This window comes from Oncorhynchus keta, chromosome 32, assembly GCF_023373465.1.
Source record: "Oncorhynchus keta strain PuntledgeMale-10-30-2019 chromosome 32, Oket_V2, whole genome shotgun sequence".
NCBI classification, from domain to species: domain Eukaryota; kingdom Metazoa; phylum Chordata; class Actinopteri; order Salmoniformes; family Salmonidae; genus Oncorhynchus; species Oncorhynchus keta.
Window position 1 is genome coordinate 28,247,713 of NC_068452.1, and position 71,052 is coordinate 28,318,764.

General features: G+C 43.2%; 5 protein-coding genes and 1 long non-coding RNA gene across 10 annotated transcripts in view; 1 reads left to right on the forward strand and 5 right to left on the reverse strand.

Moving 5' to 3' along the window:
- LOC118365538 (ral guanine nucleotide dissociation stimulator-like 1) overlaps nt 1-8,214 on the reverse strand; it is a 20,001-nt gene extending 11,787 nt beyond the window's left edge. The window contains exons 1-7 of the mRNA XM_052491242.1: nt 7,708-8,214; nt 1,786-2,075; nt 1,108-1,152; nt 852-1,021; nt 594-751; nt 230-466; nt 1-73 (exon numbers count right to left, since the gene is read on the reverse strand). The exon at nt 1-73 is cut by the window's left edge and continues 31 nt beyond it. Of these exons, the coding sequence (XP_052347202.1) occupies nt 1-73; nt 230-466; nt 594-751; nt 852-1,021; nt 1,108-1,152; nt 1,786-2,075; nt 7,708-7,731 (997 nt within the window). The 5' untranslated portion in view covers nt 7,732-8,214. The remainder of the gene's footprint in view (nt 74-229; nt 467-593; nt 752-851; nt 1,022-1,107; nt 1,153-1,785; nt 2,076-7,707) is intronic.
- On the reverse strand, nt 2,844-4,159 carry LOC127914508 (uncharacterized). 2 transcript variants are annotated; one of them, XR_008088677.1, is made up of 3 exons: nt 3,868-4,159; nt 3,204-3,350; nt 2,844-3,056 (listed from the first exon to the last, which is right to left on the reverse strand). It is a non-coding gene; the product is annotated as an uncharacterized LOC127914508 (long non-coding RNA). The 2 variants fall into 2 exon arrangements; XR_008088676.1 differs by lacking the exon at nt 3,868-4,159 and adding an exon at nt 3,440-3,569.
- A 20,582-nt stretch (nt 8,215-28,796) lies between the features above and the next one.
- On the reverse strand, nt 28,797-53,772 carry LOC118365539 (choline transporter-like protein 2). Of its 3 annotated transcripts, none has more exons than XM_052491245.1 (22): nt 38,391-38,808; nt 36,339-36,387; nt 36,156-36,229; nt 35,890-35,974; nt 35,648-35,732; nt 35,427-35,537; nt 35,134-35,194; nt 34,805-34,931; nt 34,630-34,713; nt 34,393-34,505; nt 34,098-34,229; nt 33,734-33,833; nt 33,483-33,575; nt 33,264-33,348; nt 32,843-33,105; nt 32,612-32,706; nt 32,331-32,434; nt 32,079-32,152; nt 31,910-31,980; nt 31,670-31,758; nt 31,461-31,545; nt 28,797-29,658 (listed from the first exon to the last, which is right to left on the reverse strand). In XM_052491245.1, exons 1-22 carry the CDS (start codon nt 38,422-38,424, stop codon nt 29,552-29,554), a joined length of 2,121 nt encoding a protein of 706 aa, XP_052347205.1. In that variant the 5' UTR covers nt 38,425-38,808; the 3' UTR covers nt 28,797-29,551. The 3 variants fall into 3 exon arrangements, with proteins under 3 accessions (XP_052347205.1, XP_035603722.2, XP_052347203.1); XM_035747829.2 differs by lacking the exons at nt 28,797-29,658; nt 38,391-38,808 and adding exons at nt 29,963-30,857; nt 53,606-53,772; XM_052491243.1 differs by lacking the exon at nt 28,797-29,658 and adding an exon at nt 29,963-30,857 and having other exon boundaries at nt 38,391-38,812.
- Nucleotides 53,773-54,189: 417 nt separating this feature from the next.
- On the forward strand, nt 54,190-58,314 carry LOC118365540 (glutaryl-CoA dehydrogenase, mitochondrial-like). Its single transcript, XM_052490270.1, has 7 exons — nt 54,190-54,206; nt 54,296-54,442; nt 56,252-56,468; nt 56,589-56,692; nt 56,845-56,970; nt 57,155-57,315; nt 57,572-58,314. Exons 1-7 carry the CDS (start codon nt 54,190-54,192, stop codon nt 57,643-57,645), a joined length of 846 nt encoding a protein of 281 aa, XP_052346230.1. The 3' UTR covers nt 57,646-58,314.
- A 2,155-nt stretch (nt 58,315-60,469) lies between these two features.
- LOC118364758 (synaptonemal complex central element protein 2-like) lies at nt 60,470-62,225 on the reverse strand. 2 transcript variants are annotated; one of them, XM_035746462.2, is made up of 5 exons: nt 62,004-62,225; nt 61,594-61,677; nt 61,337-61,425; nt 61,038-61,254; nt 60,470-60,885 (listed from the first exon to the last, which is right to left on the reverse strand). In XM_035746462.2, the coding sequence occupies exons 2-5, from the start codon at nt 61,672-61,674 to the stop codon at nt 60,691-60,693; spliced, it is 582 nt and encodes a 193-aa protein (XP_035602355.1). In that variant the 5' UTR covers nt 61,675-61,677; nt 62,004-62,225; the 3' UTR covers nt 60,470-60,690. The 2 variants fall into 2 exon arrangements, with proteins under 2 accessions (XP_035602355.1, XP_035602354.1); XM_035746461.2 differs by lacking the exon at nt 62,004-62,225 and having other exon boundaries at nt 60,472-60,885; nt 61,594-61,990.
- A 6,477-nt stretch (nt 62,226-68,702) lies between these two features.
- The window catches only part of LOC118365541 (phenylalanine--tRNA ligase alpha subunit), a 9,521-nt gene continuing 7,171 nt past the window's right edge, over nt 68,703-71,052 (reverse strand). The window contains exons 13-14 of the mRNA XM_052491246.1: nt 69,410-69,562; nt 68,703-69,241 (exon numbers count right to left, since the gene is read on the reverse strand). Of these exons, the coding sequence (XP_052347206.1) occupies nt 69,457-69,562 (106 nt within the window). The 3' untranslated portion in view covers nt 68,703-69,241; nt 69,410-69,456. The remainder of the gene's footprint in view (nt 69,242-69,409; nt 69,563-71,052) is intronic.

A 71,052-nucleotide genomic window follows, 5' to 3' on the forward strand; every position in this document is an offset into this window, starting at 1 on the left:
TGTAGACAGCATTGGACTGTAGGGCAGACAGGATGGCCCTCAAAGAGGAGAAATTCTTCAGCTGCCGACACTCCTGTTTCAGAAAACAGTCACAAGTTAGAGACTGACTAGGGACTTACAACTGAATGCACTGAGAACCAGGATACAGGTTAAAGTTTAGATGTGTAAGGCTGCACTTGGATTTGAAAATGTATCCCTCAAATGGTCCAAGTTACTAGACGTGTCCGACCTGTCCTACTCTGATCCACTTCTCAATGACGCAGGCCCTCTGAGCTGGGCTGGAGGCCCTGTGGACAGAAGTGGGGCTGGAGGTGGGCCAGCAGAGCAGGGAGGTGATAACTCGGTTGGTGACTTCATTAAACTGGGCAATGGTGGCGCTGACGGTAGCAGACAGGTTCTCCTTCTTGTCTCTCTGGGACCACACACAGCCCAGACACTGGTAGGGAACCACCTTCCCAAACAGCCCCTGAGAGATGCACAGATAAGGAAGGTAAAAATGGAAAAAAGAGTGTTAGCGATCCAATATATGCCATTTAGCACTCCTGAGGACGCATATTAAGAGCCAGAAATGATCTGCCATGATTGACACTTACAGCATCCAGTCGGGTGAGCTGTTCTGCGATGCCTGTGACTGAGAAGTCCATGATTTCACCCTGATCCAGCGGGCTGTCCCATTCTAGGACTTCTTCCCCTGAGCGCTCATCTTCCTGATTAACCTCAGCCTGGGAAGAATGGCCACCAGTATCCATTTCTATTAAAGGGAGAGAGGAATGACGGAAGGGGATCAACAATGGTGTCATAATCAAAGGCAAGTCAAAGAAAAGGTTAGGAAAAACAAGTGGATCCTGTACCTTCTCTATGGAACTTCTGAAGCAGAGTTTCAGAGCGCTGGGCCAGTGAACAGAAGGAGGACAGGCTGTGCAGGTGGTCGATCAGCAGCCTTAGGGAGGGGTGCTGAGGAGGATCCCGGAAGTCCTCACTGTTCTCCTCCAACCAAATCTGGATCAGGGGCAACAGACGCCTGAGGAGACAACGTGATGAAACAATGTCTTCCCTGTTTCAGAGTCAAGGAAATAAATGTGATCAAGGGAAAAGAAGCCAGCTCACCTCCTGTGACATTCACTGTTGTACACGTCTGAAGCCCCATTGTCCCTGTGAGAACAATTAGGAAGAGTGTCAGACTCATCTAAACTGTGGACAGTGGTCCATTATTCTTCAGACTGTTTTTCTTTGGTCTGTCTCTATGCTCCGTTGTTATCCTGACCTCACTCCAAACTCAGCAAATAATTGTTGTTGTTGTAAAACCTGTAATGGCTAACTACCTGCTGGGTGCTTATTATCATGACATCAAAGATGCTGAGATAGTAATTTTGTGAGGGAGGCAAGAAAGAAAAAAATGTGACAACTAAGTGACTTTGCATTCACAGCGAGAGGTGTTGTTCAAAAAAGGCCACTCTCGACATACCCTCTCATCTGTATCCAACATAACATTCAATTTAGCTAATCTTATTTGTTGCTGTGATAACTCGGAATGTGTCAAAAGAGTTGTGTTTGCAGAAAGGTGGGTGAAGACAGACATTTTTGGGCCATTTCACCCAAAATGTATTGTATAGAAGGTGGGTTTTAATAAGCAGTAAAACTAGAACGTCAAGGTGTTTTCAAACTATAGAGGTCAAACAACCTGCTCACCTAATTTCATACTGTATCATTTTAACAGTGAAATAGCTTCTGCATTATGGTCATAACAGCAGTTATGAGTACTGTAAACTTAATGACATGGCCCACCTCTGGAAGAGCAGCTCAATGAGTGCACTGGTAGTGGTGAAGGTCTGGTAGGTGGACAGAAAGATCCGTCTGTAGTCGGGCTCCTGGCAACAGGGGTCCAGGAGGTGGCTCACCAGCCGGTTCAGGGTGGCTGCCTTCAGCCTGCGCACCTTGCAGGTTCGGTACTGGACGAAGGCAACGCATGGCCGGGCCTCGGTGGGGCTGGCTGGTATCTGGACGGGCTCCCGACGCAGGGTGATCCCATACAACGCCCCCTCCTCAAACTCCTCCCCCCACTCCTGCACTGGGTTCTGGGTGGGAAGGAGGAACTCACACGGTGAGACGGGGAGACTGGCGCTCCTTTCAATTCCTTAAATTACTCTTGTATTGGCTATGAGGCTCACACAACAACAAACTGGACCTCACATGCAACACAGACATTTCAGCTCATGTGTATAATAGCTGTCTATGGGCAGTAGACCACTGACAGGACAGAGTCTACAGACCATAATGACCAGCTTTAAGACCAGATTGATGTTTATGGTCCATCACAGTAAGCCTATTCAGAGGCATGCCCTCCGTGTGAGCAAAATGTAGACACTTCACCTGGGAGGTCTGTGATACAGGGAGCGCTTTGGGTTTATCAGTTATTCACCTGGGAGGTCTATGATACAGGGAGCGCTTTGGGTTTATCAGTTATTCACCTGGGAGGTCTATGATACAGGGAGCGCTTTGGGTTTATCAGTTATTCACCTGGGAGGTCTATGATACAGGGAGCGCTTTGGGTTTATCAGTTATTCAGCTGGGAGGTCTATGATACAGGGAGCGCTTTGGGTTTATCAGTTATTCACCTGGGAGGTCTGTGATACAGGGAGCGCTTTGGGTTTATCAGTTATTCAGCTGGGAGGTCTGTGATACAGGGAGCGCTTTGGGTTTATCAGTTATTCACCTGGGAGGTCTGTGATACAGGGAGCGCTTTGGGTTTATCAGTTATTCACCTGGGAGGTCTATGATACAGGGAGCGCTTTGGGTTTATCAGTTATTCAGCTGGGAGGTCTATGATACAGGGAGCGCTTTGGGTTTATCAGTTATTCACCTGGGAGGTCTATGATACAGGGAGCGCTTTGGGTTTATCAGTTATTCACCTGGGAGGTCTATGATACAGGGAGCGCTTTGGGTTTATCAGTTATTCAGCTGGGAGGTCTGTGATACAGGGAGCGCTTTGGGTTTATCAGTTATTCAGCTGGGAGGTCTGTGATACAGGGAGCGCTTTGGGTTTATCAGTTATTCACCTGGGAGGTCTATGATACAGGGAGCGCTTTGGGTTTATCAGTTATTCAGCTGGGAGGTCTATGATACAGGGAGCGCTTTGGGTTTATCAGTTATTCACCTGGGAGGTCTGTGATACAGGGAGCACTTTGGGTTTATCAGTTATTCACCTGGGAGGTCTGTGATACAGGGAGCGCTTTGGGTTTATCAGTTATTCACCTGGGAGGTCTGTGATACAGGGAGCGCTTTGGGTTTATCAGTTATTCACCTGGGAGGTCTGTGATACAGGGAGCGCTTTGGGTTTATCAGTTATTCACCTGGGAGGTCTATGATACAGGGAGCGCTTTGGGTTTATCAGTTATTCAGCTGGGAGGTTTGTTAGCGCTTTGGGTTTTCAGTTATTCACCTGGGAGGTCTGTGATACAGGGAGCGCTTTGGGTTTATCAGTTATTCACCTGGGAGGTCTGTGATACAGGGAGCGCTTTGGGTTTATCAGTTATTCACCTGGGAGGTCTATGATACAGGGAGCGCTTTGGGTTTATCAGTTATTCAGCTGGGAGGTTTGTGATACAGGGAGCGCTTTGGGTTTATCAGTTATTCACCTGGGAGGTCTATGATACAGGGAGCGCTTTGGGTTTATCAGTTATTCACCTGGGAGGTCTGTGATACAGGGAGCACTTTGGGTTTATCAGTTATTCACCTGGGAGGTCTGTGATACAGGGAGCGTTTATCAGTTATTCACCTGGGAGGTCTGTGATACAGGGAGCGCTTTGGGTTTATCAGTTATTCACCTGGGATGATACAGGGAGCGCTTTGGGTTTATCAGTTATTCACCTGGGAGGTCTGTGATACAGGGAGCGCTTTGGGTTTATCAGTTATTCACCTGGGAGGTCTGTGATACAGGGAGCGCTTTGGGTTTATCAGTTATTCACCTGGGAGGTCTATGATACAGGGAGCGCTTTGGGTTTATCAGTTATTCAGCTGGGAGGTCTATGATACAGGGAGCGCTTTGGGTTTATCAGTTATTCAGCAGACAGGTGAAAAGACAAACTCATGTTGACATCTGTACACACACACACCATCACAGATTTGTCTCAGGGTATTCACACGTTGGTTTAGCAAAGATAGAAATCTCATCCAAATCGTCGCTTTAAAGGTTTAAATCTCTTAAAAAATCTCTTTAAATGTTTAAATCTCTTAGAAACACTGTACTGTTTACGTTAGAGAAAACACTGAGCAGAAATTGAGATGTTCAATCACTTTGACAGCATCCCTTTTCCCCCCATACATGTTTGCTGATGGAAGAAGTGCTCAGCAAATTACTTTTTGGACATGAATGGCAAAACATTCAGGAGATAGAGGTGCTCAAAGTTTCCCCATTTTGCATACCCCACCATACCATCAGACATCCATTTCTTAATCATTGGAAAAGATATATGGCTAAACAGGGTTTGTCAAACTAATTTATTTAATACAAATTATGTTTATTTATTTTTATTTTTTACCTTTAACGTAAATGACTACCCAGCCTGTATTCAAGAGCATGTTGTGTCTCAACTGATGGCAGGCCTCAGATTATGTCAAATAGGGTCTAAACTACAACATGTGCCAATTTGAACAAATATATAATTTATGTTTAAGGTTAAACATATACATATATTATATATATAATATACACATATATATATATATTTTCCAGTGATGAAGACATGAACGGTATGTAAAATAGGTCAACTTTAAGCACCTTTCTCTGTTTTGGCATTCAGATCCAAAAAAATCACTTTCTGAGCACTTCTACAATGGGCAAATATGTATGGAAGGTTTTCTTCAAATCAAAAGGGGTGCTGTCAAAAAGTGACTGAATTCAAATGGATTTACCCAATTACAACATTTCATACAATAGTCTACATATTTAGCAGGACAAGGAACTTGACTCTAATGTTTTCCAAAGAACATTGGTACAGAACTACATGAAAGGGTACACGGCTTTCCTATTGAGGACAAGAGCAATGTGGTACAAAGAGACGGCACCTGGGTCAAATAATTCAAACAACATGATCAAAGAAATCTTAAATAAATCAGCATAATCCCCTTCAAAATCTGTAACCTATTAAATTGACAGTGGCAATAAAAAGTATGTGAACACTTTGGAATTACCTGGATTACCTAAATTGGTTAACCAGACTGTTTGTCTATTGTTGTGACATAGATGAAGATCAGATCAAATTGTATGACCAATTTATGCAGAAATCCAGGTATTTCCAAATAGTTCACATACTTTGTCTTGCCCCTGTATCCCTCCACCCACTCAGTCCTACATACAAGTCTGTCACTAGCCCCCAATCAATCTCTCTTTTCTAATACACACCCCTCATATCTGTCCACCGCTTTCTGATATAATTTAGGCTTTCCTCCCTATGTCCCTGTCAGAACTAAAACAGTCTGGTTTTAACGTTGGCACTGATATTATCCATGTATGCTCAAAGAAAATCAGAACATTTTAAGTCATATGCCATCTGACAGACGTGCCGATGCGTATGGTGGGCAGAGCACTCAAGGCACATTATAATCATTAACCAGCTCCTAAATTACAGAGGGTTACTGAGGTACAAGGCAGGCAGACGTGCGTCACAACCTAATTATACACACCTGACAAAAGACCAGGCCAAGAAAAAGAGACACTATTATCGGTGTCGCGAGGGGACCAATATCACACCATTGCACAGAGATCCTAATTCTATGGGCAAGGATACAATGCAGTAACATCTTTATCTTAGGTGCACCAAACTAAATTCAAAACAGACAAGAATTGTCCAATATTGAGACTAAACATAATGTTACAAATTATATCATGATAGCTCTCAAGAACCCTTCTTCCCCGAACTACAATTTCGATGCTTTATTTTAATGTTTAGAAACATAAATCATAGCTTTCAAACCGGTTTTCGAAACACATTCCGATATGCACCTTATCTTTCATATCAACGAAAACAATGTTCAAGTAAGATAACTTACTGTTGTAGCTTTGCACAGATCCACAAACTATGTGTGCCTCCAGTGACGAACTACACTTCCTCCCAGGTATGCTTAGACACAGGTTAACGGAGAACGCTAGACAGCAATTTAGCACAGGTGGCAGCCTATGTCTTCCGTAAACAAACGATGTAACATGGAGATGTGGCGGTGTAGGAACACTAACCCTAAAAGGTCGGTAGTAAAATGTAATTGTCGCCGATATGAAACACGATCCTTGTTTGCAATACCATGCCGCAAGTGATGCGTTGTAACGTGTAGAACGAGTGTCTGGGGTCCTAACAAAACTGCCCCGATCAGAAAATACTATTGTCAATAGTTGCTAAAGCGTTTAGCGTCTATTTATCTGTTAGCATTATGATATCACCATGTATTGTTGAAAACCAGCTATAGGTCTAATACTCGTTTTTCCATTAAGGCAGTTTTATCTAATAAATAGACCATGAGACTAAAAGAGGCACCATCGGTCGTCACAGGACAATGATGCAAATAATAGTCTCACTGATTTATATGCATACACTACATGCAAGGATATACATTTACATTTAAGTCATTTCGCAGACGCTCTTATCCTGTACATCCATGCAAGATGCATGCATTGGCAATATGTTGCAGTGTTGCTGCCTTATTCATTAGCTGCACATTAGCCCATTCATAGACGCCTTCTGGCCAGGGAAGTTTTGTTAAGAAATTAGAGGTTTGCTCTAAGTGTTAACACGAAGGAAACATAAGGACAGGTGGAGGCTAATAAGAAGAGCTATACGAGGACAGGCTCATTGTAATGGATGGAATGGAGTAGTGTAACGGATTCAATCGTATGGTTTCCATATGTTTGATACAATTCAATGAACTCCATTCCAGCCTTTACAATGAGCCAGTCCTCTTAATTGCTCCAGCCTCCTGACGAGGACCGTTGTCTTCTCAGGTATCTGTTTCATATCAGCAAGAAATAATAATATTTATTTTATTTTAAATATTACACTACTACCCACCTTTATAGAGTTAGGGTTCACACACAGCCATATTTCCATGTTACAGCGCTTGTTTACAGAAAACAGACAGAAGACAGAGTCCACTGCCTATGCTAATTAACTGCTTCTCCAAAAACCTGTGTGTAAACAGAAGACGCCACAAAGTGTTGTCACTGAAAAATACTGTCTGCTGCAACTGTGTTAAATCGTGTACAGTAAGTGTATATTAAGCCTATATTTTGATGTGACATGAAAGTAGAGGGCTTTATGTTCCTAAAACTCATACCGCAATTGTGAATCGATTCACGTTTAGATGGTGTATTTGGCTGCCATAACCAATTCACCTCGAACAGAACATCCACCAAGGTCCTTAGAAAATACGGAGTAACGTTAGGCTCATTTAGTCCATTATTGGGCTATAGCTACACATGTCTATAACGCTCTGACAAGACAGCACTGTCTGATTTATGCCCAACAGGTGTAAGAAGAGAAATTAGGCTATTAACCGCATATGACTCTGTTCAAACAGTGCATAACCTATGATTCAAATAGCCTACATTACATTATAGTTCTTAAAATACAGTAAAACTAATAAGATAATAACTTGATAATTTCTAAATGAAACGCATGTCGTACAACCACAATTATTATGCACATCATTGGAAATTACCATTGATATCTCCCATTTTCCCATCTCGTCAGTCACCGCAGAACGTTTATGGTGTGATAACTTCCATCTTGTTCAAACTAAGTGTTGAAGCTGAAAATACACATCCACTTCGAAGGAGTTGAAGTTTACGGCTGCATGGTGATATGAATAAATATTTTACAGAAACGTCTCTTTAAACTACATATTTAAAAATATATATATATAATGTATTGTTTTTATCTGCGTACTATTCGTCACATTTTGCGGCCGCATACAAGTTACACGCTATCAGTTGTCAAGAGCTTCCCATAACTAATCAATAAGCTACACTAGCTCCGCACCTAATGCCAGTATCGGGAAATTCTTCAAGGCGAAGCTTTGCGTTCTTGCCTGTAACTTCCAGCTTTTATGCAGTGGGTGGCGGCTATGGGAAGAATAGGCTACTCATTTGAGTGCGGTCTTGATGAAAGGGGTGTGCTCTCTGGTCTACTCTTTTGTATGGGTTTGCATATTTCCTACAAAAAACGACATAGGGGATAATCATCTGATCGAAACTCGAGCTCTTTGCTTCTGCAAGTTCATCTTCTGGTGAGTTTTTTGTGATGATAAAGAAAAAACCTGGATGCTGAAAGTAAAATCTGTTGTTGGCAGCTCCACAACCTATATATCCTATGGGAAAATAAGGGTGTCAGAATGAGCACAATGATAATTAGGGGTGAGTGGGGTAAGTTGAGCCTCCCTTGTTTCTAGGAGACCATACACACAATTGATAATTTGACCAAATGTTTAGGAAGAGGTAATTTCATCGAGTCTGTGAAGGAAGAAACCACATGGAAAAAGTGGTAAGCAAGTTAGGTCCAAAAGATTTTCAGCAATTCAAATGCATTTGTGTTAGAGGTTTCATGACGCTTGCATCTAAACCGAAGTAGATCATTTTAAGTGTTCTATACATCAGTTGGGGTCTCTATAATCTTCATTATGAGGTCCTAAACCTGGCATGAACGTGCATCCCTGTAGCTGTATGGGCTAATATAGTCAACATGTTTGCCTTGGGGTAAGTGAACCAATGGCAAGTTGAGCAAATGTAAGTGCCCTCTTCCCAGGCGTTATGCAAGGCATTGTTGTTGGGAAATGAGTTAAGGCCTAGCTTAAGATAAAGGTGTTTTTTTAAAGTACACCGTCTTTGTTAGGTGTTAAGCCTATGTTAAAGTATGCTTAAAATGATTATAATCCAAAAGTGATTGTGTTAAATTGTGTTTGGGAAATAGATAGATATGGTTTTAAAAAGGTAGTGTATTTCATTCAGTTCATACAGTGGGGAGAACAAGTATTTGATACACTGCCAATTTTGCAGGTTTTCCTACTTACAAAGCATGTAGAGGTCTGTAATTTTTATCATAGGTACACTTCAACTGTGAGAGATGGAATCTAAAAGGTTTGAGTCTGTTTGATTGAGTGTGTGACAGGTGTCTTTTATACAGGTAACGAGTTCAAACAGGTGCAGTTAATACAGGTAATGAGTGGAGAACAGGAGTGCTTCTTAAAGAAAAACTAACAGGTCTGTGAGAGGAATTCTTACTGGTTGGTAGGTGATCAAATACTTATGTCATGCAATAAAATTCTAATTAATTACTTAAAAATCATACAATGTGATTTTCTGGATTTCTGGTCTCTCACAGTTGAAGTGTACCTATGATTTTTTTTAAATACAGACCTCTACATGCTTTGTAAGTAGGAAAACCTGCAAAATCAGCAGTGTATCAAATACTTGTTCTCCCGACTGTACATTTGTAGGTGGCTTAACTTACCCATACCCAGGGTAAATTGTACCAAGAGATCATTTTTTTGGGGACAAGCTGTGTTTTTCAAAACAAATGTTTACATGAATTCTGATTATTTCCAGGGATACACATCATCCTGAAATATATGTATATATAATTATTAGAAAGAATACTATATTTCCCTTGACGGAATGACCCTGAATGTAAAAAATGGCTAAACTTACCCCACTATCCCCTATTGCAAATAAGGACAGAACGTAAAAATGTTTTATTTCTCTCCCCAAACACACCCACACTGGTCCAGAGTCTGCTTCCTCCATTGGATAGTGCTTGTCTGTTGCCCCTTTTTCATTCTTCACAGCGAGTTGACAGTCTGGAAGACAGGTGGACAGACAGAGAGACATTTACATTTACATTTAAGTCATTTAGCAGACGCTCTTATACAGAGCGACTTACAAATTGGTGCATTCACCTTATGACATCGAGTGGAACAGCCACTTTACAATAGTGCATCTAAATCTTTTAAGGGGGGTGAGAAGGATTACTTTATCCTATCCTAGGTATTCCTTAAAGAGGTGGGGTTTCAGGTGTCTCCGGAAGGTGGTGATTGACTCCGCTGTCCTGGCGTCATGAGGGAGTTTGTTCCACCATTGGGGGCCAGAGCAGCGAACAGTTTTGACTGGGCTGAGGCGGGAACTGTACTTCCTCAGTGGTAGGGAGGCGAGCAGGCCAGAGGTGGATGAACGCAGTGCCCTTGTTTGGGTGTAGGGCCTGATCAGAGCCTGGAGGTACTGAGGTGCCGTTCCCCTCACAGCTCCGTAGGCAAGCACCATGGTCTTGTAGCGGATGCAAGGTTCAACTGGAAGCCAGTGGAGAGAGCGGAGGAGCGGGGTGACGTGAGAGCACTTGGGAAGGTTGAACACCAGACGGGCTGCGGCGTTCTGGATGAGTTGTAGGGTTTAATGGCACAGGCAGGGAGCCCAGCCAACAGCGAGTTGCAGTAATCCAGACGGGAGATGACAAGTGCCTGGATTAGGACCTGCGCCGCTTCCTGTGTGAGGCAGGGTCGTACTCTGCGGATGTTGTAGAGCATGAACCTACAGGAACGGGCCACCGCCTTGATGTTAGTTGAGAACGACAGGGTGTTGTCCAGGATCACGCCAAGGTTCTTAGCGCTCTGGGAGGAGGACACAATGGAGTTGTCAACCGTGATGGCGAGATCATGGAACGGGCAGTCCTTCCCCGGGAGGAAGAGCAGCTCCGTCTTGCCGAGGTTCAGCTTGAGGTGGTGATCCGTCATCCACACTGATATGTCTGCCAGACATGCAGAGATGCGATTCGCCACCTGGTCATCAGAAGGGGGAAAGGAGAAGATTAATTGTGTGTCGTCTGCATAGCAATGATAGGAGAGACCATGTGAGAGCATTGATTTGGTTGATTTGATAAAGCATGTGTGGGAAACAAATCCTGATTTCGGGGTAAGTCTCAAATTAGTGAATTCAACTATCTATGGTGCATCTTCTTGAACCTGTTTTTGATTTATACTGAACAAAAATGTAAATGCAACATGTAAAGTCTTGGTCCCATGTTTCATGAGCTGAAATAAAAGATCCTAAATGTTTTCCATACGTACAAAAAGCTTATTTCTCTCAAATTTTGTGCACAAATTTGTTTACATCCCTGTAAATGAGCATTTATCTTTTGCCAAGATAATCCATCCACCTGACAGGTGTGGCATATCAAGACGTTGATTAAACAGTATGATCCTTACACAGGTGAACCTTGTGCTGGTGACAATAAAAGGCCACTCTAAAATGTGCAGTTTGGTTACACAACACAATGCCACAGATGTCTCAAGTTTTGAGGGAGTGTGCAATTGGCATGCTGACTGCAGGAATGTCCACCAGAGCTGTTAAAAGAGAATTAGTTCATTTCTCTACCATAAGCCTCCTCAACACTGTTTTAGAGAATTTGGCAGTACGTCCAACCGACCTCACAACCGCAGACCACGTGTATGGCGTTGGGTGGGGGCGAGCGGTTTGTTCACATTGTGAACAGAGTGCCCCATAGTGGCGGTGTTGTTATGGTATGGGAAGGTGTAAGCTACGGACAATGAACACAGTTACATTTTATCAATGGCAATTTGAATGCACAGAGATACCGTGACGAGATTCTCAGGCCCATTGTCGTGCCATTCATCCGCCGCCATCACCTAATGTTTTAGCATGATGATGCATGGCCTCATGTCGCAATTCCTGGAAGCTGAAGTTCCCAGTTCTTCCATGGCCTGCAAACTCATAAGACATGTCATCCATTGAGCATGTTTGTGATACTCTGGTTCAACGTGTACGACAGCATGTTCCAGTTCCCGCCAATATCCAGCAACTTTGCATAGCCATTAAAGAGGAGTAGGATAACATTCCACAGGCCACAATCATCTTCCTGATCAACTCTATGCGAAGGAAATGTGTCACGTTGCGTGAGGTAAATGGTGGTCACACCAGACACTGACTGGTTTTCTGATCCACACCCCTACTTTTTTTAAGGTATCTGTGACCAACAGATGCATATCTGTATTCCCAGTCATGTGAAATCCATAGATTAGGGCCTAATGAATGTATTTCAGTTGACTGATTTCCTTATATGAACTGTAACACAGTAAAATCTTCCAAATTGTCGCATGTTGCGTTCATATTTTTGTTCAGTATAGTAACTGTTTGTGTAGCCAATCTGGGCCATTTTGCAAAATTATGACCTAAATTTAACAACATCTTTGTTAAAAGTCCTGTGCAGTCAAAATGTATTTTCCTGTGTTTTATATATATTTCCACACTATGAGGTTGGAATTGTCACGCCTTGGTCATAGTATTTTGTGTTTTCGTTATATATTTGGTCAGGCCAGGCTGTGACATGGGTTTATTTTGTTGTGTTTCGTATTGGGGTTTTGTAGGCATTGGGATTGCGGCTGAGTAGGGGTGTAGCATAGGCTTGGTTGCCTGAGGCGTTTCTCAATCAGAGTCAGGTGATTCTCGTTGTCTCTGATTGGGAACCGTATTTAGGTAGCCGGGGTTTCACTGTGTATTTTGTGGGTGATTGTTCCTGTCTCTGTGTAGTTGTTCACCAGACAGGCTGTATTAGGTTTTCACGTTCCGTTTGTTGTTTTGTATTTGTATAGTTATTTCATGTATTCGCTATTCGTCATTAAAGAACATGTGTAACCACCACGCTGCATTTTGGTCCGACTCTCCTTCAACAAACGAACAACGTTACAGGAATAAAATTGTGGTATTGTGAAAATTATGATAATGCCCTTTTAGTGTAAGAGCTGTTTGAAATGACCGCCTGAAATTTTAACCTGTTTTTGTAGAGTGGGTTTTTGGCCTATCTGGTGACGTCACTATGTGGTAAATTAGTTAATAGACAAATAAGAAAGCGCGCTCCAAACCTCTCTGCCAAACAGCTAGTTTTCTGTTTTTCCATCCCCACTCAGACCACTCCCAGACAATCCTAGCAAAATTCTTGATTGAGAAATTGCTTTTTGGTAAGAAGCTATTTTTGTCTTTTTTTTTAAACCATTTTAATTGCAAAAATCATGGTACGGTAGTTGTTATCCACTCATTGTGGATTTATTCCTCGTATTATTATTATTATTATTATTATTATTATTTATTATTTTCTCTCTGCAATGTTGGGAATGGCCCGTAAGTAGGCATGTCACTGTTGGTCTACATAATAATAAAATTAGTTTACTAAGCACGTGACAAATACCATTTTATATGAAATAGTTATTTTGCGATTTCTTCCTCTGTCTGGGTGATATCAGTTCAGTACTTTATCAGAATGTTTTCTTTAGAATGTTTCACTGTGCTTTTGTTATTTTGAGGTTACAGAGACTACGTTGTATTGTTGTTGATCTCCCTAATACAACTTTATTTGACCTCGTCTGTGTAATTTGAACTGTATTTCCACCAGGGTAGTCCATCCGTCTTTCTGGATATGAACCCTCCTGTAGGTCTGCTAATTTGTTGTGAAATCCGTCAGTACATAGATATCCAGGAAAAGAGAACAGTTTAGAAAATCATTCTAAAAACCATTTCAAAATTACAATAATGATGACTGTATGCTAGATTGCACAAATATTGTTTCTCACACAAGTTTTTTGCCAACACAGACTTTCCTTATTTCCATATGATTTATGTTTGGTTGTACTCCACCCTCTTTCAACAACATTTCTGAGTACTCTGTAGGTTTTCACACTTTCCCGGGAACCACCAAGTCTGACATCAGGGAAAGCTCCTTCTCCGCTCAAAGGTGTGCTGACTGCATCCTGTGTTGCGTGGTGACATCTCCTCAAAGTTGTAGCAGCTCAGCCGTTGTTGTTGGTGGCACTTCAGGGAGTCTTGGTTCATCTGATCTCAGGATCGTAAAGAACAAATTCTTATTTACAATGACGGCTGACCCTGGCCAAACGCTAACCCGGACGACGCTGGGCCAATTGTGCACCGCCTTATGGAACTCCCAATCACGGCCGGTTCTTATACAGCCTGGAATCTAACCAGGTTCTGTAGTGATGCATATAGCACTGAGATGCAGTGCCTTCGACCTCTGCGCCACTCGGGAGCCCAAGACTGTACATTCAGTTCAGGATGAAGGGAGTTAGTTTTTTCTATAATTGTAGGAGACTATTAGAAAGAAAGAATGCTTCCAGTCATTCAATATAATGTCATGTTACAATCTTACATTCAGTACATGTGTAGCTTTTGGGATGGGACTGTTTACATCTCAGCCAGACAGCTCAAATGGGGAATAACAATAACACAGTAACATACTGAGTGTACAAAACATTATGAACAACTATTCTTTCCATGACATAGACTGACCAAGTGAATCCAGGTGAAAGCTATGTGTCACGATTCCCACCGAAAGTGGCTCCCCTGCCTGTTCGGGCGGCGCTCGGTGGTCGTTGTCACCGGTCTACTAGCTGCCACCGATCCCCTTTTCCTTTTCTGTTTGTTATGTCTTATTGGTTGCACCTGTCTCTTGTTTTCGATTTGATTCAGGACTATTTTAGCCTGTTAGGCCCGCTTGTTTTTGTGCAGGCTTCTTTTCTGTGAGTCGAGGTTGTTGCGTGTAGTGTTCCTGTCTGTTTGTGCCCTGTGTTGGGTTGGACATTTTTTGACATTGGCCTGTTGTTTTGGGCGTTAGCGTTGGATGCCGCAATAAAGTGCGGTTTCCCTCATTACCCTCTGCTCTCTGCGCTTGACTCCGCACCCACCACTCCAGGCTTTGTGACACTATGATCCCTTGTTGATGTCACCTGTTAAATCCACTTCAGTTAGTGTAGGTGAATGGGAGGAGACGGGTTCAATTATTTTTTAACCCTTGAGACAATTGAGACAGATTGTGTATGTGTGCCATTCAGAGAATGAATGGGAAAGATAAAAGATTTAAGTGCCTTTGAACGGGGTATGGTTGTAGGTGCCAGGCGCACCGGTTTGATTGTGTCAAGAACTGCAACGCTGCTGGGTTTTTCATGCTCAACAGTTTCCCGTGTGTATCAAGAATAGAGCACCACCCAAGGGACATCCAGCCAACTTGACCCAACTGTGGGAAGCATTGGAGTCAACATGGGCCAGCATCCCTGTGGAACGCTTTCAACACCTTGTAGAGTCCATGCCCCAACGAATTGAGGCTGTTCTGAGGGAAAAAAGGGGGTGCAACTCAATATTAGAAAGGTGTTCCTAATGTTTTATGCACACTGAATAACAGCAAAAACAGGTTCAGTGGACAACATTTCTTCTCCACTAAATGTTCAAGTAAATCTATTGAGTCTCTTTTACCAAGGCTGTCGTGTATGTGAAGACCAGAAGAGGCTGGTGGGAAGAGCAATGGGAGGACGGGCTCATTGTAATGGCTGGAATGGAACCAATGGAATGATACCAAACACATCAAACACATGGAAACAATGTGTTTGACTCCATTCCAGCGATTCTTTTCACACACAAGATCAGACACTCATCTCAGGATTGAAAAATTAATTAGATTGACCCAACTAGCTCCTAAAACAGGTCTTTTAAGTCTCCCTCCATGGATAGAATTGCGATTACACTGCATAGACATGGCACATCAAATTGACAGGTTTTCTTTCAATGCCCAAAAACCTGGTCACCCACTTAATCCATGTCTGCCAAATAGTGCTTTAAAATCATTGACTTTTGTTGGAGGGGTATTAGATCCATACTGTATCTGATGAACTATTTAATATGCCACCATATATCAGCCTAGGGCTCTAAACCTGTACTAGTTGTCATCAGGACCTTCCATTTATCTGTTATTAATGTGTCATCTACAAATTAGGTTATGATAAATTAAAGAAATTACAACATTGTTCTTGGTAGGTATGGTTCTGTAACCTATCAAATAACGGTTCTTTCCACAATAGGCATCTAATAGTTTGTTTTGAAATAAAATTAAGACATTCTGATTATTACACAGTAATAATTATAGTTATTAGACAGCAATTATTACTGATAGCATGTTATTTATACAGTAAATTATTATTATTACTGATAGCATGTTATTTATACAGTAAATTATTATTATTACTGATTGTATGTTATTACACAGTAATTGTTATTACTGATTGTATAGGTCATTACACAGTATGATACTTTAGATTTTGTAGGTTGTGCTACTAATGTTGATCATCAGGAAAAGGTTCCCCATCCAACCATACAGTTACTGTAAACTCCACCTAACACTCAGCCACATTCCACTTAACAACTTTAAACATCAAAGTTATGTCAAGCCCTCTACAAACACCATCCTAAAGTCAGCATTGTTTATGTTTTTGGCTGTCAGCCCATGACTGATGCACTAGCATTGTATGTACTACCTCTGGGACAAATAAAGTGGAACCTTGAACTTTCTCCTATTAATATACAAGTGCTGTAATCAGCAAATTAACTTTTGGAATTCATTTTACTAGGCAAGTCAGTTAAGAACAAATTCTTATTTTCAATGACAGCTCGGGGACTTGAACTTGCAACCTTTTGGTTATTAGTCCAATGCTCTAACCACTAGGCTATGCTGCCGGCCCAAACTATTACACAAACTGATTACTTTGATTACTTACTTTTGGATGACTTCCCCTTTTAAGGTCAACTTCCCCTTACAACCAACTTCTCTGGTTTTAAATGGCCTATGTGGCGTCGATATGAGTCAGAAACAGTCATTCTCGTGTCAAAATTGACTGTAAAGTGTAAATAGGATACTTTTGGTCATAAAGTCAGTCTTGTTCAAAACTGAGTTTGGTAAGTGACTGTGTCATGACTTACTTGAGGTTTTGGTTTGGATTACAATAAAGTCAACATTTCATGCTCCCTTTTGCCTATTAACACGTGGTGGCACTATGTTCTCTGGGAAAAGAATGGAGGAGTTCACTTGCATGACCCGATGCCCCGGGCTGTAGGAGACCTCTCCTAAGGAGGACCAATGGAATGTTCAAAAATGACTAAACCCCACCAACCCGGGGCACCGGGTCACACAAAATGAACTCACCAGACAAGACGTGTGGTTAATACTGGAACCTCTTCTCCAGACAAGACGTGTGGTTAATACTGGAACCTCTTCCCCAGACAAGACGTGTGGTTAATACTGGAACCTCTTCCCCAGACAAGACGTGTGGTTAATACTGGAACCTCTTCTCCAGACAAGACGTGTGGTTAATACTGGAACCTCTTCCCCAGACAAGACGTGTGGTTAATACTGGAACCTCTTCTCCAGACAAGACGTGTGGTTAATACTGGAACCTCTTCCCCAGACAAGACGTGTGGTTAATACTGGAACCTCTTCCCCAGACAAGACGTGTGGTTAATACTGGAACCTCTTCCCCAGACAAGACGTGTGGTTAATACTGGAACCTCTTCCCCAGACAAGACGTGTGGTTAGTACTGGAACCTCTTCCCCAGACAAGACGTGTGGTTAATACTGGAACCTCTTCCCCAGACAAGACGTGTGGTTAGTACTGGAACCTCTTCCCCAGACAAGACGTGTGGTTAATACTGGAACCTCTTCCCCAGACAAGACGTGTGGTTAATACTGGAACCTCTTCCCCAGACAAGACGTGTGGTTAGTACTGGAACCTCTTCCCCAGACAAGACGTGTGGTTAATACTGGAACCTCTTCCCCAGACAAGACGTGTGGTTAATACTGGAACCTCTTCCCAGACAAGACGTGTGGTTAATACTGGAACCTCTTCCCCGGACAAGACGTGTGGTTAGTACTGGAACCTCTTCCCCAGACAAGACGTGTGGTTAGTACTGGAACCTCTTCCCCAGACAAGACGTGTGGTTAGTACTGGAACCTCTTCCCCAGACAAGACGTGTGGTTAGTACTGGAACCTCTTCCCCAGACAAGACGTGTGGTTAATACTGGAACCTCTTCCCCAGACAAGACGTGTGGTTAATGCTGGAACCTCTTCCCCAGACAAGATGTGTGGTTAGTACTGGAACCTCTTCCCCAGACAAGACGTGTGGTTAATACTGGAACCTCTCCCAGACAAGATGTGTGGTTAGTACTGGAACCTCTTCCCCAGACAAGACGTGTGGTTAATACTGGAACCTCTTCCCCAGACAAGACGTGTGGTTAATACTGGAACCTCTCACCCAGACAAGATGTGTGGTTAGTACTGGAACCTCTTCCCCAGACAAGACGTGTGGTTAATGCTGGAACCTCTTCCCCCAGACAAGACGTGTGGTTAATGCTGGAACCTCTTCCCCAGACAAGATGTGTGGTTAATGCTGGAACCTCTTCCCCAGACAAGACGTGTGGTTAATACTGGAACCTCTCACCCAGACAAGATGTGTGGTTAGTACTGGAACCTCTTCCCCAGACAAGACGTGTGGTTAATACTGGAACCTCTTCCCCAGACAAGACGTGTGGTTAGTACTGGAACCTCTTCCCCAGACAAGACGTGTGGTTAGTACTGGAACCTCTTCCCCAGACAAGACGTGTGGTTAATACTGGAACCTCTTCCCCAGACAAGATGTGTGGTTAGTACTGGAACCTCTTCCCCAGACAAGACGTGTGGTTAATACTGGAACCTCTTCCCCAGACAAGACGTGTGGTTAATACTGGAACCTCTCACCCAGACAAGATGTGTGGTTAATACTGGAACCTCTTCCCCAGACAAGACGTGTGGTTAATACTGGAACCTCTTCCCGGACAAGACAGTACTGGAACCTCTTCCCGGACAAGACGTGTGGTTAATACTGGAACCTCTTCCCCAGACAAGACGTGTGGTTAATACTGGAACCTCTTCCCCAGACAAGATGTGTGGTTAATACTGGAACCTCTTCCCAGACAAGATGTGTGGTTAGTACTGGAACCTCTTCCCCAGACAAGACGTGTGGTTAATACTGGAACCTCTTCCCCAGACAAGACGTGTGGTTAATACTGGAACCTCTTCCCCAGACAAGACGTGTGGTTAATACTGGAACCTCTTCCCCAGACAAGACGTGTGGTTAATACTGGAACCTCTTCCCCAGACAAGACGTGTGGTTAATACTGGAACCTCTTCCCCAGACAAGACGTGTGGTTAATACTGGAACCTCTTCTCCAGACAAGACGTGTGGTTAATACTGGAACCTCTTCCCCAGACAAGACGTGTGGTTAATACTGGAACCTCTTCCCCAGACAAGACGTGTGGTTAATACTGGAACCTCTTCCCCAGACAAGACGTGTGGTTAATACTGGAACCTCTTCCCCAGACAAGACGTGTGGTTAGTACTGGAACCTCTTCCCCAGACAAGACGTGTGGTTAGTACTGGAACCTCTTCCCCAGACAAGATGTGTGGTTAATACTGGAACCTCTTCCCCAGACAAGACGTGTGGTTAATACTGGAACCTCTTCCCCAGACAAGACGTGTGGTTAATACTGGAACCTCTTCCCCAGACAAGACGTGTGGTTAATACTGGAACCTCTTCCCCAGACAAGACGTGTGGTTTACTGGAACCTCTTCCCCAGACAAGACGTGTGGAGTACTGGAACCTCTTCCCCAGACAAGACGTGTGGTTAATACTGGAACCTCTTCCCAGACAAGATGTGTGGTTAATACTGGAACCTCTTCCCCAGACAAGACGTGTGGTTAATACTGGAACCTCTTCCCCAGACAAGACGTGTGGTTAATACTGGAACCTCTTCCCCAGACAAGACGTGTGGTTAATACTGGAACCTCTTCCCCAGACAAGACGTGTGGTTAGTACTGGAACCTCTTCCCCAGACAAGACGTGTGGTTAATACTGGAACCTCTTCCCCAGACAAGACGTGTGGTTAGTACTGGAACCTCTTCCCCAGACAAGACGTGTGGTTAATACTGGAACCTCTTCCCCAGACAAGACGTGTGGTTAATACTGGAACCTCTTCCCCAGACAAACGTGTGGTTAGTACTGGAACCTCTTCCCCAGACCGTGTGGTTAGTACTGGAACCTCTTCCCCAGACAAGACGTGTGGTTAATGCTGGAACCTCTTCCCCCAGACAAGACGTGTGGTTAATACTGGAACCTCTTCCCCCAGACAAGACGTGTGGTTACTACTTGCCCTTACTTGGGAAATAGCTACTCTAGTGAAAATGGGCTTCCATAAAGTTGATAATGTATTTCATGATTTTTCTGCCAACATCCTTTCTGAATTTAAAAGTAATCCAAAAAGTAATTATCTAGTTATTCGAAAGTATCTGTAATCTGATTACAATATTTTTGCTGGTAAATGATTACAGGTAGTTGTTTTTGAAACCAGATTACATGTACTTGATGTAATCAGATTATATGTAACTGATGTAATCACACAAACCTGTGTGTAAAATATTTCAGCTCTCAGATTGTTTTCAATCGTCTCTGTTCTGCTGTTGAAATTACGATTAGGGGTTGTATTATTCACAGTGATGCACGCAAGGATTAAGCAGGGGCGGAGCATTGATTACATTAGCCACTCCTACATCAAATCAAATTTTATTTGCCACATGCACCAAATACAACAGGTGTTACCATGAAATGCTTACTTCCAAGCCCTTTACCAACAATGCAGTTCAAGAATTAGAGCTAAGAAAATATTTACTAAATACAATTAAATTAAAATAAAAAGTAACACAATAAAATAACAAGGCTATATACAGGGGGTACCAGTACCGAGTCAATGTGCGGGGTACAGGTTAGTGGAGATCATTTGCACATGTAGGTATGGGTAAAGTGTCTATGCATAGATAATAAACAGCGAGTAGCAGCAGTGTAAAAACAAAGGGGTGGGTGTCAATGTAAATAGTCCGGGTGGCCATTTGATTAATTAGCAGTCTTATGTCCAGGTCGCAGTTGCAAATGAGAACTTGTTCTCAACTAGCCTATCCGGTTAAATAAAGGTGAAATAAAATGTCAAAATAATAATGGCTTGGGGGTAGAATCTGTTAAGGAGCCTTTTGGACCTAGACTTGGCGCTCTGGTACCGCTTGCCACAGTTTGACTTGGGTGACTGGAATCTGACAATTATTTGGGCCTTTCTCTGACACCGCCTAGTATAAGAGGTCCTGGATGGCAGGAAGCTTGGCCCTAGTGATGTACTGGGCAGTACGCACTACCCTCTGTAGCGCCTTACGGTCAGGGATGCCGAGCAGTTGCCATACCAGGTGGTGACACAACCGGTCAGGATGTTCTTGTTGGTGCAGCTGTAGAATCTGGGGGCCCATGCCAAATATGATCAGTCTCCTGAGGGGGAAAAGGTGTTGTTGTGCCCTCTTCACGACTGTCTTGGCTCCATTACAATGTCTTCCTCTAAGCCTTATCTGCAGTTTTAGCAGTCAGATGTTCGATGGGCATCTGACATCAGATGACGTCAATGCATTTTCTTAGAATGTAGGATGGTGTTTGTAGAGGGCTAGACATAACTTTGATGTTTAAAGTTGTTAAGTGGAATGTGGCTGAGCGTTAGGTGGAGTTTACAGTAAACACATTCCTACCTGTGGAGAGAAAGTGCTGTACTGTATGGTTGGATGGGGAACCTTTTACTTACATCATGTAACAAACCAAAACAGTACAATTAGTAAAAAGAGGAATTTTAAGAAAGTTTGCTCTCATTAAAATTAAGAGGTTTCAGATCTCTAAAGTGGTCTAATGTAGAGATGAGTCCTTAGCCCTTGGTGCAGATGAAGCTCGACACGTGACACTGACAGCAAGTTGAGCGTGTCTTAGATAAATAACTGCTGAATGAGGTCAACTTTTTTTTGCATGTTAACAGTGGCATGCCTGCTGGAGTCACACTGCGTGCTGAATACCGGTCGGAACGTTCCTCATGATTACTCTTCTCCCTGTTGGCATTCTGTGGCATGTCTGCTGGAGTCACACTGCGTGCTGAATACCGGTCGGAACGTTCCTCATGATTACTCTTCTCCCTGTTGGCATTCTGTGGCATGTCTGCTGGAGTCACACTGCGTGCTGAATACCGGTCGGAACGTTCCTCATGATTACTCTTCTCCCTGTTGGCATTCTGTGGCATGCCTGCTGGAGTCACACTGCGTGCTGAATACCGGTCGGAACGTTCCTCATGATTACTCTTCTCCCTGTTGGCATTCTGTGGCATGTCTGCTGGAGTCACACTGCGTGCTGAATACCGGTCGGAACGTTCCTCATGATTACTCTTCTCCCTGTTGGCATTCTGTGGCATGTCTGATATAGCCTGGTGGTTGATCACATCAGCATGGTTAGCAGTCTGATTGTTGAAAGTGAAGCTTGTAATGTTAGCTATGACAAGCTAAACTAAATACTACTCCTAGTTTACACATCACTAAGATCACTTCATACTGCATGCCATGAGATACAATCTCTTAGCATTTTGTTTAAGGAAGTGCTAGATGTTTGCATGTAATAATCCTTCATTTATAATCCTAAATAGCATCATCAGGTACTTGACATTTCTGAAGCAGCCAGACCATGATGCCACCACATTCAGTGCATGCCAGACTGTCTCAAGGCCTGTACCTCTAATGATAATGACTTCGTATCCCTCTAGGTCCACTGGGACAAGAATGAGAGGAATCCATAACACCGTGATTGACTCAGACCTCTGCGATGCTGACGCACACAGCCACCGAGCCACCAGCATCCCTTCACCATTTATACGCTGTTTGATTCCAAACAAGATACACACTTAGTTGTTACATAAAAGCCACTGTGATATGATCATGTGCTCCACTTAGCCAATATAAACTGGACCACTTTATTACATTTTCGCTAAAGGGTTTGAGAAAAAGAATAGCACCACTTGTTTTACAATGGAGTTTTGTCCCTATTACAGTTTCTCAATCGCTTTGGTGCATTTCTTAGATCAAAAGTGCAATTCTTGATACTACTTGTACAAATTCCAAATCATCTAGTCACTTGTGCACATCATTAAAGCAATTTCTTATTCCTTTTGAACAAATTGCAATTGATAATGTAAGTGTCAGCTTTTTTCCACATTATCAATTGCTCATGTCATGTTGATCAAAATATAGTAGATGGTTCTCTGTTGAATAGTCTTACCCCTCAAAACATCTAGGCATTAGTTCCTTGCATAAGCCATTACATGCAAAATTGTTGAACTATTTGTCATAAACTGTCAAGCATAGTTTTACACATTTCTATTAGACCTTTTGTACAAAAACGTGAATTGATGAATCGTGCAGGTGAAATTGACCCTCACTCATGAAGGAATGTAAAGTGTTAGTTCAACCAACAATCAACCAGTTGTCTAAATTTCTCAAAGGTGCATCTCATGAAGAATCAATTGTCAAGCATATATAGACAGACCACAACACAGAGTTGCAATGTTTTACAGTAAAATGTGTGTTCGCATAGTTTTTGTCTATGTGAAAGTGTGTGATGCATCACTGCATTTTTCCCCACATAGGACTGCAAGATTACCTCAAACCGGTGGCAGAGGACGCCTTTTCACACCTCAACAGGAGGAGGCTATTTGCACCATGGTCCTAGCTATTTGGATTTGCCAGGCCAACGGGGAGGAAATATCACCATGTGTGCTGCTATTTCGGAGCATGGTGTCCTAACCCATATCCCCCTTATAGGGCCATACAACACCCAGCATCTACTCAACTTTTAGAGACTCTCTACAGGGCTCTCATCCCTGATGATGAGAGGGGTCTGTTTAGAGAGGATTTGCCAAAGTATGTGGTCATTTGTGATAATGTGAGTTTCCATCGATCAAACATCATAAGGCAATGGTTTGTGACCCACCCGAGGATGCTCGTAGAATTCCTCCCACCTTATTCACCATTCCTTAACCCAATTGAGGAGTTATTTTCAGCATGGAGGTGGAAGGTGTACGATCGTCAGCCACACACACAGATGACCCTGCTGGCTGCAATGGATGCAGCATGTGAGGACATCACAGTAGACGCCTGCAGAGGATGGTTGCATTGGAAGGGAAAATATCCGGTGTGATGTGGATGAGAATATGTGGGCCGACAGACAGGAACGTCTGGATGTGTAGAGACATCACAACAGTGCTGCGGGCAAAGCCTTAGGGGTGGTTTCCTGTGTTTCTTTCTAATTTTGTTTTTTTTGCTTTGTGCCCCTTGGGTTGTCCAGTCTCTTTCAATCAATAACCCACATACAGTAATATGTAAATAGTACTGTTGAAATTGATACATGCCATAGAAGTGCAGCCTTGTGCATTTTCAATACAGTAACTGTCATCCAAACTGTAGCCTAAGTTTACATCAGGTAATACTGTCAAAGTACACAGTTACATTGACAACATGCCTAAACATTTTGACGACCTTGTTCGTGAACAATGACTTATCATTCTGATGACACTGACATGATCATTGGCATGAATATTTACTTTTGAGAGATGTACTAAGGATTTTTAGTGACTGACTAGCTTTAGAAACATATCTATTGTATATTGCAGTTTGTACAAATTGTTCTGCTTATTATTTTGCACATGTTAGGGATGATGTGAAAAATGCACCAAAGCGACTGAGAAAAACTGTAAGCTGAGTTGCCTCTGGGGGAAGTGTCCTCCTCTTACGCACTAAACCCCCCATTATTGTGCTGTCGGACTGGCGTGATGTACCAGAGCACCGGCATGACGTACCAGAGCACCAGAGGGAAACAAAGTCTTGTGATTGTCACTTGAGACATACTCTATTGAAAAGGCTTTGGTTCCATGGTAAAAGAGCACAATGCATTTTGTTGAACTGATATGCTTTTATTGGCCTTTGTGTATGTAAAGACTCAATGTGGGACTAAAGGGACTGAAAAGGGATGACCTTTCATAGGTTACAAAATATTGTTACACAAAGACCTTTCATGAAAAGACTTCAATAAATGGCTGACCTATTAGATTCAGTTTGGCATTATTCAGGCATTTATGAATGCATATTTTAGGCTACAGCTTTGAAGAAAAGGTGCTATCCAGAACCTGAAAGGTTCTAGGTATAACCATTTTGGGTTCCTTACTACAGGTGGTTCTACCTGGAACCAAAAAGGTTTCTCCTATGAAGACCCTTTTGGAACCCTTTATTCTCGAGTGGATAGGATCAAGTTATTTCCTGAATTGAGTGCGCAGAGAAGGTGCATTGGCTCTGTCAGCACCTCACAGAAATGTATTTGACCCAGGATACATCCACAGTTCAATCATAGAGTCCCATGGAGAAACCACAGACGTCCATAGGTTATGACCTAAATAATCACAAGCCTAAGTGAGGTCACTGAACATATGCCCGAAAGCCTGATCTCGAGTCATCTCTAATATGTTATACAATGACACAATTGTAGTGACTGTGAAAAAATGTTGTTTATGGTGCTGCCAGTATACGTTTTATGTAATTTTCCATTTCCGGAGACCTTCTCCCTTACCTCACCTCGCTCATCAACTCATCCCTGACCGCTGGCTATGTCCCTTCCGTCTTCCTGAGAGCGAGAGTTGCTCCCCTTCTGAAAAAACCTACACTCGATCCCTCCGATGTCAACAACTACAGACCAGTATCCCTTCTTTCTTTTCTCTCCAAAACTCTTGAACGTGCCGTCCTTGGCCAGCTCTCCCGCTATCTCTCTCAGAATGACCTTCTTGATCCAAATCAGTCAGGTTTCAAGACTAGTCATTCAACTGAGACTGCTCTTCTCTGTATCACGGAGGCGCTCCGCACTGCTAAAGCTAACTCTCTCTCCTCTGCTCTCATCCTTCTAGACCTATCGGCTGCCTTCGATACTGTGAACCATCAGATCCTCCTCTCCACCCTCTCCGAGTTGGGCATCTCCGGCGCGGCCCACGCTTGGATTGCGTCCTACCTGACAGGTCGCTCCTACCAGGTGGCGTGGCGAGAATCTGTCTCCTCACCACGCGCTCTCACCACTGGTGTCCCCAGGGCTCTGTTCTAGGCCCTCTCCTATTCTCGCTATACACCAAGTCACTTGGCTCTGTCATAACCTCACATGGTCTCTCCTATCATTGCTATGCAGACGACACACAATTAATCTTCTCCTTTCCCCTTCTGATGACCAGGTGGCGAATCGCATCTCTGCATGTCTGGCAGACATATCAGTGTGGATGACGGATCACCACCTCAAGCTGAACCTCGGCAAGACGGAGCTGCTCTTCCTCCCGGGAAGGACTGCCCGTTCCATGATCTCGCCATCACGGTTGACAACTCCATTGTGTCCTCCTCCCAGAGCGCTAAGAACCTTGGCGTGATCCTGGACAACACCCTGTCGTTCTCAACTAACATCAAGGCGGTGGCCCGTTCCTGTAAGTTCATGCTCTACAACATCCGCAGAGTACGAGCCTGCCTCACACAGGAAGCGGCGCAGGTCCTAATCCAGGCACTTGTCATCTCCCGTCTGGATTACTGCAACTCGCTGTTGGCTGGGCTCCCTGCCTGTGCCATTAAAACCCTACAACTCATCCAGAACGCCGCAGCCCGTCTGGTGTTCAACCTTCCCAAGTTCTCTCACGTCACCCCGCTCCTCCGCTCTCTCCACTGGCTTCCAGTTGAAGCTCGCATCCGCTACAAGACCATGGTGCTTGCCTACGGAGCTGTGAGGGGAACGGCACCTCAGTACCTCCAGGCTCTGATCAGGCCCTACACCCAAACAAGGGCACTGCGTTCATCCACCTCTGGCCTGCTCGCCTCCCTACCACTGAGGAAGTACAGTTCCCGCTCAGCCCAGTCAAAACTGTTCGCTGCTCTGGCTCCCCAATGGTGGAACACACTCCCTCACGACGCCAGGACAGCGGAGTCAATCACCACCTTCCGGAGACACCTGAAACCCCACCTCTTTAAGGAATACCTAGGATAGGATAAAGTAATCCTTCTCACCCCCCTTAAAAGATTTAGATGCACTATTGTAAAGTGGCTGTTCCACTGGATGTCATAAGGTGAATGCACCAATTTGTAAGTCGCTCTGGATAAGAGCGTCTGCTAAATGACTTAAATGTAAATGTAAATGTAATGTAACGTTCTGTTGGGACAATGCCAAGACAGTCAGTCATGCTGGTGTCAAGGACGATGGATGCTTCTTGGATCATAATGGTTCCTAGCCAGATGAGTTGGTGAATAAGCACCTGACGCAGAGCCAGCATTGGGACTGGGAGAGGTATGGAGATGCCTTAGAACTCCATCACCTTCTGCAGAATGAGCTATGATGAGCTGTTTGGAAGTTTACATACATTTAGGTTGGAGTCATTAAGACTTGTTTTTCAACCACTCCACAAATTTCTTGTTAACAAACTATAGTTTTGGCAAGTCAGTTAGGACATCTACTTTGTGCATGACACAAGTCATTTTTCCAACATTGTTTACAGACAGATTATTTCACTTATAATTCACTGTATCACAATTCCAGTGGGTCAGACATTTACATGTACTAAGTTGACTGTGCCTTTAAACAGCTTGTAAAATTACAGAAAATTATGTCACGGCTTTAGAAGCTTCTGATAGGCTAATTGACATCATTTGAGTCAATTAGAGGTGTACCTGTGGATGTATTTCAAGGCCTACCTTCAAACTCAGTGGCTCTCATGGGAAAATCAAAAGAAATCAGCCAAGACCTCAGCAAAAAATTGTAGACCTCCACAAGTCTGGTTCGTCCTTGGGAGCAATTCCTAAACCCCTAAACCTAAGGTACCACATTCATCTGTACAAACAATAGTATGCAAGTATAAACACCATGGGACCATGCAGCCGTCATACCGCTCAAGAGTTCTGTCTCCTAGAGATGAACGTACTTTGGTGCAAAAGTATATATATTTGCCACTGTAAAACGAGTCTTATATCGACATAACCGGAAAGGCCGCTCAGCAAGAAAGAAGCCACTGCTCCAAAACCGCCATAGAAAAGCCAGACTACGGTTTGCAACTGCACATGGGGACAAAGATCGTACTTTTTGGAGAAATGTTCTCTGGTCTGATGAAACAAAAATACAACCGTTTGGCCGGAATGACCATCATTATGTTTGGAGGAAAAGGGGGAGCCTGCAAGCCGAAGAACACCATCCAAACCGTGAAGCACGGGGGTGGCAGCATCATGATGTGGGGGTGCTTTGCTGCAGGAGGGACCTGTGCACTTCACAAAATAGATGGCATCATGAAGTAAAATTATGTGGATATATTAAAGCAACATCAAGACAGTCAGGAAGTTATAGCTTGGTCACAAATGGACAATGACCCCAAGCATACTTCCAAAGTTGTAGCAAAATGGCTTAAGGACAACAAAGTCAATGTATTGGAGTGGCCATCAAAGACTTGACCTCAATCCTATAGAAAAAGTGTGTGCGAACAAGGAGGCCAACAAACCTAACTCAGTTACACCAGCTCTGTCAAGAGGAATGGGCCAAAATTCACCCAACTTGTGGAAGCCTATCCAAAACGTTCCACCCAAGTTAAACAATTTATAGGCAATACTACCAAATACTAAGAGTGCATGTAAACCTTTGACCCACTGGGATTGTGATGAAATAAAAGCTGAAATAAATCACTATTATTCTGACATTTCACTTTCTTAAAATAAAGTGATCCTTACTGACCTAAGACAGGGACATTTTATTAGGAATAAATGTCAGGAATTGTGAAAAACCGAGCTTAAAATGTATTTGGCTAAAGTGTATGTAAACTTCCAACATCAACTGTATAATTGATGACTGTAGAACAGTTCATTCTGTTTATAGATGGTTTACTTGTCATTCAGAGAGCCGTGAGGATCCACAGCTGAACATTAAAACAGTTTAACTGACAATAGCTAAATAATCACATCTGCCCTGGCAGGCAGTCACACACAGGACTAAATGTACAAAACTATTTTTATTTTCAGAAATCCACAGGCACTTAAACAGATCCACGACCCGTATTTTTCCCTGCTTTCAGCTTCACACCATCTGAATACATTCCTTTACCGCTCATTCCCTGGCAATTATAACAGAGAGCAAAGCATTGATGTTGAACAGCGGATTAAAAAGGGGGTACAGTACTGTATTAATGGCTTTGGTAAGGACAAAGCAGAGAAAATATTGCAACAATTAAAAAGTAGTTATACATTTTAAACTTGTTTGAAGTACTGCATGTATTAAAATAATTGCATAGGTTACATACAAATGTATAAAATACTTTACTAAATAGATCCATTTCGTGCTCACCTTCATGTAACACACTCCAAGTAATATTCATAACAAAACATGCTCATAACATACTGGCTTACAGCTGGTCTGATTACAGTCACGTACAACTATATTCAATAAGAACCACATTTGGTTGATGGTTTTTGAAAATATACTTAAATAAACTATGATTTCATCCAAACCAAATAACAATGGGAAAAAAAAAACATCCTTGTAAGAAGCACTCTGCATGCAGCATTAAAAATTACGCCTCACTCGACACAGAGGACGGCAGCGATTGTTTGGACTTCTGGCAACAGATTGCCACATAGGTACAGGATGAGGTCTTTGGCCAACCCGGTCATTAAGGCATACTCCACTATATATACACACACAATTACACACCAGAGCTTTTGCCCTCCTCCACACCACATGGGAGAGCGCTACTCTGCTGGTTCAGGCTTGTTCTTCTTATTCAGGACTTTGAGGAGGCGGTCAGACATCAGGAAGGGTCTCTCCGCACTGCCATCGTTCCTCTCCAGGTCCTCCACTGAAGAATCAGGGAAAACATGAGACAAAAATATGAACATTATTTCAAAACGAAAAACTTGAACATTGTTACATTTCCAAGCAGGGGCCAGATCAGAACCAACTTGTGATGCATTAGCAAAGCTTCAAAGATTACACCAATTAAACAAAAACAAAGTCATTTCACATGTCATCCTACAAAACATAATTGGCCTGCTTTTGATAGAATTGGTAAAGTTTGCCTAGTCAAACCCAAAAGGAAGTTAGTTACCTTAGCTTGTTCCCCATCAACACAATGCAGAAAGAGAATGAGGAGGAAAGGCAAATAACAGAAAGACTGGCAGCTTTAATCACTAGCAGACATACTACCAACATGCACAATAGCACGAGAGAGAGGAGATACTGCATTCAGTTAATGCTCATAGAAGTCTCTAGGGCGGTGCATCAAACAGACCTTGCTGACAGGCAAACATTTAAAGGCAATAAGGGATCTGATTGCAATTGCTTTACAGAACAAAATGGAGCTGCTTCCCTCACAAGCGGAACTAAGAAATACATTTCAGTATATACAAAACTACATATGGCTTTTATAGATCATTGAAAATATCAACATTTTGATAATGCACTGATAGCAGTAATACTAATGATGGTAGCATTGCAGAGATCTTTTGAATGCATTAACTGTAAACAATGTGATATGTAAGAGGTTCAATACATCAGACCAAAACAGATAGTCAATTAGGCACATTGTTTCCTATGGCCGACAGTGTTTCCCTTCCAGCAACAATGTCAGAACTGCAACATGTTCACTAAAACAGTGGAATCCCTAGCATTGTTTATGGTTTGAAACTACTATCATTTGCCAACTCCAACCATTAAGAGCACATACATACTGGTGAAGCAGTTGACTTGTTCAAATTCAGGCTTTCATATCGATCTACCAATCATGAGTAGCATGCCCATTTCTACAAGACAGATCTGCAGGTGGAGATCTCATCCAGTGTCTTTGCTATGACTACTCCTAAACGTCCTGGTCTTTCTGCTACATCGGAGGCTGCTATTGTTTCAGCTGGACGTGTTGGTCATCTGGCTGATGTGGCGAGGACTGGGTTGGCTCCTCAGTCTCCTCCACAGCCTTGTTCTCTGACAGAATGTCATGGAGCGAAGCTGACATGTAATACGGTCTTGCCAGAGAGCCATCATTTCTCTCCAGGTCTTCGCCTATGTGTGTGTGTGTGTGTGTGTGTGTGTGTGTGTGTGTGTGTGTGTGCGTTAAATGGGGTCAAGGGATGGTTGATTGGAAAACAGGATGATGAAGGTGAAGGGTGGCATTAGTAAGGGAGATGGAGGAAAACAATATGAATTGAGAAGGGAGAGAAAGAGAATGTCAGTCAAAATTCCCCGCAAGAGCACCCATTTGCATTTTAAATGAATAGATCAACACCCACACTTCCCCATTTTCTGCAACCAGCAAGTTAACACTAGTCCTAGATAGCAATAAAGCATTATGAAGAACACCAGAATATCATCATGCAATTCATCATTAGTGGCAGCCCAACACCATTAGCAGTGAAAGAGGTCACGAAGAAAGAGAGGAAGTCACCATTTCAGGACAACATGAACTCTAGACACATTGGGACATCTCAAAGCTTTACTAAATGGCAAGTTTTGAAGTCAAGATGTAAAAGAGTTGCCAACACGAGGCAGCCATTTCCTAAGTATACTGTGTCCACCCTAATCCTTTACCTTCACCACTGGTCCCTTGTGTTTGTGGGGGAAAGACAATGCATAAAACAAGAGGGGGATGGTTCTACTGTTACTCACAGAAGCAGAGGAAGAGTGTGTCCACACACATGGCGTACACGCTGAAGAAGCCGTGGGCAATAAGGTAGGAACCAACCACCACCGTCTGAGGAGAGAGACACACTCCAACCATTACAATACACAACACCGTAAGGTTACACTCAGCTACATTTAAATCGTAGATTAAACTACATAACCCACCAGACCCGGAGCATGGCTATGCTACTCACCAGGATGGGAACCCAGTAGTAGTGGAGGTTGGGCGCTGTGTTCTCAAAGGCCTTCACCCTCCCAGAGAAGAAGAAGAACGCAAAGATTCCTGGGAAACAGGACTGAAGAGTTCTCATCCAATAGCACAACTGGTTGTCAACAGTGAAACGTAATAAAACTAAATACAATCATTAGAAGACTGGCCCTACTGAGAGCGTGTTATTGTTCATCATGTTTCCTGTAGAAACAGCCTCACTTACCCACAAGCCCCACGATGAGGAGTTTGCCCAGGAACAACAGAAAGTCTGTCACCTTGTCCAGGACGGCTACCCTGCAAGGTCAAACAGTGATACGTTGTGATGGACCATAGTCCATTTTGTAAAGTTCATTAAGTCAACCCAAACATTAAGAAACAGCACACTCACTCACCTGATCATGTTCCTCATAAGGAGGAAGAAGGCATCTTTGGCAGACGTGCAGAAGTTCTTGCCATATATCGCCACCTGGAGGCAGCAGACTCAAATTCATAATCAAGCATAAACCAAACATTTTCCCACAGTTAACAGTTAGATGATCCAGGTGAAAAAAAGCTCCTCTGCAATTAATTATATCCAATCTGACATGCATTTAACTGGGTGACATTGGGCACAGCAGGTGCATACAAACAGGTGGTACACGCACCATAATATAGGCATTTCTATTGATGAACTTGATGAATTTCTCCAGGCACCAGAAGCAGCACTTGAGACAGCACAGAAGGAACTTCGTGCACTTGTTTTGGGTTCCTTTAGGGGAGAATAACACACAGTAGGGCAGAACCAATCAGAGCCAACACAAGTACAAAAAAATACAAAATACATTCATACACAACTAATGTGAAGTATGATGAGGGCAAACAATGACAGCTGTGTTAATAGCAACATACCATACGTAGTACTGCTAATACAGGATCTATGGCTCACCTTGGAGCTTGTGGTCGATGTACTCCAGCAGAACCCTGATGATCTGGATGATGGAGAGGATGAGAGAGCCAAACGCCAGGGAACCTGTGTGATACCTGAGCAGGGGTGTGACGACATGTCACTAACCAACCTTAAAATGTTGTCAAGATACCCACATATGCAACAAAGCATCATGTACATATCTGAACACCCAACTTGGTTAGGAACAGGAACGTAAACAGTCACACACACCTGAGTGATCTGCCAAGGGATGAGAAGATGGGGAAGGCAGGCATGTCGTCAGGCTTGACGAAGGCCCAGTAGTAGGAGGCAAAGGCCCCAGCCAGGGTCATCTGACCCAGCGCTGTCACAAAGTTGGCACACCAGAAGAACAGAAAGACGTTGTAGAACTGCAGGCCGATCAGGTACTTGTGATAGACCGTCTCTCCACCGTAGAAGGCAAACAGACACTTGGAGTCTGGGCACTCCGCCTTCATACTGGATGTGCTGAAGTTCTGGAGGAGACAGGTAGAGAAGAATCAACAGTGGACATTCTATCCATTGTATACACTTTTATCTTGGAATGTGAGCCGATAGTTCAATGTTTCCCCAATTAAGATCAGGCTGTTCGATGGTGATATACTGCATGGGCTAACGGAAAAGCAGGACTCACAGCTGGCTCGCAGATTTTCCTGGAGTGATCACAGGCCGTCTCATTGAACACCTTATAGATGGGCTGATTGGAGGTGGACAGGAACCTGGCCAGAGGCTGTCAAGGTCTAGAACATGGCCCAGAGAACTACACATCCCAGCAAATACACATCAATCATTCAGAAGAGCATGTTGAGTTACTCAAGCCTATGAGTCATTTTTCTCCAAACATGAAGGATACACAGCGGTGACAGCCCAGTAGGCGATGACAATGGATAGGAGGGCAAAGGTGAACAAGGGGTAAAACAGGGCTGACATCACATACCCAATGGCCCTGTAAACAAAACATCACAGTTTAGCACTAGAAAGGTCTTATCCACCATCTATGTATTACGATCACCCTTTAACGACAATGATCTAGCATTCAATGATCCATTTCCAATCCAATCTCATAAATGGCTGTAAGTGCAGAGATCACTCCCCTTTCCTGACCTGCTGGCTTCTTTGATGAGAGCGATAGCGACGAGGATTCTATTCCTGAGGAAGATGAGCAGCAAAATGATGACGACCTCCACAATGGCCAGAATAATAACTAAGAGAATGGGAGAGAGAGAAAAGGCATAAAAACAAAATGGAGAATTCAGTCACAACCATTTATACAGGAATCCTAGTTGTCCTTAGTATCAGTTTATGCTTGCGATAACACTGCAATATATCTACGGGTTTATAAAAGTTACCTGGCTAACATTGATCATGCTTCGTGATATACAGTAGAACTCTAATGTATTGGCCCAGGTGTATACCTCCTGAGCCACACTAGCTGTAAGGTTGAGAGGAGGTTAGTGGGGAGACTTACTGAAGGCCAGCCAGGTCTGTCTGATATGCAGGTACACAGAGAAGTCTGTCTGGAAGCCCAGGTCCTTTAGAGTGACATTAGAGCCTGCCTCTGACTTCAGGCTAACATACTCCATGGAGCAGTGGAAGATGCCTGTGGTGCAATACAGAGCATGGCCACAAGAGGGACGTACAGCATTTAGATAGAGATTAGGGAAAGGGACACAGGATATGACTGTTGAGTATAGAGAGTTTATATAGAGATAGGAACATTAAGAAACAACTCAAAATGGGACTTCTGTTGAACTGGTTTTTACCGTATCCAATGACCAGAATCACCATGACGATCATGACCCACACCATGATCCCGGCCAGGAAGCGCAGGAGGACGATGAAAAGGAGACTGATGAGCATGGCAATCACCAACCCTCTGAACCCCGACACAAAGACAAACTTGAGTGGCTACGTAACTGACTCTTTGCTGATCAAGTGCTTTGGAATTCAGTGTGAATGCATTACTGCACAATAGTGTCAAAGGGAAGATGCTGACTTACATTAGGATCCAGTACCAGGACTGGGTGTAATCCTCAAAGATCTTCATGACCACTTGTCGAGCCTCAATGACCACTGTGGCATTCCTATAGAAGAAAATACAGTGACCAATGCTGATTGTAGATGTAGCAACCATCACAGGAAAACATCATGCAAATTCTGTTTCTGTGGACTCACTTGACCCCCGCCACCAGATCTTTGGCATCTCTAATGTTCCCCTCCCCGTCATCAAACTTAGAGTTATTTCCCACTGTGATCTCCCCTCCCTTCTTCTGGTCCAGGGCAGGGAAGCACCTGCGGGTGACTGGAGGAAGAGGAAGAGGGTGAAGGAGAAGACACACAACAATAAGGGAGAGCAGATAAAATAATGTCTTTCACTTTTTTCAAATTCCAGAATTGTGGAGGATGGGCTGGCCAGATGGAGGGTTGGGGAGTTTGACTCAGAGGAATGGAAGAAGTGCAGGTATACAGGATAGGGGAGCAAAAGAGACTAGAGCCGTACTTACAGGGTTTACTTGGAGTCAGCATGGCAGGACACAGGCCAGTACTCAGGATCTGTGTTACAGTCTAAAACACACATGAACAACCAGCACTTAGTATCTCAACCATTGGTGCGGCAATGTATATTCAAAGTTTGAATTGTTCACACTAAACTGCCACTGGGCACACTACTGTTGTAGAACAAAACACCGTCACATTCTTGATATTCTATACCAAGGAATCTTGACATTGTCATCCATGTTGATTTTGGAAAACTACTACGCCACCTATCTCAGATTCCTCTTCACATGCTACTCACCAGCCCCTCTAGACCCTCCTTGCAGAAGTTCTTATAATACTTTAAGTCCTCTTTATTGGTGTAGGCCTTCAGGAGCGTCATGAACTTATCAGGGCATTTCTCCACACACATCTGATGGCAAAAGAAATGTTACCATGAGCCAAGATAATACAAGTGCATAGGCATGCATAAATAACACGCCGTTCAAGAACGTATCAACTAAAAACAAAGGTTCAGGTCACCTGTGTGGTTGGGCACTGGAACTCCAGCAGCACCATGGGACTGGCACACTTCATGATGTTGAAGTAGAACAGCAGGGGCTTCGTCCTACATTAAACACACAACCAGTTGTTCAGAGAACAAGAGCAGGTTTAAAGAAAGTGAATGCCCAGGGGGGGAATGATGGAGACAACCAACACATGTGAGTGTTAGTGATTGTCCGTTATGTATTCCACCGTGTATGAATGGTGAGGGCAGAACTTACTCCAGAGGTGTGCCTGCCTGCCCACAGAACTGTCCTCTGCTGTCTGTGGGGTAGATCACCTTCCTGGGGTCTCCCTGGGACCAGGCTAGGGGAGAAGGGAACCATCAACAACAAAGAAACAATCAAATACCAGGCATCTTTAACACAGACATGCTTTAGGTGAGCAGCACTTAGACACATACCCAAGGGCATGACTCCGGGTATACCCAAGTCCTTAATATGGGGTCAGTTAAGCTTGTTCGTGCCTATAGGACACATTTACTTACCAAGAATTCCCACTGCAACATAGCCCAGTATGCAAATAATGAAGAGGATGCAGCATACAATGTCAGTGCAGCCCCTAGAGTAAAGAGAGAGGGAGACATGGAAACGTTATGGGAACAATAGTTTTTAGATGTGAATGATGTGCCGTCCTGACTACAGCGTGGATGAACTGGCAATCCTCTCACCTGTTATAGATGGGGCCTTTGAAGGTGGGGTCATACTTTCTTGGTTCACCTAGATGGAAAGAACGCAAATATTGAAAAATACAGTAGGAATACCATTTCAGACAGTAAATGGCTTGCAGCATAGAAATTAAATGAAAGTGTACACACTGCAGGGCTGTCAGAAGACATTTAATAACCAAGAAGCACTTTGACACTGTTCCATGTGGGGGCATCTGCCTCCTAGTTATACATTTCATGGGGTAAACAGAGTGGATTGCCCACGCGTCAACATTCTGCTCCCTTTACTGTTGGTCAGATGACTTTTCAGTCGGGGCAGACACCTGGCAACCCAACAAATTCCTCTATAGTGACTAAGCAGCTGCAACTTGAGAATCTGCAGTACCACAACACACTCACCAGAGGTCAGCAACTCTACTGTGTGAGCACAACCTATTCTCAAATCACTTTTTTTGTGCTTACTTCAGGGTCTTTTCCCAACAATGCAGAGTTAAGATAAAATATAAAAATGGTGGAATTAGGAATAATACACAGTGAATACTGAATAACAATAACGAGTAAAAAGTAACATGGTTATATACAGGGAGTACCACAGTTGATGTGCAGGGGTACGAGGTAATTGAGGTATTCATCTACATCACAGGTGGTTGGTGACACCTTAATTGGGGAGGATGGGCTGGAGCGGAATGGTATCAAATACATCAAACATTGTTTCCGTGCGTTTGATGCCATTAATTTGCTCACTTATTATGAAACGTCCTCCCCTCAGCAGCCTCCTGTGATCTACATATAGGTAGGGGTAAAGTGACCAAGCAACAGGATACATAAGACAGTAGCAGCAGCGTATGTGGGGAATGAATGCATGTGATGTCTCCTTCAGTCGATGCTGAAAAATGTTGATTCATGCCACGAAAAGGTTTTTAAAAAAAGTTTGTTCTTGTTAATGTTTCTTGATTTTCTCAACTTGATAACATCCCCCACATTAAACTTGGCTATAAACCAGTGCACAATATTCTCTCCCTTTCACACCCAATACAATGTGTAACCTGGATCTGAACCCTGGAGTTCCAACAGGGTGAGGAGGAGCAAAGAGACGACAGACTCTCCACATCTGCCCATATCAAATCAAAGTTAACTAGAGTTATGAGCAAAACTACATTCACTCATTGCCAGTTCTAAATCCTCAGATGACCAAAAGGAGGCATTAATGTCAACTACATTTAGGACTAGATGAGAAAGGGTATGATTATAACAAATCAGTCAGAAGTGCTCAAGTTTAGCCATACTGAATCTCAACTTCCCAGAACATCAATAATCACAGTCTTAAGGTGGATGAACCACTAGATACTATAGAGTATGACGTTCAGCATGGCGGCCATTAATAATGCAGAGCAGTGGTCAGGGTGCTGTTGCAGCATGCATTATAGTGGGCCTGCCCCCAGAGAACATCATTCCACAAGCACAGAGATACAGAGTCTGGATGTTAAAGTGTTACATGGGCATAATCAGCCTGAGATGCCCTTCAAAGGCATGGTGGAAACAGCTTGCAAAGGGAGTGTAGACTGGAGCAAAGTGAGGAAACATTTGCCCAAACCAACAATGGCTGACGCATTTATATTTTTTCAGGGCTGAAAACAAATCATGTTTCCTGCCAATTTTTCAGTCCAGTCCTTATAAACACAATGCAGCAGCATTTGATAAAAGAGAGAAAACATTGATACACACGCACTTTATCCAGACACATGTATAATCAGCAGGTTTAACTCACACCCATTCTCAGACATGTTTTCATAATGCCAATACTAGAGGTGTAGTTTCACCCAGTGCCGCTCTTCTCTAGAGAGAAATTACACCACCCTTTAACAAGCTCCAACTGATAGATTCATTAAAACATTCAAGCAGTGAGAAAAGCTCTATCCCACTTCAATAACTTAAGCTACAACCAAACCAACAATCATAAAGACACAAACAGCTTTTCACAAGATTAAAAAAAGGTCAAACCACATTGGAGCAATTAGAAGAAACTAAAACCAAGTTGGCACAATTAGAAGTTACCATGCTTTCCGTAATAGGGTTGCTCCTCAGGCATCTTTAAATGTCTTTCTGGTAGTCAGCTTATAAATGACCAGAACACTCTCCCTCTTTTTCTTCAGCCCTTTTTTGCTTCACTTCCTTTTCCTGCCAACTGGTGTGTTTAAGAACGTGAGAGAGACAGGTATTGTGGGAAGAAACTTGTCCAACCTGTCTGCAACAGCTCTGAGCACACCCCTGTTCCTCAGAGTCCACCCACTTCCCAACCCCCCAACAGCTGCCTCGCTCAAATCTCTAGTCCACCTGTACAATTCTCTTCCCCTTTTTCCTCCGCACAGAGCTCTTTTTGTCTGTTTCTCTCACATTCTGCCTTTGTTCCTGGCTTTCTCTACCTCTTTCACACGCTCTCTCTACCCAGAGTTTGGTCAGGTAGCTCACCTACAGGGAAGGGTGGGAGCACAAACAAAATGGGTGGAGACAATTCCTAGTTTTTCACGACACTGACTCTCCCCTCCCCCTCTGTGAAAAAGCTGCTGGATATCTTTGTGGATCCCAAGCAAACTATGCAGGAATGATTCAACCATGTGTTTGGGGGAAAAACAAAAAGCTGTTGCACTGGAGACTGATGAGACTCCGGTGGGCTGGTTATAATAAGGTGGGTTGTTTATAATACTGGATAGATGAGCGCTTTAATCAAGATCTCCAGCCCTGAAGCTATTTAGACTGTCAAGTGAACACAAAGCTATATTTTGATACCTTATTTAACTTCTAGAGCTATCTTAAAAATGGCAATTCTGATATTTCTCCACTAATTGAACTTTTGAAAAATGGGCCCATTGTTGGTTCTAACAATAAACTAACAATAAACTCAGCCTTAAGATGCTATTGGGAAAACGGGCCCTGATGTGAAAGATCTGATGTGGTTGGTCAAAAGACCAAGTTGTGGAAAAAAATATCAGAATTGGGCTGCCAGTGGAAACGCAGCTTTATTTACTTATTTCCAGCCGTCACTTCTTCTACGTTTGAATAATTATTGTCCCACCAGGGCTGCGTTTAGTATGTTTTTATGTTCTGCAACATTCAACTGAACGTTAACAGCGATGTACTGAACGGCCAGGTGAAAAGGGGGGTTGGATTGTCGTTTGGGGAAAGCTGCATCATGGCCTCTGACCTTTAAATACGTTACTCGTTGCATCAAGGCACGACTTGCCACACCCACCAAACCGGAGCAAATGTACCTCAAAGTCTGTTCAAAAACGTACAAGCGTCAGTACAAACCGTTTCTGCAACGTAGCAAACGTTCAAGCAAACTGAGCGCACCTCTGCCCAATCGATTATACACAAATTGCATTCAATTCAAAGCGGCTCATTAGGAAGTTCATTATAGCCAAAGACTGTCTATTATATTGACAAGATAGACATGTGACTGCTCTGACAATGGAAATACATATCCTCCAACATGGAAGGCAAGCAGGAGGAGGGACCATTATAGCCAATGAGAGGGCAGATAAACTTGTGAACAACGGGCCATAGAGATAGATAGAGGACTCATCTTTGTATCTGTGCCATTATATTGTCCGTGACAGCATGGCATCTCAATTTTAAGGTAGTACATTTTCTTCTTCTTCATTGGCTGATTGCTTCCAACTCATAGGAATCCCCACCCAGTTTACTACTTTAAAAATGGTGGAAGTCCTCAATGGCTAAATCAATCAGGGCTTGACATTCACTTTTTTAGTGGGACAGGTTGTGGGACAGATTTTTTTAATTGTCCGAAAGCTCAAGTCACTTGTACACCCCCTCCAAAAATGCCAAAAATATGACAAATGGTTTTGTATTATGCAAGTAACCACTTCACAAAATAACATGAATTATTATCACTGGTATTGACAATGGAAGGCTGCTGGTCTGATCCCATGATTTTTTGCAATGTGCTGTGTCCACGCAAGGCTGGAGCAAAAGCCTGCACACCAAATAGCACTCCTGGAATCTCCTGGAGCATGATTGGCCACCCTGCAACATTACAATTACAACCAAATACTTTTTATGGTCTTTATAAAATAATTCCCTTATTCAATGAACCAGGGATCAAATGGTTAAGGTGGTTGAGGTAGCTAACTAAGATGTTTATCTATTTATAAGGTTCAAATATTCAGTGTTGACAGCATAAGAGTTACTTGTCAATTAGCCTAGTCTAGGAATATTCTTGTAACTTTGTCAGAATTACATGGCCAGTGAATAGATTTTGAGGGTGTGAGAGGCGGTTTTACAACCGGAGTTTGCAGCATTGGTTTCATCAACTGTGCACCCGTATCAACTGCACGTCAGGCCACTTGCGACTATACACGAGTGTCGGTGGAAAGTTATTTTAGGACATCGGACATGACAATGACATTAATACATGCTAAATGCTAGATAGTTAATGATTGAAATTATTTATTTAAATGTTATACACCTACCGGTGCCCAGCCAAACTACACAATATGTTTTGAATTGGCTATCTCGTTAGTCTTTTTGTATATCATTATTTGACCTGCTGCGCAAATGTCTCTCTCTCCTCTGGCAATGTCCCACTGGAACGCAGGTGATACACACACCATGACTTTTACAGGATTTTGATTCATGACTAAAATGAGCTATAACTGGGCAAATAACTCACTAACTAGCAATGAATATCAACAAATGTACATTTCAAAAACGCATCTCGCGACTGCAAGATGTAAAGGCCTGTCAATGCAGGCCTAGAATATTATACGCGCTCTGCTGAGATTGGGAGGACAGTGTGTAACACATTGCATCCGGAGGACACTGATCCAATTCTGATCCGAGTAACCTAATGTTTGATATTGTGATTTTTGCGTGATTGTTTTTTACGTGTCCATTTGGACAACTTAAATCTATATTTTTCTTGTCCGACAATTGTTTTACTTGTCCCGGGCAAGCGGACAAGTATTAATGTCGAGCCCTGTCCATGATGAGTCCTCTATCTATCTCTATGAGAACAGGCACAATGCAGATATAAAGTTGTTTTTTTTCTTCCAAAGTTGCCGAAATGCCATGTGTGCCCACTTATATCAGTGCATTTGTAACAACCCAACCATTATGAAACTTCTATTCGATCAAATAAGCCTCACGTAGCAAATTAGCAATTACATTTGGCCACACTTTATTTGGATAGAGCATCTACAGATGGACTATCAAAATAGTCTAACCTTACATTTTTTTTTATACCAAATTCGACACTTTCATTGACCTCCATACAAAAATACCTCACTTCGTGGGCTTATTTTCATGGACATATTTTGGGCTGAGTTAAACCTCTCGCTTCCCCTAATTCCTCTCTGTAATATCCAGGTGTGTCCTCTCAGAGCCATTGCATTATATATTCATAGGTGTTTTCTACCCTCTTGTGGGAACATGACTGTATTACATTGGGTGGTTTCACCCAGCCTGGCTGGATATTCACATATCCATAACCACATCCTGTTGTGCCATTTCCTCTGCTTTCACTGGGTTTGCACGCTAGCAGGATATTAGACTACTTTTTATTAAAACACATTTAGCAGTGAGCAATGAAAAGCAATCTCTATAACAATTCAATTTAGATTGCCTTTGTCTGAACCCAACTGGATGCTGTGTATGCTGATGATAAAGACAGATTATGGGGAAATTGAGTATGTTTCATGATGAGCTGTGTTTGGAAAATAGGTATTGATGAGAAGCTTCTGTTGGAATCTCTCCATACTCTTTCCAGGCAGTGTAGTCACTTGTTTTGGCCAATGGGTAGTCTGTCATTCTGGTAATGGCCCATTTTTCCTTCATTACAAGTTAATGAGAGAAAGCAAAGGCTCCCTCTATCTTCATTTTCTGTAAATACCCTACTGGCTCATTATTACATGCACAGTAACAGACTGTTACAAGCTACCAGCACAAAATAGTCTCAACATCTCGATGGACTATGCACAGGGAGCATATTTCACCCTGCAAGAGTTGGATCTCCACTGAATACATAATATGGGTTTGACATAAATTCCCACATTTCAGTGTCACATTTTCTATTGCTTGAGAAAAGGTATTAAAAAAAGCTACAGCACATGAGGAACAAGAGAACGTGGTATTCTGTTGGGGAAGCATGGTGAGTGGGAGTGTGCTGTCAAGGCCTGCCAGCTTTAATCCATTAATGCATCCTCAGCTTCACTACATTGTCACGGCCGTCAAATGAAGTAGACCAAAGCGCAGCGGGGTGAGCGTACATAATCCTTTTGTTCTCAACACTTGAACAAAATAACAAAGAGCAAACCGACAACGAACAGTTCTGTCAGGTACAGAAACAGAAAATAACTACTGCGAGCGTACCAAGTAATTAGGCGTCACACTAAAGCGGGAAGGTGGAATAAACGAGTCAGGAGTAGGTTTTTCTGATTGAACACGGTTCTCTATTGAGGGTATTTTGTCAACAAAAACATTATAACATAATCAATGAAAAATCTTCCAAGGAAAAACATACATCTTCTCCAGATGAAACAAGAACACAATAGGATAATCTTTAAACTACAACAAACATAAATCACGGGTTTGTCACAGTCTTAGTGGTTCTTTCAGCACAGCTTCTCTCTCGGTGGCCATCTTCCAGAGATAGTTTCCCCTCTCTCTGCTGGTTCCATTCTCTCTTTTATAGGGGAAGGAGAGTATCTCATTAGTACCGTCAGCTGTGCTTAATTGACTCTGGTTACCTTGTCTCCCATGCTTTGTTGGGCTACTATCCATGAGCCCAGCCTGCCCTCTAGTGGTCCTTCCACACTACCCACAAAACACAGGTAGGAAAAAAGCTGCGAAAGTATGATTCTCAATCAGAGACAACGATAGACAGCTGCCTCTGAGAACCACACCTGGCAAAACACAAAGAAATAGAAAACATAGAAATAAAGAAACTAGAATGCCCACCCTAGTCACACCCTGGCCTAACCAAAATAGAGAATAAAAGCCTCTCTATGGCCAGGGCGTGACATACATTTACTATTTACATACATAATTATTTTCCACCATAATTTGCAAATAAATTCATTAAAAATCGTACAATGTGATTTTCTGGATTTTTATTTCTCATTTTGTCTGTCATATAGTTGAAGTGTACCTATGATGAAAATTACAGGCCTCTCTCATCCTTTTAAGTGGCAGAACTTGCACAATTGGTGGCTGACTAAATACTTTTTTGCCCCACTGTAACACTGTTTTTCTTGTGGACAGAGAGCTCATTGTATAGTGTACTACACAAGGCAGTTTTGCTTCTGGTTGTCTTGACCTTCTGGTTTTCTTGACCTTGCTTTGGAAATGTTCTATTGTTTCCTGAGTCGAGTTTCTCCTAAAATATTATCCTTCCTCCCTACCCTCTCAATAGTGAAAATGACCATAAATAAGGTCAACCTTCCAATAAATGTTTAATCTGTCCACCATGCCTGTATTTATACCCATGCCGATATCTACAGTGCTCTATGTACAGAATATATTGTGACTGTCATGCTGAATATGTGTATGCACATATCTGGAGAGAACATAAATAATGTATTTTGTTTGGGAATTCTTTCCCGAAGGCACTGTATACTCCTGAGAAAAGAGAAGCATGATGTCATATCAACTCAGTAGGCTATAGTAGCAGTCTGTCTGTCTCTCATTACAGTAAGTGCAGTAGTAGAGTGTTGACTGAGTGCAGTATGTATGACCGTTTCCCTCATAGGGAGTTTTCAACATCAAGATAAGATTGACTTGACCAACAGCAGATAACATAACTACTTCAGAGATATCGAAACTAGATATGGAGCCTTGTTGGTGGTTAGGGTAGGGAAGTGTGCCCTCTCCCAAATATCTCTGCTAGTAAAAACAGCATTCTCTTTATGGTCTGGACTAGATGTCTGTACACTTTGGGTCAGGGTTCAAATTACAGAGCTACCAGGACACCCACATAAACGTTACAGATATCAATGTTGGTCCAGTCCACTATTTTTAGAGCATCCCAAGAGACAATATGTAATTCCATCCCTGCTCTGGACTAAAATCCTAAACAAAACTCTGCTGTAACAATGAATATAAGAGGCTCCTGAATCCTAACCATCTCCTCTTCTTCAGTTTCCACTTTCTGAAGCCTGCTGGATAAACAGGCCCATCTTCCTGAGGAGAGAGTGTCACCTCTACTGTCTGTCTCCCTAATTTACTCCAGTGAGAGACTCTCTCAGGGACAACAGACAGCACTGCACTTCAATGAAACAGACGCCCATTCATGTCTTGTCTTTGTTGTTTTCTCCATTGTGCTCATAGCAGAGATAGATAGGCCAGAGCCTCAGCACCAACCCATTAGGCAACATCAATTAGATTACTTGGCTATGTTTTGATAACATTGACAAAGAAACATGATTACACTCTCTAAATGCCTGCTAAATGAACATAATTTCCAAAACAGTGCTCTATTTTTGCACCCCTTACTCTTGGCTCTGATTCAGCTACAACAATCTACAAAACAATGCAGAATTCCAAAGAGTATAGGGGTTTTTCACCTTCCAAACATCCAGATGTGTAAGGGGTGCGTAACCGGTGGTAGGGAAGTCAGACACAGGAGAGCAGAATTTGGTAATAGCCGGAGAAGTTTAATAGCAAAACCAACGGCATAAAAAGTACACGTTATTGGGTACAAAAACCCGTCGTGCACCAATCAACAGGTGGACAAGCACTTACAATAAACAATCCCACACAAAGACATGGGGGAGACAGACGGTTAAATACACAACAAGTGATTGAGGGAATTGAAACTAGGTGTGAGGAAAAACAAGACAAAACACATGGAAAATGAAAAGTGTATCGATGATGGCTAGAAGACAGGCGATGCCGACCGCCGCCTGAACAAGGAGAGGACCCGACTTTGGCGGAAGTCATGACAGTACCTCCTCCTTGACGCACGGCTCCAGCAGCGCGCCGATGCCGGCCTCGGGGACGACCCGGAGGGCGAGGCACCGGGCGATCCGGACGGAGACGGTGGAACTCCCGCAGCATTGAGGGGTCCAACACGTCCTCCACTGGAACCCAGTACCTCTCCTCCGGACCGCTCCTTCCCACTCCACAAGGTACTGAAGGCCCCTCGCCCGACGCCTCGAATCCAGGATATAGCGAATGGAGTACGCCGGGGCCCCCTCGATGTCCAGAGGGGGCGGAGGAACCTCCCACACCTAAGACTCCTGGAGTGGGCCAACCACCACCGGCCTGAGGAGAGACACATGGAACGAGGGGTTAATATGGTAATCAGGGGGAAGCTGTAACCTATAACAAACCTTGTTCACTCTCCTCAGTACTTTAAATGGCCCCACAAACCGCGGACCTAGCTTCCGGCAGGGCAGGCAGAGGGGCAGGTTCTGTGTCGAGAGCCAGACCCAGTCCCCGAGTGCGAACACCAGGGCCTCACTGCGGTGACGGTCTGCGCTGGTTTTCTGGTGCAGCACGGCCTGCTGGAGGTGAACATGGGCGACATCCGACCCAACCAAACAGCGCACCGTCCGACCAATCCCAGGATGACCAGAGGAGGGTGACGTGTGGGCCCAATAGATCAACCAGTCACGGACAGCAGACATTCCGTCTGCTGTACAGACGTCCAGCGGGACACTGGAGGGGAGCGGGCTCTGCACGTAATGCCTGCTCAATGTCCACGTCCAGCTCCCACACTACCGGCGCCACCAGGCAGGATGCCTGGAGTATGGGATGCCTGGAGTGTCATACAGTCGGGACAGTGCGTCTGCTTTCACGTTTTGGAAACCTGGTCTGTAGGAAAGGGAAAAAACTAAACGGGTGAAAAACATGGCCCACCTTGCCTGGCGAGGGTTCAGTCTCCTCGCTGCCCTGATGTACTCCAGATTGCGGTGGTCTGTCCAGATGAGAAAAGGGTGTTTAGCCCCTTCAAGCCAATGGCTCACGCCTTCAGAGCCTTGACGACAGCCAACAGCTCTCGGTCCCCCACGTCATAGTTTCGCTCCGCCGGGCTGAGCTTCTTCGAGAAGAAGGCACGGGGGCGGAGCTTCGGTGCCGTACCCGAGCGCTGAGAGAGCACGGCTCCTATCCCAGACTCGGAAGCGTCCACCTTCACAATGAACGCCAAAGATGGTCCGGATGAGCCAGCACGGGAGCCGAGGTAAGCAGAGCCCTCAGGTGATCAAAAGCCCTGTCCGCCTCAGCCGAAAACTACAAACGTACCGGGCCCCCCTTCAGCAGTGAGGTAACGGGAGCCGCTACCTGACCAAAACCCCAGATAAACCTCCGGTAGTAATAGGCAAACCCAAGGAACCGCTGCACTTCCTTTACCATGGTGGGAGTCGGCCAATTACGCACGGCTGAAATGCGGTCACTCTCCATCGGTCACTCTCCATCTCCACCCATGAGGTGGAAATGCGGTACCCTAGGAAGGAGACAGACTGCTGAAAGAACAGGCATTTCTCAGCCTTGACGTACAGGTCATGCTCCAACAGTCGACCAAGCACCCTGTGCACCAGGTACACATGGTCAGCGCATGTAGCGGTGTATATCAGAATGTCATCAATATACACCACTACACCCTGCTCGTGCAGGTCCCTGAAAATCTCGTCTACAAAGGCTTGGAAGACTGATGGAGCATTCATCAACCCGTACGGCATGACGAGGTACTCATAATTCCCTGAGGTTGTACTGAACGCCGTCTTCCACTCGTCTCCCTCCCGGATACGCACCAGGTTGTAAGCACTCCTGAGATCTAGTTTGGTGAAGAAGCACGCCCCGTGCATTGACTCGATCGCTGTGGCTATGAGAGGTAGCATGTAACTGTACCTCACAGTGATCTGGTTTAGACCTCGATAGTCAATACACGGGCACAGACCTCCCTCCTTCTTTCTTCACAAAAAATAAACTCAAGGAGTCGAGTGAAGTGGACCGAATGTACCCCTGATGCAGGGATTCGGAGACATGTATTTCCATAGCCGCCGTCTCCGCCTGGGAGAGGGGATACACGTGACTCCTGGGAAGTGCAGCATCTACCCCATCGATGGGGTGGTAATTGAGTCGCCTTCTTTTTGGAGAAGGCGAGAGCCAAATCGGCATATTCAGGGGGAATGCGGAAGTACAGTTCCCGCTCAGCCCAGTCAAAACTGTTCGCTGCTCTGGCCCCCCAATGGTGGAACAAACACCCTCACGACGCCAGGACAGCGGAGTCAATCACCACCTTCCGGAGACACCTGAAACCCCACCTCTTTAAGGAATACCTAGGATAGGATAAGTAATCCTTCTCACCCCCCCCTTTTAAGATTTAGATGCACTATTGTAAAGTGACTGTTCCACTGGATGTCTTAAGGTGAATGCACCAATTTGTAAGTCGCTCTGGATAAGAGCGTCTGCTAAATGACTTAAATGTAAATGTAAAATGAATGCGCACGGTGGAGACCTGGTCTGGACTTTCCACCGTAGTAGCACCAACGGAAACACCTAAACACCTCCCCGAGCACTCTCGCGACGACCCCATGAGAGCCCTCAGTTGCCAAGAAACAGTGGGGTCATAACACGCTAATCAGGGTAGGCCTAGCACCACGGGAAACGCAGGAGAGTCAATGAGGAAGAGACTAATTCTCTCCTTGTGACCCCCCTGCGTCACCATACCCAGAGAAGCGGTGGCCTCCCTAATCAACCCTGACCCTAATGGTCGACTGTCTAAGGCGTGAACGGGGAAGGGCACAGCCACGGGAACAATGGGGATCCCTAAACTAAGGGCGAACGATCTGTCTATAAAATTCCCAGCCGTGCCTGAATCGACAAGCGCCTTATGCTGGGAATGCGGGGAAAACTCAGGGAAAGAAACATACAAAACCATGTGTGCAACAGAGGGCTCTGGGTGAGAAGGGTGCCGGCTCACCTGGGATGACGCCAGAGTGCCCTGCCTGCTGCCTCGATCCCCAGAGGAACCAACCCGGCACCGACCAGCAGTGTGACCTCTGCGGCCACAGATGGTGCACGAGTCGGAACCTCCTCCAGTCTCCCTACGCACCTCCCAGCTCCATGGGTACCGGAGCGGCGGTGCTGGGGATGGAACCAATAGAACCCGATCTGGACGTCCGTGGGTGGCCAGCAGGTTATCCAGCCGAATGGACAGGTCCACCAGCTGGTCGAAAGTGAGGGTGGTGTCCCTGCAGGCCAACTCCCGACGGACATCCTCGCGCAAAACTGCAGCGATAGTGGTCGATCAGGGCCCTATCGTTCCATCCTGCGCCTGCGGCCAGGGTCCGAATATCCATGGCGAACTCCTTGGTGCTCCTGCCTCTTATGGAAGAGACGTTCACCCGTCGCTCTACCCTTTGGTGGGTGGTCGAAGACTGGTCCAGCACCGCATCTCCTTCTCCCCACACGGCGATGGCCCACTCCAAGGCTTTCCCAGAGAGGCACGAGATGAGGGCAGACACCTTCTCACGACCTGAAGGAGCCGGTGGACGGCTGCCAGGCTCCCGGGGAAGGGCGAGACGAATCCCACTGGGTCCGGGTGAAGGGGGGGTGAGTAATGGAGACCCTGGTTGTGCTGGTGAAGGCGCTGGAGGAACTCCCTGCCTCTCCCAGCGGTCCATAGTTTGGACAACGTGGTCCATAGCGGCGCCGAGATGGTGGCGCATCACCGCATGCTCCCGGATGCACTCCTCCACCCCTATTCCAGGGGCACTTGCTCCTGCTGACTCCATATAGTTGGTGTGGGATTCTGTTAGGGGTGGGTAACCGATGGCAGAGAAGTCAGACGCAGGAGCGCAGAACTTGGTAATAGCCGGAGCAGTTTAATAGCAAAACCAACGGCATAAAAATAACAAGATATTGGGTACAAAAACCAGTCGCGCACCAATCAACACGTGCACAAGCACTTACAATAAACAATCCGACACAAAGACATGGGGGAGACAGACGGTTAAATACACAACAAGTGATTGAGGGAATTGAAACCAGGAGTGAGGAAAAACAAGACAAAACACATGGAAAATGAAAAGTGGATCGATGATGGCTAGAAGACCAGCGACGCCGAGCGCCGCCCGAACAAGGAGAGGACCCGACTTCGGCGGAAGTCGTGACAAGATGTGACAGACCAGACAGGCTGTGGGAGGGCCGCCAAGTCCAACAGCAATGACTACCAGTCAGGAAGAGGAAGGGTATACCACACAAATAGACCGGGGTTCCTAATGATAACAGCGAGGGTGGTCCTATAACTCAACATCACTATTACAGGAATTGGCCTCTGCTTCTTCTCTTCTCCTCAGGCCCCATGACCCTAATAACTATCCCTAATAACATCAAATACTCAGGCTGTCTGCTGTCTGAATGGAAACTAAACGTAACTTTTGTTGGGTTAATAAGTCACATGAGTATGTTTGGACCAGACTGTGATCAAGCAGATTAAACAATAATAATTTGGGCTAGTTGGGAACACTTTTCTCCTTCCCTAGAGGTATGCCACTGGGCACAGACATCAATTCAACATCCATTCCACGTTGATTCAATGTAATTTCATTTAAATGTTGTGGAAACAACATTGATTCAACCAGAGTGTGCCCAGTGGAATGCCTGTTTATTCAATACAGTTGTTGAGTAAAGTGACAATGTTAGAAGTGATAACACGATGACAGATGTTGTAATAGAAAACAGCTGGATTGGACTTCAAATGCAAATGTTCATGAATACCACAACACTACACTATTGCTACACTCTTAGAAAGAAAGGTGTATCTAGAACCTAAAAGGGTTATTTGGCTGTCCCCATACGGGAACCCTTTGAAGAATCCTTTTTGGTCCTAGGTAGAACCATTTTGGTTCCAGCCAGAACCTATTTGAGTTCCATGAAGAACCCTTTACACAGAGTGTTCTACATGGAACCCAAAAGAGTTCTACCTGGAATCAAAAAGGTTCTACCTGAAAACAGAAAGGGTTCTCCTATGGGGACAGCCAAAGAACCCTTTTGGAACCATTTTTTTCTAAGAGTGTAGCTAGACCTTGCCAGAGCTTGAAATAAACATCAGAGAGACTCTGGATCAAATTTCAAACCACTCTCCTAAATATGTCTTATAATTACATATAAACTAAGACTGCACAGGGCTGTAGGCTGTCTGATCCTGTCAGTTCCCCTGTTATTGAGGTTTCCTGATATGTGTTGGCCTGAAATTACTCCATGATGTGAAATGGGGATGACTATGTTAGATCGCAGCCTTAACCCCACTGTATTTCCGAGACAGTCCTGTTATACCATGAAAACCTCAATTACAACCGTATGAATGTATCTAAAACATTAGCACATGGGAGAGTCAGGGTCAAAGGAATGTTGAGCAATGCTGGGGGAGATATTGAAAACAATTTCTTCATAAAAACAGATACAATCTTTAACCAAGTGAGGACTGTTCATTTCTGCAAGGTGGTAGGTAGCCTGTGTCAAACTCCCCATAGTTACGTTTGTTGTCCTTTGCCTTCTTATGTGAAACCCTGACAGATTTCCATTAAATGCAGAAAGACTTCATACGACCGCAAACCAAACGCACAAGGAACTTACAACGAAGAAGAAAAACAAAGGGCCTCTATAAGTCCTCTGTCTAACAATCATTACACTATTTATAACCACACAAACACATAATACCTGATTATCACTAAATGTGCTTCCTACTGGTCAGATTCCAATACATCTGCACCTCCATAATTATTTTCATTTAAGAGTTACTACACTGAATTTGACAGTCATTTGAGAGAGTCATTTATGTCACAATATAATACTGGAGGTCATTAACCCCACAACTTTTCACAGAATGTCTTCAACTTTATTTCCTGCCAAGTCACAGCTTACTATTCCCACAATGCAGTTTGATGCTCAGCTGTCTTTTATTCCCATCACAATCTTGCTCTGTTGTTGACCTGACTGCTTGTTTGTATGAGGGTTATAACACATTCCTAAATCCTAATCCTTTATAGAGGGAAGAGGAAAACAGTGCTGTATACTAAATAGTAGCCTATACTGAGGTTGTAAAATCTATTGTGCTAGGAAGAGAGGAAAAAGTAATGGATAATGAAAGAGAGGATTTTAAATAATAAATGAGTCATCATAAGACAGGCAGAGGGAGGAAAAGGCTGTGTGCAGCGGAAAGAAGAAAAACAGCTTTCCTATAGCTGGAGAGGGGAGACAGCTAACAAGTCAACCATTAATCTCGCCTTATCCCTCCTCCATGTTGTTCACAGGGCCCTGCAAACCCCACATAAAAACAAAACACAAACAGTGAAAATTAGAATCTTACTCATTTAAGGGTATTTCTTTATTTTTACTATTTTCTACATTGTAGAATAATAGTGAAGACATCAAAACTATGAAATAACACATATGGAATCATGTAGTAACCAAAGAAGTGTTCAACAAATAAAATATATTTTATAATTAGATTCTTCAAAGTAGCCACCCTTTGCCTTGATGACAGCTTTGCACACTCTTGGCATTCTCTCAGCTTCACATGCTTTTCCAACAGTTTTGAAGGAATTCCCATATATGCTGAGCACTTGTTGGCTGCTTTTCCTTCACTCTGCCATCCAAATCATCCCAAACCATCTAAATTGGGTTGAGGTTGGGTGATTGTGGAGGCCAGATCATCTGATGCAGCTCTCCATCACTCACTTTCTTGGTCAAATAGCCCTTACACACCCTGGAGGTGTGTTGGGTCATTGTCCTGTTGATAAACAAATGATAGACCCACTAAGCGCAAACCAAATTGGATGGCGTATCGCTGCAGAATGTTGTGGTAGCCATGCTGGTTAAGTGTGCCATGAATTCTAAATAAATCACAGACAGTGTCACCAGCAAAGCATCCAGATTGACTGAAGTAATGATGGACTGTCATTTCTCTTTGCTTATTTGAGTTGTTATTGCCATAATATGGACATGGTTTTTACCAAATAGGGCTATCTTCTGTATACCACCCCTACCTTGTCACATCATAACTGATTGGCTCAAACGCATTAAGGAAAGAAATTCCACAAATTAACTTTTAACAAGGCACATCTGTTAATTGAAATGGATTTCAGGTGACTACCTCATGAAGCTGGTTGAGAGAATGCCAAGAGTGCAAATTTTGAAGAATCTTATATTCTGATTTGTTTAACACTACTTTGGTTACAAAATGATTCCATGTGTTATTTCATAGTTTTTATGTCTTCACTATTATTCTACAATGTAGAAAATAGTAAAAATAAAGAAAAACCCTGGAATGAGTAGGTGTGTCCAAACTTTTGACTGGTACTGTATATTTAAAGTCCAAATTACAAGTGTGGAGTCAGACTCTATCATTTTGGTAGAGGTTTGTCTACTTCAGCAGAGATTCTTGCTCTTTTTAGGCAGCATAAATTAACTAATGTATTATGAGAACATATCGTCAAGAAAAAACATTTCCCTTACATGAACAACAATTGGATCCGTTAACCTACCAACATCTTTATATTGCAGGGAATAGCAGGGTTTTCCTGACAATAGCTGAAACTATACACACAGTATCTTCTATAAATTCAGATTCAGACCCACCATGAGGCATTTTTTAATTAACTAATCTATATTCGGATGGTGGTCATTTTTCTGTCAGCACAAAACTGGTAAGTCGTTCTTTAGTGTGCCATACCAGACTGAGGAATGTAGCAACTGAACACTCAAAGCCAGAGCAGGGACACAGCTTAACCCTAACAATAGTAAACTACATGTTTACTACTGACTAACTGAAAATGTTAAGAGAATTGAAAGAAGCTCACATTCTATTTGAGAATCATATTGTATGATCATTTGAGATAGGCTACAGTATTTGCATACAAGTGTGCAATTATTGTATGGAATGTTTATCAGTAATATCATTGTTTGGCACAGGGATGAGACCTGGGAGTGGGAGTGTGAGAGAGGCAACAACCACATAGGCTAATCAAATGCAATGTGTTGACTAGCCCAAAACAGAAGCATAGACCAAGCATAGACTATTACGTATGAAAATTATGGGGTAAATCAAATATGTAATAGTCCAATGCTGAGTTAAATTGTTACATGCAACCAGCACACACCAATACAATGTTGCATTCCACACTCCAGTCTTCTTCATACATGAAAACGAAACTATATGGGGCTAGTCGACTAGCTATCCCAGGACAGTGAAAGCGCTGTTAAAGAGATATGGTAGCCTATATAAACTAAACAAGCTAACAACTTACCATACTTCGGTTTCTCACCCTCCAGTTCCATCATGAATTAGTGAGTCCACTTGTAAACTAAAATTGTAAGACTACATATATCCTCATTTCCAGTCCAAATGGTAGCCTACGGATAAAGTTACTGCGCTGAAGTCCACTCCAAATCTGAATCAAACTCAAAACATTTAGCGAGACGTTCCTTCTTGAAAAAGTTGACCAGTGAATGCGAACAAAACTTTGAATGACGGGCAAATAGACGAATCACTGGACGTGGGTGTGAGCACGATGACACTGCTATTATAACGGTAAAAAAAAGTGACCATATCAGATGCAGACTGTATAGCCTATCTATTCATCTTCTTATGCCGAGCACAGGAACATATTTTTTGATACAGTGTGTCAAGAAGAGAAGCTGCAAGATTTCCTAAAATACTAAATAATATATGTCAGAACTGGAGTGGAAGAACCACTGTGAAAAGGGAATAGGAGTACGATACAGGTTAAACCTACTTGCGCAGTAATTTGTTTTCTAATTTATCAGATTAATTGAGCTACACAATACATTTGTAAGAACTGTGTTGGACGTGCAGTCAAGTTAAAATATTATGGCTGCCCAGGCTGGGTAAGGAGGAGAGGACAACCACATCCCTTAGGCCTCATCTTAAATGACGCACAATCCTGTTTATATCTGGGTGTATTTGTCCTGTAAAGCGTCCTCTACCTCCCAGCTCGCGGAGAGATCCTGGGCTGTTTTGGGTTGACTGAGCCCAACCACGGCAGTGACCTCAGTGGCATGGAGACCCGGGCTAAGTTCAACCCCTCCAGCCGCACCTTCACTCTCACTGGCTCCAAGACCTGGTGAGTAGGACTGGGAGACTCTATTTCACTACATAGTAGTGCTAGGGGGAATGAATCAATAAATCAATACAGTTACATGTCGCAATATTATGGTATTTTTCATCTCCATCTTCTTTTTAAATAGTGAACTAACAAGTCTTCAGCACTTATTGACTGATCAAAACTAAATTTCTCATGCTCTCTTGTCTCTCTGTAGCAGACAAATAGTGAGCGATATGTTTGGAACATAAAATTGCAATAAAATCGCAGTATTGAATTGCAATACATATCGTATCGGCACCTAAGTATCGTGATAATAGCGTAGCGGGAGGTCCCTTGCAATTCCCAGCCCTACTACATAGTGAGGGAAATAGTTCATCACCCCATGAGCATGAGGACTTCAGGACTGACTGGACAGAGATGTGTGTAGCTGGATAGCAGGCATTAGGAGAACCTTGATGGTTTGATGTGATATACTCAGGGTTTTGAGTTTGAGCCCATGCAAGAATCTTGGAATTGCTTCCTATAAATAGCCAATGGATCATAAAACAGAACAAACGCCTACAGACCACAAACATTGATGAAAGCTACCTTTGTCTTAACACCTTGGAATGCATTCCTCTACTGATTGAAAAGGCTACCTATTCATGAAACATCAAGAATAGGCTACTTCCAAAATTTCTGAAGAATAGGAATATGTGCTTTCTATTATACAGAAATCGTAATTAGAGTTTTTGTATTCATTAGAGCAATTTTTTAAATGTATTTTTGAAATAATAAACCCAAGATCCAAGTGGTCTAGCGCTTATGTAAATTGTAAACAACATTTCACTCTGTATACTAGTCCACAGGATGGTGCTGTTCACAAATATATTCATGCTAGGTGCATGAATATTAGGTTCCCCTCAGTTCCCCTTTACTCTGGTTTCACAGAGTGTTATGATTCTGAACTGAGAGACGTCAGCAGTGACTGAACTGGACTTTGTGATTGAATACTTAACCATTGAGTGCATTGGCCCTCACATTGCGTAAGCTTAACACTGAATAAATACATATTAATTGTCATATCATCATGGCATGGTCCTACGGCTCAGGTCCTCAGAGAGAGAAAGAATTAGAGAGAGCATACTTAAATTCACACATGACACCGGATAAGACAGGAGAAGTACTCCAGATATAACAAACTGACCCTAGCCCCCGACACATAAACTACTGCAGCATAAATACTGGAGGCTGAGACAGGAGGGGTCAGGAGACACTGTGGCCCCATCCGATGATACCCCCGGACAGGGCCAAACAAGAAGGATATAACCCCACCCACTTTGCCAAAGCACAGCCCCCACACCACTAGAGGGATATTTTCAACCACCAACTTACCATCCTGAGACAAGGACAAGTATAGCCCACAAAGATCTCCGCCACGGCACAACCCAAGGGGGGGTGCCAACCCAGACAGGAAGATCACATCAGTGACTCAACCCACTCAAGTGACGCACCCCTCCTAGGGACGGCATGAAAAAGCACCAGTAAGCCAGTGACTCAGCCCCTGTAATAGGGTTAGAGGCAGAGAATCCCAGTGGAAAGAGGGGAACCGGCCAGGCAGAGACAGCAAGGGCGGTTCGATTGGCTTCATCCTGGAGCGAACTTCAACCAAATGCTTAGTTTGACATTGAGTATGTGGTTCTGCTCAATTCTACCATCACGTCTTGTGAAACTTGTACAAACATATCCTCATATAGCCCTAGAAACCAGGCTCACTCTGTAGCATACTGATAAAATGGCTCCTCCCTAAATGAAAATGCCTTTCCTCATCTCCTTCACCTTCGTCAGGATCACCAACTCCCCTGTGGCGGACATCGCTGTGGTCTGGGCCAAGTGTGACGATGGGAAGGTGAGTGGCTTCATCCTGGAGCGCGGTATGAAGGGCTTCACCACACCCAAGATCGAGGGCAAGTTTTCCCTGAGGGCATCTGCCACTGGCATGATCATCATGGATGAGGTGGAGGTTCCTGAGGAGAACCTGCTGCCCAAAATCTCTGGCATGGGGGTGAGTAGAGGCCAGGATACCATTGTCATGTACTGACTTTTATGTGGATGGCCAGACTTTCTTAAAGTGCTGTTTTAATCTTGTTATTATAAATGTTTTGTCTGTTCTCTTTGGCTCTAGGGTCCCTTTGGTTGCATGAACAATGCCCGGTATGGCATCGCCTGGGGTTCACTAGGTGCTGCAGAGTTCTGCTTCCACGCGGCTCATCAGTACACACTAGACAGGTGAGGATTCTGAGGCTACTATTGGTATGATATGTTGGTTTGGATGAGCAGGACCGAGCAAAAGTCTGTCGCTCTTGAATCTTATTTTGGTTTCTCAGCTTTTCTGAGTTAATTTAAGATGTTCTGCTACTCATGATATTTGTTAATCTCAGAATCCAGTTTGGAGTACCCCTCGCCAGAAACCAGCTGATGCAGAAAAAGATGGCTGACATGTTGACAGAAATCACCATTGGCCTGCAGGCCTGTCTACAGCTGGGGAGACTCATCGATGCCAAAAAGTAAGCTTAGTCAATTTAGAAATGTTCCAGTTCAGGAAATGGGAACATAATCGTCTTGTAGTGTGACACCACTTTTTAACAAAGAACTACACACCATAGGGGAAGTACAATTTCTGGTTGTTTCAGAGTGAATAGAACCTGAGGAGGAGATTTAACTCATATGTCTTCTTCTCTCCTCCATCAGGGCAGCCCCTGAGATGATCTCTATGCTAAAGAGGAACAACTGTGGGAAGTCCCTGGACATCGCCCGGCAGGCCAGAGACATGCTGGGAGGAAACGGCATCTCTGACGAGTACCACATCATCCGCCATGTTATGAACCTGGAGACCGTCAACACATACGAAGGTGAGGAGAAAGAAGGTCATAACCAGGTCTAAGAGGATATGGATGTGGAAGCAAAACTGTTTTATCATGGTATATTTCCTCACCAGTAGAGGTCAGTAAAATGTCATTTACAATTAATAAATGGATCAAATGGGAAAACCATTGCATTTTCCAAGATATTTTCAAGGGGAAAAAACTGTCTCCTTATATATTTGCTCAACTTCAACATCAGCACTGTTTAACTGTTCCACATGGTTCCTTATTCTTTGTCTTCCAGGTACCCATGACATCCATGCCCTGATCCTGGGCAGAGCCATCACTGGACTGCAGTCTTTCACTGTTAATACCTAACTGCCTGTTGCTAGTGCTCAAACAGACCACTAACAGAAACCTCAAGTCAATCTGTTCCTTAAACAAAGGACAAGTAGTTCTACACTGCTTTGATGGCTTGTCTTCTACAGAAACACTGACGCTAATGTTGCCTCTCTCTTGAGTTTGTAGAATATGGGCTGGTTTTCTGGACACAGATTAAGCTTGGTCCTGGACTAAAAAAGCATGCTCAATGGAGCATTTCGATTGAAATAGCTTTTTAGAACAGGACTAGGCTTAGTCTGTGTCCGGGAAACCAGTCCTAAATCTATATTTTATGCGAAAGACTTTCCTTTAAGACTTGACCTGGTCTATCATCGATCTCATGGACAATTCATGAGTGTAATTATTTCAATTTGAAAAACAAAGCTATTTTTCTACTCTGTCATAAAACCCTAGTACTTACTGGTTAGTTTGGACAATTTCTGACTACAATGTTTTTGTAATAGTTTCTATACTGTGGAAGTTAAGATGGTTCAGAATGAATCACTGTTTCCTCACAACATTTGTAGTAAAATAGTTGTTGACAAACATTTTAAAATTAGGTCAAGATCCATACTTATGTCCTGAGTTTTTAGAACTGTGATGGTACTAATGACCAGTTATTGGTAATTGAATGCCAAATAAATTATACTACATTTACTGTTAGTTTTTTAAAAAATAAGTTAAATCAATTGAAGTTAAGTAAATAAATGAAAACGGTTTATATAATAATGCCATTGCTTTTTTGTAATTGAATAGATGTATTTATGACTTACCATTTAGGCAGATCAGAGAGATTTGTATTTTGTGGTACAGGACAATGAATGCTGTTTGCACTTTATTATGTTTGCTCTCCTCAGAACTCAACCAGGTGTAAATGTTATGGATGGTTTGAATTGCACTGTCAAGGGTTAATTCAAGATTTTCACGAATAATGCTTGCAGTACTTTCATGGTCGTTGCAATTTCCTTTTGCTGGCAAAGTAAGTGTTGTAGTAATGCTCACTATCTAATGCTAAATTAGTCTCTTGTTTATAAATTAATTGTCATCAACAGGTGGTCCATTTAATCCAGAGTGGTAGGAGGATTTTGGGATTACTCATCCTTCATTTCGTGGTAGTGTTTTTAATGTTCCTATTTGAAGTAACATGGCGTGTTTTATAAAGTGAATCAAAAAAGACGAGGGGGTTGGGGTTATTCCATGAAGTGTATGTTGCATATGATATAGAAATTGTGCACCACTATTGAATTTTAAAAGCCTGCTACATTAAATGAAGTGCCCTTTAATATAGACCACATAGAGAATTCAATAAATCTGATTTCTATTATGAATAAAGACTTGCTAAATTGACTAAATTCAGTATGTTGACATGCCCCTCTGTGCACTCTGACTTCTGAAAGATTTTAATGCATTTAACCTCAAGTTTTCACCGTCATTGTGAAGCTGTAGTTATTTTGTTGCTTTGACAAGGTAATTCGCAAATATTTATTTTGTGATTAATTTCTATACATTTTAACGTCAACACTTATGTGAACTGAACTCGTTTTCTCTATTGTTTCTAAACATTGAACATCTAATTGTCAAATCATAGTGTAAAAGCAGGTTCTACTCTTTTTGACCATTTTCTGGTGTTTAGTGATGGAAAACTGAGTGGATGGAGCATAACAAGTCAACCCTGTTACCCATGGATAGACAGGCTAGAATAACACGTCAACCCTGTTACCCATGGATAGACAGGCTAGAATAACACGTCAACCCTGTTACCCATAGATAGACAGGCTAGAATAACACGTCAACCCTGTTACCCATGGATAGACAGGCTAGAATAACACGTCAACCCTGTTACCTATAGACAGGCTAGAATAACACGTCAACCCTGTTACCTATAGACAGGCTAGAATAACACATCAACCCTGTTACCCATGGATAGGCAGGCTAGAATAACACGTCAACCCTGTTACCCATGGATAGGCAGGCTAGAATAACACGTCAACCCTGTTACCCATGGATAGACAGGCTAGAATAACACATCAACCCTGTTACCCATAGATAGACAGGCTAGAATAACACGTCAACCCTGTTACCCATGGATAGACAGGCTAGAATAACACGTCAACCCTGTTACCCATGGATAGACAGGCTAGAATAACACGTCAACCCTGTTACCCATAGACAGGCTAGAATAACACGTCAACCCTGTTACCCATGGATAGACAGGCTAGAATAACACGTCAACCCTGTTACCCATGGATAGACAGGCTAGAATAACACGTCAACCCTGTTACCCATGGATAGACAGGCTAGAATAACACGTCAACCCTGTTACCCATGGATAGACAGGCTAGAATAACACGTCAACCCTGTTACCCATAGACAGGCTAGAATAACACGTCAACCCTGTTACCCATAGATAGACAGGCTAGAATAACACGTCAACCCTGTTACCCATGGATAGACAGGCTAGAAATGTTTTAACAATTTCATTTGTTGGGTGAAGCTTGCATTCAATTGTCACTCTGCACACAACAAGCTTCCATTCCCCATCACAAGGGGATTTATGGCAGCTTTAAGAAGTCGTCAACCCTGTTACTTTATTTGGCACTTACTATAGTAATTATTTTTATTTAACTTCTTTTGATATCTTTTTTAATGAAGTTCTCTGCTCTTTATAACAATGTTCTTTTTTAAATATATATATATATATATATACCAAGTTACACTTCTCCAAAGGCACTGAATTGGTGGACCGACCCATAGGCATTTAGGTGAATGTTTTGGATTCTAAACTGTGCACAAGCGTATATTCTGGCCCATTTAAATATGTTCTATAATGCTATTTGGTCATATGTATGAAAAATATCCACACTAGTTATGTGATAAATCATTTAATAAACAAAAGCTTCCAACACCTCAGTTTACAACTACTGTTTTATATCCTTTTAGACATATACCACAGTCAAATAAGGCATTGCTTTAATTATTCTAGACCTCCCAGAAGTCGAGATGCTGTAAGGCAGTTGAAATAAATTAATGGCTGGGTAGATGTCAGTTCTCAGCTGTCTGTTGCAGGCTGTTGTTGATGGCTGATAAGGTCTGACTGGCTCCCTGCAGCTCCATACTGAGCTGACTGCTCCTCTCCAGCACCTCAGACAGCTCTTGCAAATTGGCCTCCATTCCACGGCCATGCTCCTCATAGCTGCTGAACATCTGCTCCTTCACCTGCTGGCACACCTCACTCACCTGGGGAGGGACCCACATATGCATATACACACTAGTCACAGTCACACTCCTTCACATAAACATTAAACTAGACTTGTAATCTCAATGCATTCTTTTTTAACTACAAATAAATATGACCATGTACTTTTTACTCAATAGTAGGACAGTGATACCTTATCCATTAACTTGTTCTCGAATGTGGTCATGATTTCCTGGTCCATGGCTCGGCTCTGGTTTATTCTCTCTATCAGATCCTGGGCCTTCTTCCCTATCTCCTCTATCGTTGAACTGAGAACAGTCGTAGTCTCCTCACCTGGGAGCTCACTGGAAGTACTGTTGTGTACGTTACGTCTATTGGAGATGTTTGAAATGTCGATGCCGGAGTCCTCACTTCCATAAAAATTAAAAATAAACGTTAAATACTTAAACAGAACACATAATGAATAATGCTTTTAACCCAGTAACTCCATACCTTTGCTGTCCATGGCTTTCATCCAGTGTCACAAATGAAAATGACTCATCAGGGATGTCCTGGTCTGGCCCATGTCCTTGTTCAGGGTCCTAAGGATACAGGGACAAATGTCAATCAAACCATAACATTTTCTGATCCCCCCCAGTATACATTGACAAAGTGTACAGTTGTCAAACCTACGTAGCAAAGGATTCGCAGGTGCAAGATATCAGTCATTCAGAGTTTAGCTGGACAGTCTCATATTTTCCTTCATTTACCTTGGGTGATGAGGGATGATGACCCGGTTTTGGTGTAGACTGAAAGGTAGGGGCTGGCTTTCCAAAGAAGAGCTGGGCCATTTTCTATGAGCAAAATGTTGCATAGGAAAAATAAATGCAACCGGTATGGAAGTTAGCTAATTCTGTAAGAACTCAACCAAAACCACTTTCTAACCTTCTCTGACTCAACTACTTTAACGTTAATAGTTACATTGGGCTATGCTGGCCAGCTAGCCTAGCTAGGCATAAAGCTAACCCTTCAGTCTGATCTGATCATGACAAAACCAAATAAGTTATCCAGTTATCCAGTCTCGAGTTTTGTCAAGGGTAACTCATGTGGTAACCAAAATATTAGGAATATTTAGCGAAACTTCATTGGAAACAACAAAATACTGTTGCTGGCTACTTACCCCCCCCAAAATAATATTATTCAGTTGCACTGTGTCATAAAAGTTTTCGTCAGAACTGTCTGGCCACCTCGAAAATTGCGCGCGAAAAACGGGTTCTGGGGGACACGTGCTGTGAACTGGTCAATTTTTCAACGTCGACTCCGAACAATACTGTATCATGCACCGACACGCATTTTGAATGATTGAATGCATATTATTTAAAATAATCATCAAAGAAACACATTTTATCATCAAACATATGACACATTCAAATGATTTGTTAAAACTGTGAGGCTGGAGTCCGGGCAAGACAGTGGGAGAAAAACATTTAGATAGAGCACCAGAGATGGGGTATTTTCAGGATGAACTTTGTGTGATCAAACCAATTTTAAAGTACATCCATCTGAGCTCAGCCATTGTGAAAAGTTTTTGATATCTGGGATTAGGCCTGAGGTAATGCCAGTGGGATTTAAACAGAAGTGATCAGCAAACTGGAAGAAAAGAAAAACAGAAAAAGAGGATGAAACAGGAAGAAGTTAAAAACAAAGTCAAACTTGGGGCTGAATTTCATGTAAGGCAGTTCCTAGGATAGACAAACACCTAGCATCAGAAGGGTGAACAGGACTATGCAGAGAAGATGGAGTGACAGATAGATGGAGCTATAGGATTAATATAACCATCATGCTGCACATGTGCAGTAGCTTAATCTGTTTTGGCGACCTTGCCGCAGTGTCTGAGAACGGTGTTGTACTGCAATAATTCCATAGCATAGCAAACACTGGGAAAATGGTATTTGGATGGGTCATGTACACGGTGATTTGTCCTGGCAGGGGCTCAACGGTAATTTAACCCATGCAGTGTCCTTTCAGTTCCATTCTGAGTAAAGCAGATTCAATCCGGACCATGGAAGATCCGTGTTATAGCGCGCTTGACATTTAAAGGTAATTTCCAGTTGAGCCGATATATGCAGCGTTTACCGTGAATGTAGTCTCCACGAACGAATAAACATTTTCTTTAAAAGGTGCATAGTCGAAAGGGGGCGATCTGATTGAATCTCGGCTTGACATCCTAAATATCCCAAAATACCATAGCCTTCTAGGTGTGTCTGATGTGCATTCTCTTTCATTTATTTAGAGGCTTCTATGTGAAAGAAGTGATTTGCAAACTGGAATTCCACCCCTAACACCTTTGCACAGATAGTCTACAGGCACGCAGAAAGGGGTGCCTGTAATTGGCAAATTACCATAATTTGCTAATAAATTCATAAAAAATCCTACAATGGGATTTTCTGGATTTTTTTCCCTAATTTTGTCTGTCATAGTTGAAGTGTACCTATGATGAAAAGGCCTCTCATACAGGCCTCTCATCTTTTTAAGTGGGAGAACTTGCACAATTGGTAGATGACTAAATACTTTTTTTGCCCCACTGTACAGGAAGCAACACAATATGAGAAGATGTCCGTGTTCTGTTGCAATATGTAGATATATTGAACCAACAGAACAAATCAAAACAAATGTATTTATATAGCCCTTCGTACATCAGCTGATATCTCAAAGTGCTGTACAGAAACCCAGCCTAAAACCCCAAACAGCAAGCAATGCAGGTGTAGAAGCACGGTGGCTAGTAAAAACTCCCTAGAAAGGCCAAAACCTAGGAAGAAACCTAGAGAGGAACCAGGCTATGAGGGGTGGCCAGTCCTCTTCTGGCTGTGCCGGGTGGAAATTATAACAGAACATGGCCAAGATGTTCAAATGTTCATAAATGACCAGCATGGTCGAATAATAATAAGGCAGGACAGTTGAAACTAGAGCAGCCGCACGGCCAGGTGGACGGGACAGCAAGGAGTCATCATGTCAGGTAGTCCTGGGGCATGGTCCTAGAGAACGCACACTTAGATTCACACAGGACACCGAATAGGACAGGAGAAGTACTCCAGATATAACAAACTGACCCTAGCCCCCCGACACATAAACTACTGCAGCATAAATACTGGAGGCTGAGACAGGAGGGATCAGGAGACACTGTGGTCCCATCCGAGGACACCCCGGACAGGGCCAAACAGGAAGGATATAACCCCACCCACTTTGCCAAAGCACAGCCCCCACACCACTAGAGGGATATCTTCAAAACGTTCTCAAAGTTCAGGAGATAATCTCTGTAGGTATTCCAGTAGCTCTAGCAGTTTAAACCCATCAGGAAATGAGGGACATGGGGTGGGCAGATAAAGGCTTGTCTCATAAAGGGAATAAACCTCTAATCTCTTCAGATTCTGCTTCTTTGCATGTCTACTGCTGCTTTGAAATGGGGAATTATGAAACAAATAAATCCCATACATGCCCAAGCCTGCTCTCTACCTAAGGAAATAGAAATCAGTCACTGAACATGAACCAATGTAACGCCTATTTTGGTATAAATTATTTTTTTTAACACGTAGCCTAATAGTAATGTATTTATTTGATAGGGACAGCCTACATTGACACATTGAGGCCATGAACTATATGCTTATTTCCAGTTAGGATTTGGCTTATTAGGATGAGTTTCAAAATCTTCTTACAATTAGGGCTGCTAGTGAAACTAGCTGTTAATCCAGTCTATGGTGGGAAAGCATTGAAGGTCAAAGGGCAGGGCTGTGCCCTGAATTATGCCCAGTGGAGTGGAGAAATATATTTCCCCTAAAATAATCTAGTGGAGATGAACAACTACATGTTTCAAAGATGATAGTAGACTTATATTGAATATGAAAAGCTCTTCAATATTTCCTAAACAACATGTATGAACCAAATAGGCCCACTACATGCGATTGTGTCGATTAACTATCTCCTGTAAAGGTTCTAATCGGCCAGAGGATCTTCACGCCATGCGTCCTTAGTACATTTAAGGAGACAACATTTCTTGGTAATGTAAATCCATCAACTAAGGAATTAAGGGAACATTATCAACTACATCTAGTTGATACGGGTTGGCTGTTTAAGTGGAGGCGGGATAAAGTTTATCCCTTGAGTGATGAACAGTGGGCGGTCTAAAAATACTACTGTTTACTACAGCGTGAAAATTGGTTGGGTCATTTCAGCACCAAGGACAGAGACAAAGGGATGACAAAGAAGCGCGTCAAAGAAAGCTCCAGGGACACTGATTTATGAACATGGAAATTAATTTCAGATAGACATCCAAACGTTTTTTCTCCAATTTAGGGACCTTTTAAAAGAAATCTAAGCAAAGCCAGTATCATCAAAACAGCAGTCGTCCAAAATCGTCCAAAATCAAGGTAAGCGGCTAACGCTTGTACTGTCAAAATGGTTTTGAAATCGTTTGGAATTAATATCTCCATAAATTAAAACTATATTTGGTGGAGTTGTGTTCACCTCCAAATCCACTGATATATTAACGTATATACATGTTTCATGCTTTTCAATCCCCTTTAGGATCATTCGAACTGAGACATCAAAGAAGTTGAGACTTGAGTGTTGCACGGATTCAAGACTCACCACCAATCAAGTCCTTGTCTTGGTGTTGTGGGGGGGGATTTCCTCATATCCGGACATCAGCGCGTTTATCATCATTAGAGCTATATCGCTTAGGCTTCTTTTCCATAATGAATGACCTCAATTTCACCAGTTTTAATTTCAATGATGAGGCACATGCTTCCCCACTAGTCTCCAAATTCGACGTACTAGACGGGACGGAAGACCCGCTGTACAAGGAGTATAAGCCGGCAGTCCGGGACCTCATTCCGTTGCCAAAGGCAGTGGTCTACCTGCTGATTGCAGCACTGGTAGTGGTTGGAGTCGCCTATGCTATTGTTGGACATCTGATCAAGGACCTGGCCCTTGATATAACAGGTATGAACTTAAAATGTTCGAAAATCAGGTGGAAATGTAACTAATCTATGTAGTTGTTAGGCTGTTCCATCGTAATGTATAAGTGTACCAAATAACTTGTGGCGAATAGGCATAAACCTAAGCTTTTCTATGCAAAATGGCTAAATGACTAGCTAACACAGGGATGACCAGAGGCACCAGTCTTGAAGCAAATGTGCTTATCTCTGTTTACCCCTTTCATCAGAATGTCTTCTTGGCCCCACTGAGGAGGACCTAGAGAAGAACAGAAACCCAGAGTGCTTCATTGCCAGACACCCCCCCATAGTCCTGACCCACAATGCCTTCCACGTGTGGGACACAAATGATGTTGGCTTCCCCATGCCCCTGGATGAGAGCCTCCCGGCAAGCCCTTTGCTGTTTCCTGCAATCCCCTACATCCCCTTCTTCCCCACCCATGGCACCGGCAACAACAGCCCTGCTGCCCTGGCCATAGACAGCAGCCCCTGGCCTGGGTACTCTAACTCCCTCCCCAGCGAGATCTGAAAGGAACCAGCACCAACTCCCTCCAGCCCTGTGGTCACTGGTTGATTCTGATTACACCAAGCTCGTCACAGGACTCAACAGACCTACTTAAGGTTATTAACAAGACAACTAAATGGGTTGAAATGTAAACAACACACAGCAACCAAAACTTGACAAAGGAGAGTTTGAAGATAACTTTCATGCTGGTGCTATACTGTATCATCCTGTACTGACACTGAGATTTGTCTACTGCAGGATATCTTAATTAAACTATGGGTTGGGACCTTGAGTGGGCCCTGGGTATGTGAAAGGTGGGTCGCGAGTTATGGGAATACATCTACAATTACACACTATTTATTCTTAATTTGGGTCATGGGAGGACGGTCAGTTTCTCATTTGCGTCTAGAGCTGAAAAAGTTTAAGAACCCCTGGTCTACTGAATGGACCCTGTGCAGGACAGGGGTTAATCAATGGCTATTGCCATGAGAAGATTATTTAAAGATGTGCAACACATTCAAAATGATCCAGACTGATCCCATGAAAAAGGATTTGCCATGTTTCATCCCACACCTATAACCATCAGCTGCCTACACCAGCCCCCTTTCTAATATAACATTTAAATACTGCTTCAGTATCCATCAAAACATGGAGGGATTTGGGGGCCTCTAAAAACAGCTACTCCTCTGTAATATAAATGTTGCTTCATTTCAAGATCAAAGTAAAATGATGAAAAGGAAATAATGAGACCATGTTTTGATGATCTCCTAAATGTATTAATAATTTACTGATCAATGCAAAGCATTGCATTCATGGTGATATATGTGGAACTGTGTGCAAAATGACTCCCAGATGTGGCTTTGGAGTTGAAATGAGAGTATGAGGGTGAACATAATTAAGGACCAGCTAAAGGTTTGTCCACTGGTTGTGCCAACAAAGGAATTTGACTTGACTGTCTGTATCTACATAACATGAAAAGGGACTACAATTATACAGTACCACATCAAAGTTGAGATGTTCAATGAAGTAGTAAATATGTGTACCAAGTTCAAACTAAATGGCTATTACATAGGTTGTTATTATTGATTTAAGTATGTAGTGTAACTTCTGCAAGTTAGAAACTGCAAACATGATATGATGCAGGTGAACACACAGGATGAAATTGCACAGGATAAAAAATATATATATCTAAATTGAAATGTGCATATAAAACTGGATACAAATACCTATGAAGCATTTTTCTATCCCAGTGCGTGTGAAGATAGTTAGTACCTGGTAGAATAAAACTGCATCCCAAAAGTATGTTCCAACTAGAATTAGAGGTTCCATAGAGAAACTTGGTTGATCTGTTCTGTCTATATATTGTTTTGTTGTGGGGAACCCTTAGCTGGACTCCCAGACTCTGGTTTAAAATGTTATTTCCAGACGTTGAAGGATTAGCTGAACAGAAAGACTTAAGGAGTTCGTGCAATTGATTAAGTAAACAACCTTTAAATCCTGTCTGTCCATTATTGCAGCAGACACAGGATTTCCCAGTCTTGGCAGAGCACGCAACATCATTATCTTTGTCACAAACTTTCAACAGCATCTATTCTGGGCCCACAAGTTGACTTCAATAGCATGCAAGGTTTTATAAAGACTCCCGAATTCAGAAGTTCAGCTCCATGTAGGCGTCGAAAGACAGCACAGGATGCTCAGGCAGACTTGCATGTACCACGACGTCGCTGTGCCAGGTTCATTCAGGAGAAGCAATTCCAGTGAAGTGATTACGCATGGCTGAAGTACAACTTCAATATTGCTCCTCAGAAGGATACTGATTTGCATTACAACGTAGTCTCTGATTCAGACTATGGAAGATTTACATAATACATAACAGTAGAGTGTATAACATCTCTTCACAACAGCAAATGTATTCAGAATCTTGCAGGGATTGGGGATGAACTAGGCTACCAGCAAAAAACATATCCAACGTGCCGTTGCCCAAAACAAACTAACAGGAAGACTTGAATCTTTATTTAGTACCATAGCAAATTATTTTAGGTTACACTTACAACCAAAGTGCTCTAATGTGTTAACCCAATTATCTCCTGTGAGCACACAGAGCTAAAAGTCTACGATGACATGAGACTTAGAGGCGATAAAGGTGATTCGTAATCCCACCTTCACTGGAATGACACAAATAACTCCTAAATCCTCTGGGTTAAACCTTGGCACACATCACTCAACACGCCAATCCACGTTACACACCTGCCACAACAAGATTGAGGAAAACAAGAATGTTCTTCTGACCGGTTTAAAACCAGACCTGGCACAGCCAGAGTAGAATAACAAAAACTCAGCATTACCAATGGGGATTACATTAGACTGACGGCGTAAATCGTGCTACTTTCAAATATCTTTATTTGACCATTTCTAATTTGTCTCATGAACTGAGTGGACACAGCACAGAGTTGGTTGGTTTTGTATGGAAGGCTAAAGGGCTTCAAGTTAGCATCTTTACTGTACAAGCATTTCATTACATAGAAAACTGCACAGCGGCTACCTAACGTTTAAATTTAAAAAACAGACTCACTGGTGAAGTTCCTTATGCTCTGATGTAGTGCACACATCAGCAGAGAACACAGTAATAGCACTACCTACCCCTCAGCACATGCATAGCTGCTGGTTAGGACCAAAGATGAGTTATAACTGTTTCATAAATTAGGTTTAAAGTATAATCTGTGTATCGCGTGGCTAAACAACGGCAATAATCCAGCTAGAACCACAGACAAGCTATAAGGAGAAAAGTAAGTCCTCTTTCCCTCCCTCTCAAACAGACAGATCTGTCTCTGGCCAAGGTAGATTAAGGGTTTGTGGGATTCTTCAGTGTTCATATGGTTGCTAGTGGGCAAAGGGGTCCTGATGACACGGGCCTTGGGTGGGATGTGGTCCTTCTGTAGCTCAGTTGGTAGAGCATGGCGCTTGTAACGCCAGGGTAGTGGGTTCGATTCCCGGGACCACCCATACGTAGAATGTATGCACACATGACTGTAAGTCGCTTTGGATAAAAGCGTCTGCTAAATGGCATATATTATTATTATTATTATTATTATGTGTATGGCAATGTGAGCCTGTCCAAGAGGAAGCCTGAACAGAATCTAAGAGTCCAGTCGACACACAGGGCTGTCGTAGACCATCTGCAGGTTGACCTTGTGTCCCACCAACTCACGAATGTTGTTGATGCCATACTTGATCATGGTGGGCCTGAAGGAGACAGAGAAGGGCAGAGGAAAGCGTGTCAGGAAGATGACATAGTACATTATAAGGAGAGGTGGAAACAGCAAAGAGAAAGCGGGGACAAACAGGGATAGAGACAAAGGTCTATATGGACAGAGGGGATGGAGGAGAGCGATTACACAGAGTAGATGATATGGTCCTTCCCAGCTCACTGACTATAGCCATTAGCAGTGATTTCTTCATAGATACAATTCCTCAGTGTCACCAGGGTTCAAGCACCCGCAGTAGAGCACAAATATATCTAATTGGTCAGTTCTGACCATCTGAGGAAACCATTATTCTAGGCTCATTAGGCGATATGGTGTTTTATGCTAATTTCTCAGATATAACAATCCAGAAGTAAACATGTCGACATGTGGGCCAAAATACTGGTGGTGTGCGCTGGAAGCATGGCTGCACATCTGGGGACATGACCACACTACTGTCCACCTTTAACCCCTCTATGGGAAATCACACTGGGATTACAGGCATAACATTGTATATTTTCACATTATGGAAACATTTTACTATTGAAATCCCATGTCCCATTCAAGTACACTAACAGTTGACCCTGTGCATCTGGTTATGAGAGAGTTAAGGTCAGGGTAAGGGATAGGGAGCTGATGCGGGTCAATTCCAGTGAGATAGCTGGCCCAAGAGTGGAGCAGTGGAGAGACGGGTAATGATGGGGGTGCGAATAGATAGTTACATAATGCAATATTATTTTTGGATGGTATTATATCGATATCCAAGTTGATTTGTAATTAATAATAAATAAATGGTTTTGCTACTCTCGGTAGCGTTAGCTAGCACTAGTCGGCTGTACCTGCCTATAGCTTGTTCTCCATCTTCTTTTTAAATAGCGATCAAACATTTTTTCAGCACTTAGTTCCCTGACTGATCAAAACGTGTTTTCTCATGCTCTCGCTTGTCTCTCTGCAGCAGACATACACAGAGTATAACAAACATTAAGAACACCTTCCTAATATTGAGTTGCACCCCACCTTTTGCCATCAGAACAGCCTCAATTCTACAAGGTGTCGAAAGCGTTCCACAGGGATGCTGGCCCATGTTGACTTCAATGCTTTCCACAGTTGTGTCAAGTTGGCTGGATGTCCTTTGGGTGGTGGACCATTCTTGATGCACACAGGAAACTGTTGGCCATGAAAAACCCAGCAGCGTTGCTGTTCTTGACAGACTCAAAACTGGTGCCCTGGCACCTACTACCACACCCACCCCGTCTTGCCCATTCATACTCTGAATGGCACACATACACAATCCATGTCGCAATTGTCTCAAGGCTTAAAAATCCTTTAACCTGTCTCCTTGAAGTAGATTTAACAGGTGACATCAATAAGGGATCATAGCTTTCACCTGAATTTACATGGTTTGTCTATGTCATGGAAAGAGCAGGTCTTTCTTATGTTTTAGACCACATATCGTATCGCCACCTAAGTATGGTGATATCGTATCTTGAG

Bases quoted from the DNA above. Each gene is read 5' to 3' on its own strand.
- LOC118365539 (XM_035747829.2), bottom strand. From the start codon at position 53,639: ATGATGGAACTGGAGGGTGAGAAACCGAAGTATG. The intron at 35,538-35,647 runs GTGACCTGAACC...TTTTGCCATCAG, and splicing joins TCCAGTGCCCAACCACACAG to ATGTGTGTGGAGAAATGCCC. The intron at 33,834-34,097 runs GTAAGTCTCCCC...CCATTCTCTTAG, and splicing joins ACAGACCTGGCTGGCCTTCA to TTATTATTCTGGCCATTGTG.
- LOC118365540 (XM_052490270.1), top strand. The intron at 56,693-56,844 runs GTGAGGATTCTG...TGTTAATCTCAG, and splicing joins CATCAGTACACACTAGACAG to AATCCAGTTTGGAGTACCCC. The intron at 56,971-57,154 runs GTAAGCTTAGTC...CTCCTCCATCAG, and splicing joins AGACTCATCGATGCCAAAAA to GGCAGCCCCTGAGATGATCT.
- LOC118364758 (XM_035746462.2), bottom strand. From the start codon at position 61,674: ATGGCCCAGCTCTTCTTTGGAAAGCCAGCCCCTACCTTTCAGTCTACA. The intron at 61,426-61,593 runs GTAAATGAAGGA...CTGTATCCTTAG, and splicing joins ATCATCCCTCATCACCCAAG to GACCCTGAACAAGGACATGG. The intron at 61,255-61,336 runs GTATGGAGTTAC...TTTTTATGGAAG, and splicing joins GAAAGCCATGGACAGCAAAG to TGAGGACTCCGGCATCGACA.